This window comes from Theropithecus gelada, chromosome 5 (genome assembly GCF_003255815.1).
Source record: "Theropithecus gelada isolate Dixy chromosome 5, Tgel_1.0, whole genome shotgun sequence".
Taxonomy (NCBI): Eukaryota; Metazoa; Chordata; class Mammalia; order Primates; family Cercopithecidae; genus Theropithecus; species Theropithecus gelada.
Genome location: NC_037672.1, coordinates 71,560,901 through 71,632,989, shown reverse-complemented (window position 1 = coordinate 71,632,989; position 72,089 = coordinate 71,560,901). Strand labels below are relative to the sequence as shown.

Below are 72,089 nucleotides of genomic sequence, written 5' to 3'. Positions count from 1 at the left end.
TCGTGTTTGCTTGCAAAGAACAGGGTTCCACTCACAATATTTATTCTTGCATTTTTAGGGCTGCCTTAGTTTGCTGTGCCAGTTCTAATTTATATTTATTCTTGCACTGACTTCCTTTTTCCTTAAAGGAAGGAAACATGCCCGGCCAGGTTCTCAGTAAATGTTTTCTTCCTTCCTTAAATAAGGAAGTCAATGCAAGAATAAATATAAAGTAGAACTGGCACAGCAAAAGCAGGCAGCCCTAAAAACTGATCTCTGCTTCTCATGGCATCCCTGCTTCTTTCTGTACTGTTCCCTCCCTCAGATGTGCTCTCTCTACTCACAGTCATGTGTCCTTATAGCTTAGTTTGCACGTGGCCCTTATTAATGCTCCAACCTCTGTCTGGCTCCTCTCATGTCACGATATTCACATTTTAGTTCCTACTTCTAATTAGGATATCTCAATATTTCCTAGTTCAAGTTACAAAGAGAAAGAGAATTTTACAAACCTGGCTTATTTTTCTTCTTCTGGCCATAAGGCCTAAGATACTGGATAGCCTGTGGTTTGGAAGTCCATGGATCAATAGTCCAGAAAGAACCCAAATAAATGTGTTTATCTTTATGTTACAAGAATAAAAGGTGATAACTAAGACCTGTAGATGTACATATAAGAGGCAAATGTAGATATAAGAGGAATTGATCGTGTGACCAAGACATCACAATGGCTCCCTCTGAAATGACTTGGAATTTTTGAGTCGTCAGTGATGTTTGTAAGACATTCAGTTGTGTGATGGGGACAGTAGCCAGGATAAAAAGGAAATTGAGAAGTGGAAACAGAAAATCTAAACCAGCTTTCCTCACTATCTGGCTAGGAATGGAGAGAGATAAGCTAGTAAAGAAAGCTTCAGGGGTACTCTATGTTAAGAATGAGATTTTTTAATACATGAGATATCAGTCAATATTATAAGCTGAAACAATACATACAGGGATCAGAAAGAGGTTTATTTTACAAGAATAAAAGAGAAGAAAGACCCTAGGGATGGAGAAGGTGTAGATATAAAACACAGGTGAAGAGACTGGTCTTAAACAGGAAGAGAGAACAGCAAGGTATTTGTGAGTTTTATAGATGTAGGGCAGGAAAGTGAAGAAGTTCTCACGTGTGATGGCCTAAATTATGTAAAATAGAAGGCAAGATCATCTTCTGATGGGTGTAGGGGGGAGCAAGAAAAGTAGAAGTGAGGTATAGATGCTGAGAAGATAGCCTTTTGGGGAAAATGGGAGGAAATGATTTAGCAGTGCTGATGCACCAGACAAACACAGACACTATAGTTCTCCAGTGTTGCTACCATTAGAGATTGTGACATTCATCCAGCAATGTTCATCACCATGGAAGTAGGACTAGGGAAGGTAGTTTGCATAGAGTTGATACAAAAGTTTGATGTTTCTAAAGGCAGTATGGCAGAGACACAGGAAGGAGTTGAATGTTATAGGAGAATAACTAGAGTCTTGCACCTTCCTAAAGCTTCTGTTTCAGGCAAACTGGTCTTCTGATGGTTGCTGGAATAGAACCGATATTTTCTTGACCTTGTTCATTTGTTTATGATATTATTCTAATTTGGCTTCTTCCTCCTCCTTTCCACTCTGTTATTTTATCCTCATTTCAAATGCTATCTTCTCTACATGGCAATTGGTCCTCTCTCTTTGATAAAAATTAAAATTTTCCTCTAAATCACTATAATTGTTTACAGTATTAATCAATTATTTCTTGAATTGCTACCATCTACAAGCTGTGTTTGTTATTAATAGAGTACAAAATCACTCAAAATTATATTGAGCCCTTACTCTACCTTACTCTGTCTAAGCACTTTTCATAGATTATATATAATCCTCTCTACCACTATAAATGGTTAAGAACTATTTCTAGAACCAGTTGAGGAATGAGGAAACAGGCAGAGATAACCATAAGCAAGTCCCCCAGACAGCATGCAACAATGGAAAGACTGGTTCTAGGAGGCTCCAGCAATCAGACTCCAGTGTCTTCATTTTAACCAACATACTATACTGGCTCCATAGGCTTTTCGTTATATTGCCTTGTATTGTCATTTGAGGGTCATATCTTCCACTGGATTTCAGACTCACATAAGCAGTGTCTTAAATCTGTTTCTCTTTGTCCCTAGAAAGAAGTGTTGCATATAATAGTTATACAATTAACAGTTCAGAGTCTGGAATCTCACTGAATTCTTAGAATGAAGTAAGAAAGAATTTTCCCAGATAGTCAACCTGGGTATTTACCTCCACTTGAAACTACGTTCAAAGGTGGTCTTTTCTTATACACAATCAAGGTGATTTGGTTCCTCCCTAAAACCTACAGATCAGATAGCAAGCTTACCACTTTTTTTTGTTTTTTCTGATTTAATACTATTCTACTTCTCTTTGATTGCACAGGCATCCAGAATAAACAAGAAATTTTCTATTCCTTATTTTTGCTAACTATTTTCTCAGTGAAATATATGACTTATGGCTTAGTATATCCTAATGTATACATAGTACACATACTAATACATAGTGTATCCTAATGTTTGAACTTTAAATGATCAAATTTAGAAACTGTTTTTGCCTTTATCTCCACAGCCCAGTGAGAGTCAAAGATTCCCCAGAAGACCATATCTGCCTGGCCAGCTGCCACCACCTCTACCCTACAGGCCAAGATGGGTTCCACCAAGTCCCCCACCTCCCTATGGCTCAAGACTTAATTCACCACTTTTTCTTCCCTTTGTCCCAGGGCGAGTTCCACCATCTTCTTTTTCTCGATTTAGCCAAGCAGTCATTCTATCTCAACTCTTTCCATTGGAACCTATTAGGCAACCTCGACTCTTTCAGGGTTATCCAAACCTACATTTCCCACTAAGACCTTACTATGTAGGACCTATTAGGGTATTAAAATCCCCATTTCCTCCTATTCCTTTTTTCCTTGCTGTTTACCTTCCTATCTCTAACCCTGAGCCCCAAATAAATATCACCACTACAGATACAACAATCATCACAAATCCCCCTACCAAAACAGCAACCACCAGCACTTCCACAAAACCCACAATGACGGTCACCTCCTCAATAGTACCTATCTCTTCAACACCAGAGCCTGCCATCTCCACATCAGCAGCAATCCCCACAGCACCAACTGAAAATACTACTGAAATTCTCACCTATCCTCCTCACACCATATCGCTCAATGCCACTGTCCAAGTTACGACTTCCAACCAAACTACATTAAGCAGCACAGCCTCTAAAAGTTTTTGGCAAAAACTCTTTGCCATTTTTGGTTGAAGATGCAATAAATGATATTTTCCAAACTGCTCTGATATCTTAGAAGAAATAAACTGCAATGATTTTGATGGAACCAACCCTGATCTAACCGGCACACCAAATAAATAAAGTATTCGAGCAGTAATATGCACCTATTGCTATCATTATGACTATCACTCTATCCTATATTTTATCACCTACCAAGAGTTGATTACACAGGTTCCCAGAAGGAAACGGAGACCCTTTATGGGAAAAAATTAATAAAGGGTGTATTTAAAGAGAGTGGACAGGATTTTTTTAAAAAAATACAGGGATATTGAGACATTCAGAGTCTCCCAGTACAGCTGGTCATGGGCCTATGTTTGATGAAGCAAAGGGAACAAATAAGGAGCCCAGAGCCTGAAGAAGAGTTGGGACAATGAAGGAAATTCCACCCAGTAAGACCCACTGTGCAAAGATGCGACTACTGCTCCTCATTTGTAGTCCACTCTTCTCTGCCTAGTTCTCAATCCTGGGAGGATAACCATACAAACTCTTACATGTGGGTTTTCTTACCTGGGTGTTTTGGTTGGGTCCTGCTGATGAAACAGGTGGAAGGGAGAGGTATAAATCTTTTATATTTGGTATAAAAGATAAAATATGGTCCAACTGTGTAGATCCCTTGCCATGAATGGAGCTAAGTTAAGCTCCTAATAGTTACACAATTAATAGTCTCCTAAGAGTTACATGATTAAGGGTTCAGAGCCTGGAATCTCACTGAATTCTTAGAATTGACTCAGAAAGAATTTTCCCAGATAGTCCAACTGGAGTGTTTACCTCCACTTGAAACTACTTTCAAAGATGTGACTACTGCCAGGTGTGACTACTACTCCTCATTAGCAGTCAACGCTTCTCTACCTAGTTCTTAGTTCTCTGATTTCTTAGAAGCTAAGCTCCATTCATGGCAAGGAACCTATAAGGTTGTACCATTTTTTTATCTTGTATACTAAATAGTACCCCTACCTCTCTCCTCCACCTATTTCATCAACAGAACCCAACAAAAATCTCACAGGTAAGGAAACCCACATGTAAGAGTTTGTATGATCATCCTCCCAGGATTGAGAATGAGGCAGAGAAGAGTGGACTGCTAATGAGGATTTATCAGCACATAGGCTGACACCACAAGTAGCCTCACTCAGCATCTTGAGGCCAAATAAGTAGTCAAGGAAAAATATGAGGGTTCCTGACTTCCTGCATAGAAAGGCAGAGACAGCAGAAAAATAAATGACATCAGTTTTTTATTGCCTTTACCCAGGAAATGTACATATATATATATGTACATATATATATAATATATATATATATTCAACCAGGTAACAAAAATTTAAACAAATAATAATATAAAGTAAGAGAAAAGAAATAAAATAATGAAAATATCAACTTAAATTGATCTAGTGGAAACAGACACATAGACCAATGGAACAGAATAGAGAACCCAGAAATAAAGCCACATACCTGCAACCATCAGATCTTTGACAAAGTCAACAAAAGCAAGCAATGAGGAAAGGAGCCCCTAATCAATAAATTATGCTGGGATAAATGGCTAGCCATGTGACGAAGAATGAAACTGGACCCCTGCCTTTCACTTGAATCCTGCACGCAATCACTAAACTACCCTATAACAAATGACTCTTAGATTTTATTGACTAGACCCCATCTCTACAAAAAAAAAAAAAAAAAAAAATTGCTGGTTTGGTGACAGACACCTGTAGTCCTAACTCCTGGTTAGGTGGCTGAAGTGGGAGGATCCCTTGAGGCCAGGATTTGCAGGCTATATGAGCTATGATTGCACCACTGCACTCCAGCCTAGGTAACAAAGCAAGACTCTGTCCCCATCCCAACCCTCAACAACAACAACAAAAAGACTGCTAGCAATAGCAATCTACAAGCTCAAGAGGTCACTCAGACTCATACCTGTTTTTCTTGGCTTGTATAACATGTTATAGAACAGAATTTGAAGATATTTGGGCCTATATTATTCATTTTCCAAACATTATATACTACTCTCTGTTCTACCTGCCTTCTCCCTTATTTACTTTACCTAGGCTTAAGATTCCTAGACTCTTTAAAGAAAGCAAAATGTTACTATGCTTAAAAATATGTAAATAAGCTCAAGACTATATGTTCTGGATGATAATGCATATAAAATAGAGTTACTTAGGTAAGAATGCATCATCCCTGTTTCCAACTTGTTTGACAGAACAATACAGGAAGTAAAATAAATATTTTACATATAGGAAGTAAAACATATGCTATCTCCATTCATGAATATTCAGAACTAAGATGTAAAGGAATATTGATATTAGCATCTTGACCCTAGCAGTTTGCTTAAAGTGCTGTCAATAGTTTCATTCTGAAGGAAATTATTATCTTTATATCATTCTAAAACTTGACAGTAAGTTTCAATAAAATAATAAAAGATACTAATTGCTCTCCTAAGTGGATCAAAAGGCAGAAGGTTGACATTCAATCTTCTCTCAGAGTCCAAGCATATTTTCATTCCCTGGGTATTTTTATTTATGAAGATACATTTGCTAAAGTTTACTATATTTCAAAACATGGTCACACACTAATCTAATATGAAATTATCTTAATTGTGACAAGAAACTATAGCTCTAAAAGCCATCATGAGTATCAATTTCATGTGACATTAAATATTTGATTAAACATTCAGAACCTTGCATAAAACTACAAATTTTTTTCAATATTGGATTTAATAAACACTTTTAAAAGACTGAATTTGAAACCAAATATATATATATATGACTGCAGATATGTATCTATATATACCTCCACTGAGGTCTCAAATCCCTCAATATCATCCATGAAGGCTGAAGTCAATTTCTTTTAAACTCCTGTTAAATGTTGATATTTGGACTCCTCTTATGAATCACAAATATTTTTCCATTCCTCTGTTCCATCATGGAAATCACGATCTATGGCAGTTACAGTCTTATGAACTGTATTTCCATAATAATAAGACTTGGAAGTCAAAATTACTCCTTGATCCATGGGCTGCAGAACGGATGTAGTGTTAGCGGGCATGCAAGCAACATCCATCTCCCTGTATATCTCTATGATAGTTCCTAGGTGACTTCGTACATTGTCAATAAGCAGCAATATTCTGAAAGGAACCTTTTTTCTGAGCAGTATGTATCAACAGTGGACTTAAAATAGTAAACCATGCTGTAAACAGATATGCTATAATCCAGGCTTTCTTGCTCCATGTATAGAGCACAGGAAGGGTAGATTTACCATCATTCTTAAGGTCCTAGGATTTTAGGAATGGCAAATGGGCATTGGCTTTAACTTAAAGTCACTAGCTACACTGGACTCTAACAAGGTGTCAACCTGTCCTTTGAAGCCAGTCATTGACTTCTCAGCTACGAAAGCATCTTCTTTAGATAGCATCTTCTTTCAATACACTGCTGTTTTGTCTACACAGAAAATGTGTTAATTTTACCTTAGCTAGATTTTCTTAGCTAGATAAGAAATTATCTTACCTAAATTTTCTGGATAACTTGCTGTAGCTGCTACATCAGCACTTGCTGTTTCACTTTGCACTTCTATGTTACAGAGATGGCTTCTTTCCTTAAACCTCATGAACCAATCTCTGCTAGCTTTCACCTTTTCTTCTATAGCTTCTTCACCTCTCTCCATCTTCATAGAATTGAAGACAGTTAGGACCTTGCTCTGGATTAGGCTTTGGCTTAAGAAAATGTGTCTGATTTTATCTTCTATCCAGACCACTCCAACTTTCACTATATCAGTAATAAGGTAGTTTCACTTTCCTATCATTTGTGTGTTCACTGGAGTAGCAATTTTAATTTTCTTCAAAATCTCTTTCTTTTCATTTACAGCTTGAATGTTTGGCTCAAGAGGCCTACCATTCACCCTATCTCAGCTTTTGACATCCCTTTACTAAGTTTAATCATTTCTAGTTCTTAATTTTTTTTTTTTTTAAGACTTATCTTGCTCTGTCTCCCAGGCTGGAGTGCAGTGATGTGATCTGAGCTCACTGCAACCTCCACCTTCCAGGTTCAAGCGATTCTCCTGCCTCAGCCTCCTGAGTAGCTGGGACTATAGGCGGCCACCACCACACCAGGCTAATTTTTGTATTTTTAGTAGAGATGGGGTTTCCCCTTGTTGGCCAGGCTGTTCTCTAACTCTTGACCTTGTGATCCACCCATCTCGGCCTCCCAAAGTGCTGGGATTACAGGCGTGAGCCACCACACCCGGCCTCTAGCTCTTGATTTAAAGTGAGAGATGTGTAACTCTTTATTTTATGTGAACACTTAGAGACCATCATAGGGTTAATTGGCATAATTTTAAATTATTGCTTCTTAAGGAATAGAGTGGCCAAAGAGTAGGGAGAAAGATGGGTGAAAGGCTGCTTGGTAGAACAGTCAGAACACACAGAACACTTATCAATTACGTTGCTGTCTAATATGAGTGCAGTTTGTGGCAATTAACTCAAAAGCAATTACAATAGTAACATCAGTGAGCATTGATTACAGATCACCATAACAGATATAATAATAATGAAAAAGTTTGAAATATTGTGAGAATTACCAAAACGTGGCATAGAAACATGAGATGAGTACGTGCTGTGGGAAAAATGTTACCTATGGGCTTGCTCAACACGGGGTTGCCACAAACCTTTAACCTGTAAAAAACGCAGTATCTGCAAAGCACACAAAAGTGTGGCACAATAAAATGAGGTGCTCCTGTACTCTTCATTTCACTGTCACAAGCATGTAGGCATCCTTTTTTTATGTTTTTCCAAGATGGAGTCTTGCTCTGTTGCCCAGGCTGGAGTGCAGTGGTGTGATCTTGGCTCACTGCAACCTCCGCCTCCTGGGTTCAAGCAATTCTCCATCCTCAGCCTCCCAAGTAGCTTGGATTACAGGTGCACACTACCACACCCAGCAAATTTTTGTATTTTTAGTAGAGACAGGGTTTCACCATGTTGGCCAGGCTGGTCTCAAACTCCTGACCTCGTGATCCACCTACGTTGGCCTTTGTTTCAAATAATTTGTATAAGAAAATGGTCTAAATCAGCTGAAATCTCTCTTACCCAAAAATCTGCCTTAAACAGCAAATTTACAGACATCCAAAAAATGATAGTCTTACTTAAAAAAATTCTGTAATTGGAGGTAATGAGACATCGAAGGGGAACAGATAAATTAAGTAACTTATCAGAAGCCACAAAGAGAGTAAATGGCAGAGTTGAAGTTCAGACACAGCTAGTTTGTTTCTGAGGACTAATCTCTAAGAGAATAGGACACTAGGGTCCTCTAGCTATATGATTTCTCTATACATGACTTCAGGAATTACAACGTGCTCATTAACATTTCTCACATAATGAAATATTAGATAAGAATGGTTATACATTAGTGAGAACACATGGACACAGAAAGGGGAACAACATACACTGGAGCCTGTCAGGGGAGTGGGATGGGGAGGGAGAACATTAGGAAGAATAGCTAATGCATACTGGGCTTAATACCTAGGTGATGAGTTGATACGTGCAGCAAACCACCATGGCACACGTTTACCTATGTAACAAACCTGCACATCCTGCACATTTACACCAGAACTAAAAAGAAAAATTAGAAAAGATAAAAAGAATGGTTATACATGTCTAATGAATTTCCTGTTTGTTTCTAAAAGCTAGCAAGTCACAAAGCAAGCACAGAGGAAAGGTACTTTTCTCTGTCCGAGTAGCAGCTCCCCTTCATCAATTATAGAATTACATGTAATCCAAGTCCACCCACAAAAAAAAAAAAAAAAAAAAAAAAAAAAATTCTAGAGTATTCTCTACCTGTTTAAAACCTCTTGCTTTAAAAAGAACCAAAAAAGACAAAATCTGATCAAATTTACCCTGTGCAAGAAAGTGTTCACAAACCTCAATACCACATGACTTTGTAAATCAAGTTATAATACTTCCAAATCTTGGCCAACTAACTTGCTAAAAATTTAGGAATGAGATATAACTCTTACCCCAGAAACAATATTCTTTAAAACCCAATTTGATCCCAAATTCCTTCTTCTGGTAAAAGAAATTGTCAACAAAATTAAATTATAAGCATTGGGTCCACAGAAAACATCAGGCCAATCAAAAGTTCATATAATTACAACCAGAAAGTAAATAATCCAACCAAATAAAATTACAAATTTCACAGCAAGCTAATCAAAGAAAAAAAATTTTTAATAATACTGAGTCAAGAAAATGTATCCATCCAAAATCTCTGTCTAAAATGTATAGACAAATGAGAATTAAATAGACAATCTATCAACTCCGGATCTGGACAACGAATTTTCTAACAAAAATTCCCCTACACAATAAAGCAGCTACCAAATCAAAACTTATAGAAACACAACGGCTAAGAAAAAATCTACCCCTTATCCAGCCCAAATAGCCAAAATGACACCAAAAAAAAATCTAAGCCCTACTCTAGAACCAATGTTTAACAGAACTCCAAACAACACCTACTGCCTTCAGCTTTAGTAAGAGAAAAGGTCTATGCCAAACTATAACACAAGACCTTGAGAAAATACCTGTATAATCAAAATTTCACAAAAAATATGATCAAGAAGCAGTGAATCAGTGAAATAAAAATTCCCTTAGGAAAGCAGACTAACCAGAGAAAATACTACTATAACACTACTCAATCAAAACAAGCTAGGTTCTCAAATTCAGAGACAAAGACAAATGTACAGAAGAAATCTAAACAGCCTAAACAGCCACTGAGTGAGCAGAGACCTACCCTATGTAAGAGGGGGCATCATCAACCTCATCAAAAAATTCTTGGTTAAAAAAAATCTCCAGCACAGCCAAGGAGTAGACAATACCAAAATTCTAAGAACTCAGTAACATACAAGAGATCTAGTGTGAGCAAATACCATCCAAGCAAAACTGGTAAAAATTTGCAAAGGAAATCTAAAACTACTTCTGAAAAAGTATTCAACAAAACTGCAAATAATCTAAACCACATTCAACTTCCATTGGTAAAAGAAATGGACCAACCCAAGTCAAGCCATGAGTACTAGGTCCGTACAAAACTTCTGGCCAAATAAAACTTCTTAAAAATTCAATCATAAAGAAAAAATACAGTCAAACAAACATTGTCAAAAAATATCAAACTAGTGAAGGGTAATATGAGATCAGTTTGATTAAACACAAATCACCTAGATGCTCAAAACTGAAGCCAAAAGCATCACTAAACAGAAAAGCAAACAGGCAAAACATCATCAGAGACATCTCCCACTATACCGTCGACCTCCCTGTCCTGGTCAACCAAAACCTCAACCTACAGTGCCTTCACTTTGGCATCTTGATGTACAAAAATGCTATTCTGTTTCACCTTATTTTGGTACATGTAAACTGTTTCAGTGACAGGGCACACAAAAATATCATCAAAGTCAAGTCAGTAAAAAAACTCCATCCTCACTCATGTAAATATCCCCATAAGCCATCAATTAAAACTAGACCTCACTCACATCATCATTATCCTCCAGTAGTGCCCCATACACTTCAACCTGAAAAGTTACTACCAAATCCAACAACTTCTAAACCTGTAGCCTCCACCATTACCAAACCCGTGGCCGCTGGCAACAAAGCTACTACTACCAAGACAGTGGCACTTACTACTAAATTTCCTCCACCTCTATTCCTATGGAGAATACCACTGAAATGGTCACTACTCAACTTCTATTAGCTCCCATTGACAAGAATATGAGAGTGCCACCACCAGTTTCACTGTCATTGTCAAACTAGTAGCTGATATCATGAAATTCATCACTTTACTTATAAGCATAAAATGTATCCTTACCACCAAAACTCTGGCCACCAACACAAAAGTTTCTATATCTACCAGGATGCTCTTCATAATACTTCAACCTTCTCTCTCTATATATATATCACCTCCACCTAATCAATTACTGCTAAGGTTACATCTGCTACCAACTTATCATCAGATGCCACCAACATAAATTCACTTCCCACAAGCACTTTCCAATCCATGACAACTGCCTCTACCCCCACTGCCAGTATCACATGAATTTCCACATCTACTACCAGTCAAGTTAGAAGTACCTTCAAAACTGCTGAAACTATCAGCACACTTGCTTCCACAGATGTCACCATAACTATTGATCTGAAATCTAGAAGCACCACTTCTAATGCCACAACCTTACTTAAGACTTTTGCCACAGATATGATTGCAATTAGCACGTCTACTACATTTACCTTGAAAGATGAGACAGCTGAAGTTTCAACATTTAACACTTTATCTACATACGAACCTACTAACTATATATGGATGATATTACTTCATCACTGTCTTTACAACACCTGTAGTCACTGCTGCCACTACCATATCTGAAGCTTCAGTATCTACCACACCTACTCTTACATATTCTCTTTCTACTCCTATTTCTGTATCTGATGCTGTTAGTAATCTGTCTATCTGAACACATCTAGGGACATTCCCCCAACATCAAGTGACATGTCAATTGTCAACATTTCTCCTGCTACCACTCCCTTCAACAACTATACTTGCACACCTGCACTTACTAATACCAGCCCCCACCACAGTTGCTCCCTCTGCCTCAGCTGGTGATACCACCAGCCACTCCCACTGCTACCTTTTACCATCACTGAGGCCTAAACTGCCCTTTCACGCACAGGCACAGTTGCCCCTACCAGCTCCAGTCCTACTACCATTTCTACTTCCATTTTCCCAGATGCTGCCACAGCTACTCTCTGCAACATCAGCTGCCACTACTGTTTCTGGAACAAGAGCTTCTTCTACCACATCTGGATCATCTCTGATACGGTTTGGATTTATGTCCCTACCCAAATCTCATTTCGAATTGTAATCCTCAGTGTTGGAGGAGGAACCTAGTGGGAGGTGATTGTACCATGGAGCCAGTAATTCTAACATTTACCACTTTATGTCAATCATGGTGTTGACAGGCAGACACACAGATAATCACCGAAAGACCTAACCTGACACTAAAAGCTTTGTAATGATTATTTCTTCTAAGAAATGTGTTATGTTGTATATAAATTAAATATATATTTATTTGGTGTTACAAGGAAATGCCATCACTATACTGATGCTATGGACTCGGGGGAAAAAACTTAAGTAAAGTATAGGAAGAATCAGTATCATTAAAATGGCCATACTGCCCAAAGCAACTTACAGATTTAATGCAATTCCTATCAAACTACCAACGACATTCTTCACAGAACTAGAAAGAACTATTTTAAAATTTATATGGAACCAAAAAAGAGCTCGAATAGCCAAGGCAATCCTGAGCAAAAACAACAAAGCTGGGGCATCACATTATCTGATTTCAAACTGAAGTAGGAGGTGGGACTTGACCCTAGAGGCAGGGATCAGACACAGACCAGTTTGAAGACTATCTAAAACAGGACAGGGTCAAAAGAAGCTTTCAGTCAGACCCATCCACTAGTGAGCCAAGTCAATTTACTGTTGCCATGGAAATACCTGGGAGTTACTGTCCATTTCCATGGCACTCAGTGTTCCAAAAGTTACTACCCCTTCCCTGCATAAACCACCCCTTAAACTACAGGCAACTAAAAATGGGTATAAAAATGACTGCAAAATTGCCCTAAACTCCTACTCTCTGCCTACTGGAGTACCCCTGCTCTGCAGGAGCAGTCAAGGAGCTGTAACACCACCAGAGCTATAACACTCCCTGTTCAATAAAGCTGTTTTATTCTCCCTCTGGCTTGCCCTTGAATTCTTTCTTGGGCAAAGCCAAGAACCCTCCCAGCCTAAGCTCCACTTTAGAGCTTGCCTGTCCTGCATCAAAACTATACTACAGGGCTACAGTAACCAAAATAACATGGTACTGTTATAAAAACAGACACATGGATCAATGGAACAAAATAGAGAGCCCAGAAATAAGAACACACACCTATGACCATCTGTTCTTGGACAAAGCTGACAAAAACAAGAAATAGGGAAAGGACTCCCTATTTGATAAATGATGCTTGGATAACTGGCTAGCCACATGCAAAAGACTGAAATGGGACCCTTTCCACAGACAAAAATCAACACAAGATGGATTAAACACTTAAATGTAAAACCCCAAAATATAAAAATCCTGGAAGACACCTAGGCAATACAATTCTGGACATAGAAACAGGTAAAGGTTTCATGATGAAGACACCAAAAGCAATTGCAACAAGAGCAAAAATTGATGAATGGAATCTAACTAAACTTGAAAGCTTCTGCACAGCAAAAGAAACCATCAACAGAGTAAACAGACAACCTACAGACTCTGAGAAAAAATTTGCAAACTATGCATCAGATGAAGGTCAAATAACCAGCATCTATAAGAAACTTAAACAAATTCACAAGGAAAAAAAAAGCCCATTAAAATGTGGGCAAAGGACATGAACAGACACTTTTCAAAAGATGGCATATGTGTAGCCAACAAGCATATGAAAAAAAGTTCAATATCACTGATCATTAGAGAAATGCAAATCAAAACCACAATGAGATACCATCTCATGCCAGTCAGAATGGCTATTACTAAAAAGTCAAAAAATAACAGATGCTGGCAAGGTTGCAGAGAAAAGAGAACACTTATACACCATTGGTGGGAGTGTAAATTAGTTGAACCATTGTGTAAAGCAATGTAGTGATTCATCAAAGACCTAAAAACAGACTACCAGTTGACCCAGCAATCTCATTACTTGGTATATACTCAGAGAAATACAAATCATTCTACCATAAAAATGCACATGAATGTTCACTGAAGCACTGTTCACAATAGTGAAAACACAGAAACAACCTAAATGCCCATCAATAACAGACTGGATAAAGAAAATCTGTACATATACACCATGGAATACTATGCAGCCATAAAGAGGAATGAGATCATGTATTTTGCAGGAACATGAATGGAGCTGGAAGCCATTATTATCCTTGGCAAACTAATGCAGAAACAGAAAACCAAATACCACATGTTCTCACTTATAAGCGTGAGCTAAATGATGAGAATTCACGGACACAAAGAAAAGAATAACGGACACTGGGGCCTACTTAAGGGTGAAGGGTGGGAGGAAGGAGAGAAGCCAAAAAAATAACTACTAGGTACAATGCTTAGTCCCTGGGTGATGAAATAATCTGTATAACAAACTCTCATGATTTGAGCTTACCTATAAAACAAACCTTCACATGTACCCCTGAACTAAAGTAAAAGTTAAAAAAAAGAAGGAAAAAAAAATCTGGAGATGAAATGCAAACTACCCAGATCGACTAATATTAGATATAAGGAAAGTAAGATATCTTTAAAACTGATGGTAATATCATCAGAAACAACTCCCATCAGACGGAACAAGAAATTTTAGTGAGCCTACAAAAGTCTGAAGGGGTTATGGCTCTGTTCACAAGGCATCTGTTTCTGTTGTTGTTGTTTTTTCTCTATTTCATTTATTTCTGCCCTTATATTGCTTTCTTTTTTCTCTTGATGTATTTTGTTGCTTTTGCCAAGTTCTTAGAGATGCTAAAAGTTTAGCTCATTTGGTTTCAGTCTTTCTCATTCTTTTGTAAATATTTGAGAGCTAGAGATTGCATTTCCCTTTGTATCCCATATATACTGGTTTTTTGTATTTCACTGTAAATATTTTGTAATTTTCTTTATTAATTATTTTATAGTCTCAAATGTTTTCAGTAATACGTGATTTTATTTGTATGCATAGAGATGTTTTTAGCTAGTCTGACTTCTATTGATTAGCAAGAGAGTCTACCATGGCCCCAAAGATAATTGACACAGATACTTCTATTCAGAGCACATACTTAACAAGAGGACAATATGCATATTAAGACACAACTCATTGTTTCTCAGGAAGTAATCAAGGTACAAAGGACAACTGTCAACTGAACGGACTACTGTCAACTGAACAAACAACCAACCATTCTTAGTATAAAAGCCTCCATCCATACATGACCTTTACTCAATTCCCATTCCTAAAAGAATCTAGTAGGAAAGCTATAAGAAACTTTCTCTCACTAATCTTTCTTATTTGCCACCTTAGATTTTAAGTTGCTTCTTGGCTACCAAAATGCCTAGACAGAGTAACTGACAAGAATTCAACTGACAGGTAGTTTAACCAGACCTGGAGGAAGGATTCCTTCAAAGGTAGGTACCTGGGAATTCACAAACTAAGACTTTTGAATAGAGAATCAAGGTTATTTTCTTAAACATTGCATTTCTAGTGATTACTGTAAAAATTCACTGGTAGAACAGCATTTCTAAATGTTCTTTTAGATTAAAATATGATTAGTGATGCCGTTTTATTTTTCTAATCTTCAGTGTAATTTAACTGTAAGACAAAAAAAAAAAAAAATCATGAGATTTCATAGGACTAATACTAGTGAAATCCACATTCTACCTAATTTACCGTGTCTTGATTTTCTCTCCTACTGGCAAATAATTTTTTAACATTAGTGATATCTCCTGTCTACCTGACATTAGTCCTAATATAATTCACTGGATGGGGAGCTGTGTTGCTACTTTTCAGTATGTAATGGTTATATCTAGTTTACTTACATTTTTGGCTAATAAAAACTCCAAATATAAGAAGGAAGAAAAGATCAGGAAAATCTTTGATCTCCCAGAGGAAAAACAGCCTTGCCCTAGATAAAGTCTTAGATGCAGTGAAACCAAGAACATATGAGAAAAATGTTTTTAAAATAGACTTTCTTCTTTGTATTGTATTTACCTATAAATACGAAAAAAATAAGACTGTAATGCTTCGTTTCCTGACTTACCACTATGTCTGCATTAAGCCACAGAACTTAGAGTTGAAAAGTCCTGATTCAAAGACTAATTTATTCACTTTGTAGATTTGTGGCTTTGGACAAGGCAATTAAACCTTTTCCTGATTAATTGTGAAGATAATACCAGCTCATCTGTAATTCATAATGATTAAATAAAGGATTTATAGAAAGTACATGCATATGGGAATAAAAGTCTGATACTCTTTTCGTAAAACTGCTAGGGCAGCTAGAGTTGCCCTTATCCTGAGTAGAGAAATAAGATCATCTCCTAAATTCTTTCCAATGATACCAATCCATGTTTCTAAGATTCTGAATTCAATAGGCAATCTTTTAATTATACCAACTATCTATTAGAAATGTAGACCAGCCAGCTCTCAGAATATCCACACAAAACATTTATATTTGATTCTTAACTACCCTATATGGTTACACTTGAACATGATAATAGATATTTATTAAATCTAATGAGATTTAGCTACATGTTTTCCCTTACTATTCATAGCATATTTTGGAAATATTTTTTGAAATTCAAAACCAAGACTTTTATTTATTTATTTTTTAAGCAGGGTGTTTTTACTTTTTTTTTTTTTTTTCTTTTTCTTTTTTCTTTTTTTTTTTTTTGAGATGGAGTCTCATTCTGTCTCCTAGGCTGGAGTGCAGCGGTGCCATCTCGGCTCACTGCAACCTCCGACTCCCAGGTGAAGCAATTCTCCTACCTCAGCCTCCCAAGTAGCATGGATTACAAGTGAGCACCACCACAACCAGCTAATTTTTGTATTTTTAGTAGAGATGAGGTTTCACCATGTTGGGCAGGCTAGTATCAAAATCATAACCCAGGCAATCTCCCTGCCTTGGCCTCCCAAAATGCTGGGATTACAGGCATGAGCCACCATGCCCGGCCTTTTTTAACTTTTATTTTAAGTTCAGGGGTACAAGTGCAGGTTTATTACATAGGTGAAGTTGTGTCATAAGGGGTTTTTTGTACATATTATTTCATCACCCAGGTATTAAGCCTAGTACCCTTTAGTTATTTTTTCTGATCTGCTCCCTTCTCCCATCCACCACCCTCCAAAAGGCCCCAATGAATGTTGTTCTCCTCTATGTGTCCATGTGTTCTCATCACTTAGCTCCCTCTTATAAGTGAGAACATGCAATATGTGGTTTTCCATTCCTGCATTAGTTTTCTAAGGATAACGGCCTACAGCTCCATCTATGTCACTGCAAAGGAAATGAACAGACATGTTTCAAAAGAAGACATACATGCAGCCAATCAACAAATGAAAAAAAAAAAAAAGCTCAACCTCACTGATCATTAGAGAAATGCAAATAAAAACCACAATGAGACACCAGTCACAATGGGTATTATTAAAAAGTCAAAAAATAATAGATGCTGGTAAGGTTGTGGAGAAAAAAGAATGCTTATACACTATTGGTGGGAGTGTAAATTCATTCACCCATTGTGAAAGACAGCGTGGCAATTCCTCAAAGACCCAGAGGCAGAACTACCATTCAACCCAGCAATCCCATTACTGGGTATATACCCAAAGGAAATTTTTAATTACTAGCAGTCTGTTTACCAAAAATGCTGCAGTATTCATTCTACTATAAAATATGTATATAGTAGCATAATTATATTTCCTAACATTAAAAAAGAATTAAAATGTTCTATTATACTTTATATAGTTCAATACGTAGCACATTTGTCTACAATTCTAACAACCATGTCTCTCAGTGATTACTTTGTTAAACTGTTCTTCAAAACTGTCATTATTCTGGAACAAATAAAGAGGATCTTTTACGACAACTGAAATGGACATTTCTTGTGCTTACTTTCAAACAACAGCTAGAGGCAATGAGAATATCCTACCTGACCCTGAGTCTATTAGCTTTTGTGACTTCTTTCTCAATAAGTACTCATGAGTCAGTTGATCCACCTTTATATTTAATTGTAAGTAAACAAATAATTAGTTTGGAGATGGATAGATAGACCCTTTTACAACTGAAGAAGAGAACATACCATGGCACTTCTGATTTCACCTTTCATATTCTCAGACTTAATACTTGGGTGTTGAATTTTCTTAACATTGCATTTTACCTTTTTCTACTGTTGACACCCTCTGTTTATGTGTATGGCATTTAAAAATAGTATAAAAGGCCATAAAAATATAACTTATTTTGAATGTCTCTCTCTTACATATAATCTAATGTCTGTTAGCATGAGTGTCTCAGAATAGAAAATAAAGATAGAATTTATGGGAGCTGCTTTTTTTAATATTATACTTTAAGGTTTAGGGTACTTGTGCACAACATGCAGGTTTGTTACATAGGTATATATGCACCATGGTGGTTTGCTGCACCCATCAACTCATCATTTACATTAGGTATTTCTCCTAACGCTATCCCTCCCCCTGTCCCCCACCCCCCAACAGGCCCCAGTGTGTGATGTTCCCCTTCCTGTGTCCATGTGCTCTCATTGTCCAACTCCCACTTATGAGTGAGAACATCCAGTGTTTGGTTTTCTGTCCTTGTGATATTTTGCTGAAAATGATGGTTTCCAGCTTTATCCATGTCCCTGCAAAGGACATCCTTTTATATGGCTGCATAGTATTCCATGGTGCATATGTGCCACATTTTCTTTATCCGGTCTATTATTGATGGACATTTGGGTTGGTTCCAAGTCTTTGCTATTGTGAATAGTGCCACAATAAATATACGTGTGCATGTGTCTTTATAGTAGCATGATTTATAATCCTTTGAGTATATACCCAGTAATGGGATTGCTGGGCCAAATGGTATTTCTGGCTATAGATCCTTGAAGAATTACCACACTGTCTTCCCAATGGTTGAACTAATTTACACGCCCACCAAAAGTGTAAAAGCATTCCTATTTCTCCACATCCACTCCAGCATCTGTTGTTTCCTGACTTTTTAATGATTGCCGTTCCAACTGTCATGAGATGGCATCTCATTGTGGTTTTGATTTGCATTTCTCTGATGACCAGTGATAATGAGCATTTTTTCATATGTCTGTTGGCTGCATAAACGTCTTCTTTAGAGAAGTATCTGTTCATATCCTTTGCCCACTTTTTGATGGGGTTGTTTGGTTTTTTCTTGGAAATTTGTTTAAGCTCCTTGTAGATTCTGGATATTAGCCCTTTGCCAGATGGATAGATTGCAAAAATTTTCTCCCATTCTGTAGGTTGCCTGATCACTCTGATGAGTTTCTTTTGTTGTACAGAAACTCTTTAGTTTAATTAGATCCCATTTGTCTATTTCGGCTTTTGTTGCCATTGCTTTTGGTGTTTTAGTCTTGTAGTCTTTGCCCATGCCTATGTCCTGAATGGTATTGCCTAGGTTTTCTTCTTGGGTTTTTATAGTGTTAGGTCTTACATTTAAGTCTTTAATCCATCTTGAGTTAATTTTTGTATAAGGTATAAGGAAGGGATCCAGTTTCAGCTTTCTACCTATGGCTAGCCAGTTATCTCAACACCATTTATTGAATAGGGAATCCTTTCCCCATTGCTTATTTTTGTCAGATTTGTCAAAGATCAGATGGTTGTAGATTTGTGGTATTATTTCTGAGGCCTCTGTACTGTTCCATTGGTTTGGATATCTGTTTTGGTACCAGTACCATGATGTTTTGGTTACTGTAGCCTTGTAGTATAGTTTGAAGTCAGATATCATGATGCCTCCAGCTTTGTTCTTTTTGCTTAGGATTGTCTTGGCAATGCAGGCTCTTTTTTGGTTCCATATGAACTTTAAAGTAGTTTTTTCCAGTTCTGTGAAGAAAGTCATTGGTAGCTAGATGGTGATAGCATTGAATCTATAAATTACCTTAGGCAGTATGGCCATTTTCACGGTATTGACTCTTCCTATCCATGAGCATGAAATGTTCTTCCATTTGTGCGTATCCTCCTTTATTTTGTTCAGCAGTGGTTTGTAGTTCTCCTTGAAGAGGTCCTTCACATCCCTTGTAAGTTGGATTCTTAGGTATTTTATTCTCTTTGTAGCAATTGTGATTGGTTGTTCACTCATGATTTGGCTCTCTTGTTGTCTGTTCTTGGTGTATAGGAACTCTTGTGATTTTTGCAGATTGATTTTGTATCCTGAGACTTTGCTGAAATTGCTCATCAGCTTAAGGAGATTTCAGACTGAGACAATGGGGTTTTCTAAAAATACAATCATGTCATCTGCAAAGAGACAATTTGACTTACTCTTTTCCTAACTGAATACTCTTTATTTCTTTCACTTGCCTGATTGCCCTGGCCAGACCTTCCAATACTATGTTGAACAGGAGTGCTGACAGAGGGCATCCTTTTCTTGTGCCGTTTTCCAAGTGAATGCTTCCAGCTTTTGCCCATTCAGTATGATATTGGCTGTGGGTTTGTCATAAATAGCTCTTGTTATTTTGAGACACGTTCCATCACGACCTAGTTTATTGAGAGTTTTTAGCATGAAGTGGTGTTGAATTTTGTCAAAGGCCTTTTCTGCATCTATTGAGATAATCATGTGGTTTCTGCCATTGCCTCTGTTTATGTGATGGATTACGTTTATTGATTTGCATATGTTGAACCAGCCTTGCATCCCAGGGATGAAGCCCACTTGATCATGGTGGATAAGCTTTTTGATGTGCTGCTGGATTCGGTTTGCCAGTATTTTATTGAGGATTTTTGCATGGAAGCTCATTAGGGATATTGGTCTAAAATTCTCTTTTTTTATTGTGTCTCTGCCAGGCTTTGGTATCAGGATGATGCTGGCCTTATAAAATGAGTTAGGGAGGATTCCCTCTTTTTCTGTTGACTGTAAGTTTCAGAAGGAATGGTACCAGCTCCTCTTTGCACTTCTGGTAGAAGTTGGCTGTGAATCCGTCTGTTCCTGGACTTTCTTTTGTTGGTAGGCTATTAATTACTGCCTCAATTTCAGAACTTGATATTGGTGTATTCAGAGACTCAACTTCTTCCTGGTTTAATCTTGGGAGGGTGTATACATCCAGGAATTTATCCATTTCTCCTAGATTTTCTAGTTTATTTGCATAGAGGTGTTTATAGTATTCTCTGATGGTAGTTTGTATTTCTGTGGGCTCGGTGGTGATATCCACTTTATCATTTTTTATTGTGTCTATTTGATTCTTCAATCTTTTCTTCTTTATTAGTCTTGCTAGCAGTCTATCTATTTTGTTGATCTTTTCAAAAAACCAGCTCTTGGATTCATAGATTTTTTGAAGGGTTTTTTTGTGTGTCTTTCTCCTTCAGTTCTGCTCTGATTTTAGTTATTTCTTGTCTTCTGCTAGCTTTTGAATTTGTTTGCTCTTGTTTCTCTAGTTTTTTTCATTGTGATGTTAGGGTGTTGATTTTAGATCTTTCCTGCTTTCTCTTGTGGGTATTTAGTGTTATAAATTTCCCTCTACACACTACTGTAAATGTGTCCCAGAGATTCTGGTACATTGTGTCTTTGTTCTCATTGGTTTTAAAGAACACCTTTATTTCTGCCTTAATTTCATTATTTAACCAGTAGTCATTCAGGAGCAGTTTGTTCAGTTTCCATGTACTTGTGTGGTTTTGAGTGAGTTTCTTAATCCTGAGTTCTAATTTGATTGCACTATGGTCTGAGAGACTGTTTATTATGATTTCTGTCCTTTTGCATTTGCTGTGGAGTGTTTTAATTTCAATTATGTGGTCAATTTTAGAATAAACGTGATGTGGAGCTGAGAAGAATATATATTCTATTGATTTGGGGTGAAGAGTTCTGTAGATGTCTATTAGGTCTGCTTGGTCCAGAGCTGAGTTCAAGCCCTAGATATTCTTGTTAATTTTATGTCTCATTGATCTGTCTAATATTGACAGTGTGGTGTTAAAGTTTCCCATTATTATTGTGCAGGAGACTAAGTCTCTTTGCAGGTCTCTAAGAACTTGCTTTATGAATCTGCGTGCTCCTGTATTGGGTGCATATATATTTAAGATAGTTAGCTCTTCTTGTTGAATTGATTCCTTTACCATTATGTAATGGCCTTCTTTGTCTCTTTTGATCTTTGTTGGTTTAACATCTGTTTTATCAGAGACTAGGACTGCAGCCCCTGCTTTTTGTTTGTTTGTTTGTTTTTTGTTTTTTGTTTTCCATTTGCTTGGTAGATCTTCGTCCATCCCTTTATTTTGAGCCTATGTGTGTCTTTGCATGTGAGATGGGTCTCCTGAATACAGCACACTAATGATTCAATGGTTCTTGACTCTTTATCCAATTTGTCAGTCTGTGCTTTTAATTGGGGCATTTATTTCATTTACATTTAAGGTTAATATTGTTATGTGTTAATTTGATCCTGTCATTATGATGCTAGCTGGTTATTTCACCCATTAATTGATGCAGTTTCTTCATAGCAATGCTCTTTACACTTTGGCATGTTTTTGCAGTGGCTGGTCCTGGTTGTTCCTTTCCATGTTTAGTGCTTCCTTCAGGAGTTCTTGTAAGACAGGCCTGGTGATGACAAAATCTCTCGGCATTTGCTTGTCTGTAAAGGATTTTATTTCTCCTTCACTTATGAAGCTTAGTTTGGCCGGATATGATATTCTGGATTGAAAATTCTTTAAGAATGTTGAATATTGGCCCCCACTCTCTTCTGGCTTGTAGGGTTTCTGCCAAGAGATCATTGTTAGTCTGATGGGCTTCCCTTTGTGGGTAACATGACCTTTCTGTCTGGATGCCCTTAACATTTTTTCCTTTATTTCAACCTTGGTGAATCTGACAATTACGTGTCTTGGGGTTGCTCTTTTCAAGGAGTATCTTTGTGGTGTTCTCTGCATTTCCTGAATTTGAATGTTGGCCTGCCTTGCTAGTTTGGGGAAGTTCTCCTGGATAATATCCTGCAGAGTGTTTTCCAATGTGGTTGCATTCTCCCCGTCACTTTCAGGTACAACAATCAAACATAGATTTGGTCTTTTCATATAGTCCCTTATTTCTTGGAGGCTTTGTTCATTTTGCACTCTTTTTTCTCTAATCTTGTTTTCTTGCTTTATTTCATTAATTTGACCTTCAATCACTGATATCCTTTCTTCCACTTGATCAAATCAGCTATTGAAGCTTGTGTATGCTTCACAAAGTTTTCGTGCTGTGGTTTTCAACTCCATCAGGTCATTTAAGCTCTTCTCTACACTGATTATTCTAGTTAGCCATTTGTCTAACCTTTTTTCAAGGTTTTTAGCTTCCTTGCGATTGGTTAGAACATGCTTCTTAGCTCGGAGAAGTTTGTTATTACCGACTTTCTGAAGCCTACTTCTGTCAACTCATCAAACTCATTCCCATCCAGTTTTGTTCCCTTGCTTGTGAGGAGTTGTGTTCCTTTGGAGGAGATGAGGTGCTCTGGTTTTTGGAATTTTCAGCCTTTCTGCTCTGGTTTCTCCCCATCTTTGTGGTTTCATCTACCTTTGGTCTTTGATGTTGGTGACATCAAAGATGTTTGATGCAGTTTTGGTGTGGATGTCCTTTTTGTTGATGTTGATGGTGTTCCTTTCTGTTGTTAGTTTTCCTTCTAACAGACAGGCCTCTCAGCTGCAGATCTGTTGGAGTTTGCTGGAGGTCCACTCCAGACTCAGTTTGCCTGGGTATCAACAGCAGAGGCTGAAGAACAGCAAATATTGTTGCCTGATCCTTTCTCTGGAAGCTTCATCCCAGAAGGGCACCTGCCTGTATGAGGTGTCTGTCAGCCCCTACTGGGAGGTGTCTCCCAGTCAGGCTACATAGGGGTCAGGGACCCACTTGAGGAGGCAGTCTGTCTGTTATCTGAGCTTGAACACAGTGCTGGGAGAACCACTGCTCTCCTCAGAGCTGTCAGGCAGGGACGTTTAAGTCTGCAGAAGCTGTCTGCTGCCTTTTGTTCAGATATGCCCTGCCTCCAGAGGTGGAATCTAGAGAGGAAGTAGGCCTTGCTGAGCTGCGGTGGGCTCCACCCTGTTCGAGCTTCCCTGCCACTTTGTTTACACTGTACATAGAACCACCTACTCAAGCCTCAGCAATGGGAGACTCCTCTCCACCCACCAAGCTCAGCATCCCAGGTCAATCTCAGACCACTGCGCTATCAGCAAGCAAGTCTCCATGGGAGTGGGACCCACCAAGCCAGTCACAGGAGGAAATCTGGTCTGCCAGTTGTGAAGACCATGGGAAAAGTGCAGTATTTAGGCAGAAGTGTACCGTTTTCCAGGTACAGTCACTAATGGCTTCCCTTGGCTGGGAAAGGGAAATACCCCAACCCCTTGTGCTTCCCGGGTGAGGCGATGCCCTGCCCTGCTTTGGCTCACCCTCTGTGGGCTGCACCCACTGTCCAACCAGTCCCAATGAGATGAGTCATGTATGTCAGTTGGAAACGCAGAAATTACCCATCTTCTGCGTTGATCTCACTGGGACCTGTAGACCAGAGCTGTTCCTATTTGGTCATCTTGAAAGTGACTCCAGGAGCTGCTTTTTAAGATCTATTTTTTCCCCTCACTAAGTCCTGAAAAGATTCATGATGAAAATAGAGTTTGAGCAGATCTTGAATAGATGTCCGTATATAAAGAGCTAGCTTTGGATACTAAAAATAATTTTTAAAAGAACATAACTAATAATGCCTATCCAGGCTTGGTTATTTTTGAAAATCATGTGGAATGTAGAAGAGCACTATCCCTTCTATCTGTGAGCTACTCAAGCTGTAAGTAATGGCTCATGTACTGGAAAGAGTATTATCTTGATCTTAGAAACCTCATTTCTGGTCAGGTGCCATTTGTTACCATTTCTGAATACGTAACTACAGGGTACTGACCAGCATCATCCCCAACCAAAAGTCTAGATATTGCAATATAATAAATTGCATTTGTTTTTCTCTTTCACCTTTTTACAACACAAAAATAATAGCTATCATAAAGAAAGCTCAAATTCTTAAAGACTGTTGATGTTTGCTTGATAACTCCCGGAAAATATCAGCCCTGAAACAGAAAAGTTAACACTTCAGGAAACGAAGTTTGTTTGTATGGTTTGGTTTGGTTTAGTTTGGTTTGGTTTGGTTTAGAGTCTCACTCTGTCTCCCAGACTGGAGTGCAGTGGCCGGATCTGGGCTCACTGCAATCTCTGCCTCCCAGGTTCAGGCGATTCTCCAGCCTCAGCCCCCTGAGCAGCTGGGACTACAGGCATGTGCCACCACACCTGACTAATTTTTGTATTTTTTAGTAGAGACAAGGTTTCACCATGTTGGCCAGGCTGTTCTTGAACTCCTGACATCAGGTGATCCACCTGCCTCTGCCTCCCAAAGCACTATGATTACAGGCATGAGCCACCACACCTGATCAGAAATGAAGCTTCTAAGATCAAAATGGTACTCTAAAAGTCTGCACTCTCTACATAAGAATCTAAATGATATTTTTCCAATAAGAATTAATAAACCAATTCCAGGTTATATTCAAGGGACATTAATACAAGGTAAACAATTGATTCATGCATTCAACATACATTTATCAAAGTCATATTATGTGGCAGGCACTGTTCAAAGAACTGGAAATACAGCACAGAAAAGAAAAAGAGTTACTGCTCTCACTGAGCCTACTTTCATGAAGAAGGGAGGCAAATCACAGGAAACAAAATAAAAAAATTGTTTTAGTGATAAAAATAAACTATGAAATAACATAGGATGAAATGATAGAGATTAAAAATGTTAGTTTAGATTGGGTGTTTCGAAAAGCCTTTTCAAAGAGACATCATTTAAGCTGAATAAAAAGAGAAAAAATAACAGCCAAGTGATGATATTGGATCAGAGAATTCTAGACAAAGGTCCACCAAGGAGGGAAGAAGCTTAGCAGGTCAGAATCTGGAAGTGAATGATTGCGAGGGAGAATAAGGTAGGAGCCGGTTCCTGTAGCACCTTCTAAGTGGTGGCAAGAAGTTTGGATCTCATTCAGAAGTCAATGGGAACCCACTGGGAAGTTTAAGGAGGGGATTTGGTGCCTGACTTTTGTTTTTAAAAGCACTCTGTCTCCTGTTTGGAAATAGACTATAGGGGACTAAAATGAAAGTAGAGAGGTTATGTAGTAATGGAGGCCACATCATTTAGTTCATCATATCTAGTAAGACTGAACATCATATTTCTAAATAAAAGTGCACATTAATAGGTTTGCACATTTATAATATAATATTTATCTTAAAGTATATTATGTTCACACTTTTCATTAATAATCACCATGGCTCTATTGCACAATGGTTTATTATCTTAATTTCAGTAATTTTATATGTATTATTTCAATCAAATAATACTGTTTAGAAGTGAAAATTAAAAAGCACTATATGAATGAAATGCATTTTTGTTAATTCAACATACTAATTGATAATTCAGAATTTAAAAATTATATTTAATATCTTTAAATATTTAACAGTTAAATTTCACTTATTTGAAAAGTTTTAACGTGATATTTAAGTTAATAGAGTTTATTTTCACAACAAAACTATGACCAGAAATTCTGTTTTGATAAATCAGAAAATCATTTTTTAACTCCAAGATACTATCAGCATTGGTTATTATTATTAATTTCTTAGTCTTAGCATATATAAAAAGAAGTTACCATATACGTCTTCTCGAACATGAAAGACCTAGAGATGCACACATATATGGAAAGAAGTAAATATAATTTAAAATAATATTCAATATAGGGTTATGTTGTTTCCTCTCATTTTTCTGATGCATGTTCCATATACTATTATATTTATATATTATATTACATCAAAACTTAATTTTTAAAAGTTCCTGGAGTCAAATAGGTTTAGAAATAGAACTAGAAATATTAATTTTTTTGTTTTGATTTAGCTGCAGAATTTCTCAGCATCTTTAAAATGTCATATGAATTTCATGCTCCAATGGAGGAATATAGAGTAATATTTTTCATTATTAATGCTAGACTTAAACCCCATGAGCACATGCATCATATCTGTTTTGTACATCTTTGAATTCCCCAGCATCTAACACTCTTCCCAGGACAAAGCACCAGTACATAAATGATAAAGTAAGAAAACAAAAATGAAAGGAGAAGAAGAAATAAAACCTAATGTTTGACAGATCAGTAAGGTGACTGTAGTTTATAATAATCTATTGTATGTTTCAAAATAGACAGAAGAAAATAATTTGAATGTTTTTAGCATAAAGACAAGACACATTTAAGGTAATGGATATCCCAATTACACTAAATTGATCTTTACAAATTATATTAATGTATTAGATTATCACATGTGCCCTGAAAATATGCACATCTATTATACATCAATTGAAATGGATGTATATGAATGTAATGGATGTAAATGAAATATAATTTTTAAATGGAGGGAGACAGAAAAATAGGAAGAACAAAAACAAAATAGAGAAAAAAGGAAGGGGAAGAGAAGGGATTAGAAGAAGGATAATTAACAGCACAACTGTTGTAGGAAAAAGACATATTCCCTCAAAATATATTTTGAAAAACATGAGGAATGCTAAACATTTGGAAACATAAACAGTGTGCCCAGGGCAGGTGGGATGAGGAGAGCTGATGGAGGTTGGGAAGTAGGAAAATTTTATTAATATATATAACTAATTTAAAGCATTTTAAGGACTTCCAAAGAGTAAACTACAAAGATTGGAATAAAGCCAAGTATAAGTATATCGGCTATTAAACTTCATTCAATAAATTTTTATTGTATGGTATTATATGTATCTATAGGTTCTGAAAATTGAGTATGGAAGCCGACAGATTATACCCCTACCTCCAAATAGCTTTCAGTCCAGTCATCTTTTTAATATTACATATGTTGTCTTTAAATGTGGTCAACATTCTTGTTTAAGAACTTTATTATTATATAAATATCTTATCACATAGGGATGATAATGCTAATGAAAGAAGGCAGTACTTGCCATCTTATATGTACTTAATGTTTTCATTTTTGTTTTTGCAGTTAAGTGGGACACAAGAGAAATAAGCCAAAAACTAGACTATTACAAAATCTTTCTTCTCAAGGACCAGTTTCACAGCAGCAAGTACCTTCTTCAGTTAAAACTGGTCAGATTAGACTTCAATCAAATCCATCTAGTCAACAAAGATCCATGGTCTCTCAAACTCATTATTCTATTGCTTCCAGATCTGAGATGACTCCTAGTCAAATTTTCCCGTCCAACAAGGTAGTCTTCTTTCATTCCCAAATGCATGTGAACTTACTTCTTAAAACAAATTCCAGATCTGCTAAACCTCACCCAGGAAAATCTTCACTAAAGTTCACCAAAAAATCTAAAACACTCTTAGGTGTTTATATTCACCTTAAATTAGATCAATTCAAATCTCTTTCCATTAATTGAAGGAATTCTCAAATCAAAATTAAGCCAAACTCGTTAATTTGACCAAAAGAATCAGGATCTCAGATAAAAAGATCTAGGCAACAGGGAAATAAATATGTAAAAGAACAACCTAACACAAAAAGAATTTACCTTAAAAATAAATAAAAATAAAAATAAATAAATAAATAAAAAACGGCCCATCAAATCCTGGGCTAAAATCTCCAACACAACAAAGTGACCATCAACAACCAAATCACAGTAACTCAACCTCCCAACAAAAGATCTCACACTATCAAATATTATCCACACAAAGCTGTTAGAATACTACCAAGGAAATCTCAGTCTCAATCCAGTATCAACAAGCAACAAAACCCACATCAACCTAAACCTCTCTCATTTTCAACTGGCAAACAAAATGGTCAGCTTTGAAGCAAGTCAAAACCACAGAATACATCAAACCATCAAAACTTAATATTAGTGCAAATCTGGGAAAAAGATCCAGACAAACAAAAATCTATCTTCCACAGCAAACTAACCAAGAAGATATAGTACAACTATGACTAAAATAAAACAACCTACCCACTCAAAAACTCAAACAAAAACTTATAGATGAAAATAATTAGCACACAAAACAACAATATCAGAAGCAGAGACTGGTCCAAAAAAATAAACTTGGCAAACCAAAATCACACCTAAACTGTCTTTCACACAGGAATCCTGTTAAACCAAAAGCTTTTCCACAGAAAGCTGGATCATACAAACCTCATTTAAAACCAGAAAAACAAAACTCACTTTCCACAACATAATCCAGTTCTTTCTTGTAAACCCAAATCCACTGGACATCAACATCTTCCAGTTTCACAGCAGCCAAACTGACCCTCATTTATCACCAAATTTCCCATCCATAAGCCTGAAATCACTGCCACAAATATTGTGACATTTGCAAATACTAAATCTTCCACAAAGTCCATATCTGAGGCTATAGCTACCTTATCTGATGTTCCTTCCACAGATGAGATTCCTGCCAGCTCACCTGTTGACACCACCATGGCCTCCAAGAAAACACTTGGAAATATGACATTTGATGCTATAAACCCATCAGCTTCCACACCTGCTTCCACTGGGTATTTTGCTTCTATATCCATTCCCATCCCCTCTTCCTTAGGAACCAAATCTGTGGAAAAGGCCACAACACCTGTGGTCACTGCTGCTGTCAAGACAACACAAGTCACTACTTCAGTTTCTACCACATTGAGAGTGACCACCACTAGCCCACTCCTTACAACTATCACAACACCTTCCCCTACTACCCAGTCCTCTGCTTCAGCTCTATCTGCCACTACCACCACTGCACTTGCAGTCACCCAATTTGACTCAACATCCCCATCTAATACTGCAATGGTCACTTCTGCCACCACTGCAATTGATGATGCATCTTTTTTTTATAGCCACTGATTATCTTCAACCTAAAACAACCATATTTTCAACACCTATTTCAAGTATCTCTATATAATCCCTGTTGCAGTTACATCAGTTGTCAGTACCATATCATACACTGGTACTTATTCTACTACTATCAGTATCAAAAATGCTATCAATAACACTTTTGGGCTGGGTGCAGTGGCTCACACCTGTAATCCCAGCACTTTGGGAGGCTAACGCAGGCAGATCACCTGAGGTCAGGAGTTCAAGACCAGCCTGGCCAACATGGTGAAACCCTGTCTCTACTAAAACTACAAAGATTAACCGGGTCTGGTGGCAGGCACATGTAGTTCCAGCTACTTGGGAGGCTGAGGCAGGAGCATCACTTGAACCCGGGAGGCGGAACTTGCACCACTCCATTCCAACCTGGGTGACAGAGAAAGGCTCTTAAAAAAAAAAAAAAAAAAAAAAAACACACACACTTTTGTTCCCCTTGAAACCAAACAAACTTTTATTCCCTCAACTGCTCTCTTTACTTTTACCATACCTGCTGCCATCAATACCACACCTGCAGCCTCCACCATACTCCTCCCATTACACCAGCTACCATTGTATCAATGATCACCACTGTGTCTGGCACAAGGGCACAACTTCATCTGTTGCCCCCAGCCACATCTGCCTTCTCCATACTTCATATTACCTTCCTTGAAACCACAGCTCCACCAAATGGCACTCCAGCCAGTATATTAAACAAAACTAATGACGCTATAACAATTGCCCCTAGCACATTTTATGACACTACATTTGATTATGAGTCTGCCATAGAAGATTATGTAAGCAGCACAAATAATTAATATAAATTCCTTTGATACTATTTTATCCACCACTTATTCAATAGAAATCATGTTTCAAAATCTCTCCCCTATCTAATAATGTCTCCTCTCCAGCACCACTCTAGGTGCTCAGCACAGCACCTAGTCCTCCAGACTAGGCCAAAACCACCTCTAACTGGAAAACACTTGAAGATAGGGTCATTCTGAGAAACCCTTCCACATAAATCCCAACCCAGTCTGAGCTTTGTCTCATTAAGACAACAATGCTTCCATCGAAACAAAAAAGAGGTTGGTATAATAGACACCACCAATTGCCGAAAGGTATTGGTTGAGAGAATGAAAGCTGGATGCAAACCTAACTTGCATATTCCAGCAATCTGACTCACTGAGTCACAACACAGTTTTTCAAGGAGAATGAATGTACAAAGGAACAACTGCCAAGTTTCATCAGGAGAAGCTATCTTTTTGAGCAAAATGCTTCACCCCAGACATGACCTTCTCTCTCTATGTTCAAATGAATCAGTTAGACAGGCATCGTCGCATGGCCACTCACTCATTTGTTTTTCTGTTTCTCCTGGGCTTGAACATGCCCAAGCACAGGAGCTGATGGGACTCTAAGAGATCTGAGAGGAAGGTCCCACTCCGGTAGGTGTTTAGGATCCACATACAAAAGCTTTTGAATACAGATCCAGGCTCTCAAGTCCTTAAATATATTATGTGCATGGGTTACTATGCCTGCAATGCCATGGGCTTTTTAAAAATATTATAGATACATATGAATATGAAGCAGAAAAGCATTCAAGACCTCATGGGGATATTACTAAGAAATCCTTGTCTCCATTTGTAATAATGTACGCACATTTTGGGTGGCTTAAAACAAGAAAAATTTATCTCACAGTTTTATAGGCTAGGGGTCTGAAATCAAGGTGTCTACAGGGCCATCTTCCCTGTGAAACCTGTAGGGGAAGGTTCTTTCCTTGCCTTTTCCAGTTTCTGGTAGCCCCAGACATTCTTGGCTTGTGGCAGTATACTTCCAATCTCTGCCTCTGTCTTCAAATGACATTTTCCTGTGTCTTCCTTCATGTGACCATCTTCTTATAAGGACACTAAGTTGTGTTGGTCAAATGTGACCTCATCTTAACTTGATTACATCTGCAATGACTCTATTTCCAAACAAGACCACATTCTGAGGTCCTGGAGGTTAAGACTTCAACACATCTTTTGGGGGACACAATTCAATCTATAACACCATTTAGCATGCCTCTCTTCTTATCCCTTCCTGAACTCCTGATGCCAAGTAACAGTTACTGCTGATCACATGTACTGACTACCTCACTAATGTACAGATAGAACAGAATGTTGGTTTAGATAACACTTCTTTCAGAAATCAAAACTATTGTGTCAAGTTTTTCTGTATTATAATTAAGAGTAAGCCAAATGAGAAAAAAAGAACTGATTATCTCTTATATTAATATTGTTGCATAGATCTTCATCTTCAGGCAAATATTTTGCCAAAAATAACATTTTACAAAAAATGCAGACAAGTGCAAATGAGAAAGACATCCCAGCATGAGGTTTTCTGTACGATATTGTGGAAGGAATTGGGTGGGTGGGCAGGGAAGAGGGGAAACCTTTCCAAAAGTATCACCAAGTCCAAACAAACCATTTGAGATTATGTACAAGAAGCAGGGCTTTGATGTCCTGAGTTCATATCCTGGTTGTTCTATTAACAACCTTTATTGCTTTCAAAAAGTTACTTAAACTTTCCATCTCAGCTTTTTCATACATAAAATGGGGATAACAATGCTGTCTTAAAGGACTATGGAGAAGACTGTGTGAGATATTTTGAGAAGCGCCTGGCCCAGCACTTGACCTATGGTGAGAGCTCATTAAATGTTGGCTCATCTTTACGAAGTGTTTAGAACTATTATTTTCAGGACGGAGGTATCTTTACATCATATTACATACTCAGAAAAAAAAGTCACAATGGCTTTATTCCTTCCAATCCAAATCAGTTATGATTTTATACAATCAAGTATCTTAATTCAGAGCAAAATCTTTTAATTACACTATCTCTTGATAATACCTCATAGTAATAGAGCAGCACAAGTTTATAGACCATAGACATGTCAGACACTATTTTAAAATTCTTTACATTAACTGATTTATTCTTTGTTTAAATTTTTGTGGTTACATACTGTGTACATATTTGCAGGCTACATCAGATACTTTGATACAGGCATGCAGTGTATAATAAGCACATCATGGAGAATGGGGTATCCATCCCCTCAAGCATTTATCTTGTGTGTTTCAAACAATCCAATTATACTCTTTCAGTTATTTTTAAATGTACAATTAAATTATTTTTGACTGTAGTCACCCTCTAGCACTAGCAAACACTAGGTCTTACTCATTCTTTCTATTTGTTTTATACCCACTAACCATCCACACATGCCCCCAATTCCCCATTACCTTCCCAGCCTCTGATAACAATGCTTCTACTCTCTGTGTCCATGAGTTCAATGGTTTTCATTTTTAGCTCCCACAAATAAGTGGGAACTTCTTGCCAAGTTTTTTCTTTCTGTAACTGGCTTATTTCACTTAATGTCATGATCTCCAGTTCCATCCATGTTGTTGCAAATGACAGGTTCTCATTCTTTTTTATAGCTGAGTAGTACTCCATTTTGTATATGTACCACAGTTTGTTTATCCATTCATCTGTTGGTGGACATTTAGGTTGATTCCAAATTTTGGCTATTGTGAATCCTGCTGCAATATGTATGGGAATGCAGATACCTCTTTGATATACTCATTACCTTTCTTTTGGGTACACACCTAGCAGTGGAATTGCTAGATCGTATGCTAGCTCAATTTTTAGTCGTTTGAGGGACCTCCAAACTGTTCTCCACAATGTTTGTACTAATTTCATTCCCACCAACAGTGTATAAGTGTCCTTGCCATCATTTGTTATTGCCTAGCTTTTGGATAGCAGTCATTTTAACTAGAGTAAGGTAATATCTCATTGTAGTTTTGATTTGCATTTCTCTGAAGATCAGTGACGTTGAGCACCCTTTTATATACCTGTCTGCCATTTGTATGTCTTCTTTTAAGAAATATGTATTCAAATTTTTGGCCCATTTCTTAATCAGATTAAATTTTGTCCTACAGAGTTGTTTGAACACATTATATATTCAGGTTATTAATGCCTTGTCAGATGGGCAGCTTGCAAATATTTTCTCCCATTCTGTGGGCTGTCTCATCACTTTGTTGATTGTTTTCCTTGCTGTACAGAAGCTTTTTAATTTTATGTGATCCCATTTGTTCATTTTTGCTCTGGATGCCTTGCTTGTGAGGTATTACTCAAGAAATTTTGCCCACTCCAATGTCCTGGAGAGTTTCCCCAATGTTTTCTTTTAGTAGTTTCATGGTTTGAGGTCTTAGATTTAAGTCTTTAATCCATTTTGATTTGATTTTTGTATATGTCCAGGAACAGGGGTCTAATTTCATTCTTCTGCATATGGATATACAGTTTTCCCAGCACTATTTATTGAAGAGACTGTTATTTCCTCAATGGATGTTCTTGGCCTGTAGTTTTATTTTCTTGCGTGTCTTTGTCTGGTTTTGGTATCAGGGTAATACTGACCTCATAGAATGAGCTTAGGAGTGTTCTCTCCTCCTCTACTTTTTTTTTTTTTTTTTAGATGGAGTCTTGCTCTGTCGCCCAGGCTGGAATGCAGTGGCGCGATCTCGGCTCACTGCAAGCTCTGCCTCCTGGGTTCACGCCATTATCCTGCCTCAACCTCCCAAGTAGCGGAGACTACAGGTGCCCTCCACCATGCCTGGCTAATTTTTTTTTGTATTTTTTAGTAGAGGCGGGGTTTCACCATGTTAGCCAGGATGGTCTTCATCTCCTGACGTCATGATCCGCCCACCTCGGCCTCCCAAAGTGCTGGGGTTACAGGCATGAGCCACCGCGCCCGACTGACTCACCTCCTCCACTGTTTAGAATAGTTTGTGTAGGAGTTGGGTATTTATTGTAGTCTTCTGTATTAGTCCGTTTTCATGATACTGAAAAAGACATACTTGAGACTGGCTAATTGATACAGAAAAAGAGGTTTGATGAACTCACAGTTCCATGTGGCTGAGGAGGCCTCACAATTGTGACAGAAAGCAAAAGGCATGTCTTACGTGGCAGCAGACAAGGGAGAATGAGAACCAACTGAAAGGGGTTTCCCCTTAAAAAAACATTAGATCTCATGAGACTTTTTCACAAGAACAGTATGGGGAAAACCACCCCCGTGATTCAATTGTCTCCCACTGAGTCCCTCCCACAACATGTGGGAAATTTGGGAGCTCCAATTCAAGATGCTATTTGGGTGGGGACACAGCCAAAACATATCGTCTTCACTGTCTGGGCTTATTTGTACCTGTCCTTCTTGGGAACACTTTCCAGATACTGGAAAGGATTTGGGTATTGTGGTCTAAGCTGCATATGCTTTAGGGGGCACCCCAAGTCAGTAATGCTCTGGTTCCTGTGGACTCGTAGAGGTGCTGCCTTGATGGTCTTGGACAAGATCTGATAGTATCTCTGGATTACCAGGCAGAGACTCTTGTTCTCTTCCCTTACATTCTCCCAAACATAGAGTCTCTCTTTCTCTCTGTTCTGAGCCACATAAAGCTGGGGATGGAGTGACACAAGCACCCCTGTGGCCACGACCACTATGACTGTACTGCGTCAGACCTGAAGCAAGCACAGCTCTGGGTCTTGCCCAAGGCCTGCTCTAACCACTCCCTGGCTACTGTGTGTGTTCACTCAAGGCCCTGGGGCTCTATAATCAGCAGGTGGCAAACCCAGCCAGACCTATGTCCTTCCTTTCAGGATGGTGAGGTCTGCTATTTCCCAGATGGGTCCAGAAGTGCTGTTTGGGAGTCAGGGTCTAGAGTAGATAACCTTATAAGTCTACCTACTGTTCTATTGTATTGCAGCAGAGCTGGCACTCAAACCACAAGATGCAGTCCTTCCACCTCTTCCCTCTCTTTTCCCAAGGCAGAGGAGCCTCACCCCATAGCCACTGCCACCCAAGGCCACAAGGGGTACTGCCAGACTACCACCAATGTTTCCAAAGTCTCTTACTTCAGCTTGTCATGCATACTGTCTGGCCTGGGACTCACCCCTCAGGACAGTGAGCTCCCCTTTGGCCCAGGGCAGGTCTAGAAGAAATGCCATCCAACAGTCAAGTCCTGAAATTGGGGATGCCTAGGGCCCACTTTGCCTAGAGCCACCTTTTGTGGCTGTGCTGGCACCTAAGGTGCAAGATGAAGTCTCCTTTGCTTTTCCCTCTGCTTTTCTCAAGCAGAAGGAGTTTTTGTCTCAGAGCCACCACAGCTGATAATGTGCTGAGTATCACCTGAAGCCAGCAAGTCTCAGAGGCTCACCCAAGGCTCTCAATGTAGTACGTGGGTATCACTACCAGTTATTCAGAGCCCAAGGACTCTACAGTTAGCAGGTGATAAATGCTGGTAGGACTGGGTTCTTTCCTTCAAGGCAGCAGGTTCCCTTCTGACCCATAGTGTGTCAAGAAATGTTGTCTGGGAACTAGGACCTGGAACAAGGGCCTCATGACTCTGACCAATGCCCTATCCTGCTGTGGCTGAGCTGGGTGCCTAGATGCAAGAAAAAGTCCTCCCCACCCGTCCCTTTCTCTCCTTAAATAGAAAGAAGGGGTCTCTTTTTGAACCATGAGATATGCAGCCTGGAGTTGGGGAGGGGTGATGCCAACACGCCCTTGGCTGACCCAGCTGGTGTTTCAGTATGTTGCATGCCCCCCAGTACACTGTCTCTGGGCCTAGTTCACCAGTAGGACTGCCTAAGAGTTGCAGCCTTATGGCCTAGATTGCCTTTCTAGTTTACTTGGAGACATAGAGTGCTATAGCCCTCAGTGGTGAGATTTGTAGGAACTCAAGTTCAGACCACTAGGACTGGCAATTCTCCTCCGGCTAGGGCTGGTTTAAATGCTCCCTTCATGGGTGAGCATCAACTGAGTTTGGTCTGGTTTTTCTTTCTGCTCTAACAGGATAGTACTGAGTTCCATGTCTCACAATTGCTGTGTTCTCCCTCCATTGGTGCCCAGAGATGCACTCCACACCATATAGTGGCTGCTGGGGCTGGGGCAGGGGTGACATAGACAATTCATTACTATTTTCTCTAACTCTTCAGTGCCTCTTTCAGTGATATAAAGATAAACAAGGTACTATGAGTGCTTGCCTGATTTTCAGTTCTTATGAAGGTGTTTTTTTCTGTGTAGACAGTTGTTAACTCGGTGTCCTTGTTGGGGAGTTATGATCAATGGAGCTTTCTATTCCGCCATCTTGCTCTGCTTCTTGGTTTCATTTCCATGTGTTTGTGTGGTTTCCAAAATTACTCTTATTAGTGATTTCTAGTTCTATTCCATTTTGGTCAGAGAATATGTCTAATACTATTTCAATTTTTTGAATGTTTTAAGACTTGTTTTGTGACCTAACATGTGATATATTTTTGAGAACGATCCATGTGCTGAGAAGAATGTGTTTTCTTCAGTTGCTGAATTAAGTGTTCTGTAAATATCTATTAGATCTATTTGTTCTATAGTGCAGATTATGTCTGATATTTCTTTGTTGATTTTCTATCTGGAAGATCTAGCCAATGCTGAAAATGAGGTATTGAAATCTCCAGCTATTATTGTATTGGAGTCCATCTCTCTCTTTGGTTCTAGTAATATTTGCTTTATTTATCTGGGCACTCTACTGTTGGGTACATGTACATTTACAATTGCCATATCCTCTTGCTGAATTGACATTTATCCTTATATACTGATCTTATTTGTCTCTTCTCAAAGTTTTTGTCTGGAAATCTATTTTTTTCTGATACAACTATTGCTATGCCTGCTCTTTCCATTGACATGGAATATCTTTTTTCTGTCTTTTCTTTTCAGTCTATGTGCACCTTTATGGATGAAGTGTGTTTCTTGTAGGCATCAGATCACTGGGTCTTGTTTTCTCATCCATTCAGCAATTCTATGTCTTTTGATTGGAGAGTTGAGTCCATTTACACTCAATGTTATTACTGATAAGTAAAGACTTACTCTTGCCATTTTGTTGTTTTCTGGTTGTTTTGTGTTTTTCTCTTCTTTACTTCCTTCCTGTCTTCCTTTTAGTGAAGGTGATTTTCACTGGTGGTATGTTTTAATTTCTTGCTCTTTATTTTTTGTGTATCCATTATATGCTTTTAGATTTCAGGTTACCATGAGGCTTACAAATAATATCATATAACCCATTAGTTTAAACTGATGACAACCCTGATTCCATAAACAAACTAACAAGCAAAAAGAAAACTAAAAAGAACAAAAAACAAAAACAAAAAAAAAGCCCTCTATGCTTTAATTTCATATTCCCACTTTTAACTTTTTGTCTCTCTATTAATGTCTTATGGTGCTTCCTGTGTCTTAAAAAGTTGTTGTAGTTATTATATTTGATTGGTTCATCTTTTCATCTTTCCATTTAAGACATGAGCAGTATACACATCACAATTACAGTATTACAATACTCTATGTTCTCCTGTGTATTTTCTATTATCAGTGAGGTTTGTGCTTTCAGATGATTTCTTATTCCTCATTAATGTCCTTTTCTTTCAAATCAAAGAATTCTCTTTAGCATTTCTTGTAAGATAGGTCTGGTGTTGAAATCCCTCAGCTTTTGTTTGTCTGGGAAAGTCTCTATTTCCCTTTCCTGTCTGAAGGATATTTTCACCAGATATACTATCCTAGGGTAAAAGTTTTTTCCTTCGGCACTTTATATATGTCACACCACTCTCTCCTGGTCCGTAAAGTTTCCACTGAAAATGCTGCTGCCATATGTATTAGAGCTCCATTGTATGCACAGTACTGGGTCTCACTCTATGCCTGCTCTACCTCTCTGTTGCTACGACCTATGTTCGCTCAATAACCTGGGGCCTTTATATCAGCAGGTAGCAAAGCCAGTCAGGTCTGTATTCTTCCTTTCAGGGCAGCCAGTTCCCTCAGGTCCCAGGTGGGTCCAGAGCTGTAATCCAGAAGCCAGGGACTAGAGTCAAAATCCTTAGAAGTATACCTGCTGCTCTATTGTAGTACAGCTAAGATGACACTCAAACCACAAAATGCAGTCCTTTACAGTCTTTTCTCCTTTTTTCAAAGGTAGAGGAGTTTTACCCTATGGCCACTGCCACCACAGGCCCATGAAGAGTACTCCCCGACTGCTGCTGATGTTCCCTTAAGGGCTCTTCAGTCAGCTTGTGCTGAATGCTGCCAAGCCTGGGACTCATCCTTCAGGGCAGTGGGCTCCCTTCTGGCCCAGGGGATATCTTGAAATGCTGTCCAAACTCTAAGGCCTGGAACTGGGGACCCCAAGAGCCCACTTGGTGCTCTACCTCACTATGACCAAGCTGATATGTAAGGTGCAAGACAAAGTTCCCTTTAGTTTTCCCTCTGCTTTTCTCAAGTAGAAGGAGTCTCTCACCATAGCCACCACAGCTGGGAATGAGCTGGGTCTCACCTGAAGCCAGTACATCTCAGAGTCTTACCCAAAGCCCACAGCAGAAATAACCAGCAGCAATATGGCATACTATCTTGGTATTGCTGCTGGTTATTCAGGGCCCAAGGGCTCTTTAGTTAGCAGGTGATGAATCCTGCCAGGACTTCTTCCTTTCATTCAAGAGAGCAGGTTCTCTTTTGACTCAGGTTGTGTCTTGAAATGTTGTCCAGGAGGTAGATCCTAGAATGTGGGCCTCACTACTCTGCGTGATGCCCTTTCCTACTGTGGCTGAGCTGGTATTCAAAATACAAGACAAAATCCTCTTTACTCTTCCCTATCCTCTTTACTCTTCCCTGTCCTCTTCTCAAGCAGAATAAAGGACTCTCTCATTACTTCAAGCTGTGCTGCCTGTGGCTAGGGGAAGGGTGGCACAAGCTCTCCCTTTGCCACCCTGGCTGGTGTCTCAATAGGTTATATGCCCCCCATGTCCACTGGGTCTCAGCCCAACACAGCATTAGGACTTGCCTAGAAATTGCAGCCCCTGTGGCCTGGGTTGCCTTTCAAGTTTATTTAGAACCACAGAGTACTTTAGCCTGCCATGGCAAGGCTTGCCAAAACTCAATTTTCAACTGCTGGAATGGGCAATTCCCCACTAACTAGAGCTGGTCTCATGCTCCCTCTGTGGGCAGGTATCAGCTGACTTAAGCTCAGTTTTGTTTTCTGCTGTGACCCAGGGCAGCACTGAGTCCAGTGAACAGTCCCACAGGCACTGCACACTCCCTCCTCCCTCCTGCAGCACTGAGACTGTCTCTTCCTGCCGTATGACCACCACGACAGATGAGGGAAGGGTTGTATCAGAGGTTCAAGACTGTCTTTCCTACCCTCTTCAGTGCCTCTTTCAGTGATATGAAGTTAAAACCAGGTACTGTGATTACTTACCTAATTTTTGGTTCTTAGGAAGGTGCTTTTCTGTGTAGATAGTGGTCGAATTTGGTGTTCATGTTGTGCGGGGCAATCAGTGGAGGCTTTCATTCGACCATCTTGGTCCATCCTTCAATTTCTGATTTATTCTTCCCAGAAACCCAATGGGGTGAATACGGAAGCAGGTTTCAGGACAACTAATGACGTTTCATTAGAGACTCTAACAATGCATTCATGTGGTTGTATATATTTGAAATTTTGCAAAAATAATTTCTATTCTTTTCTTATGAGGCCCCTAAAATGTGTAATGCTTAGCCACACAACTAGGTCCACTCTTGGTTATGTACTAATATTAAACCTTTGTATAGAAAAGGAAAATGAGACAGATAATTTGTGGTATTTATATCCATTTTTATATGTATATATTTTTAGCATTCCAAGGTTTTTTATGCTTTTGGAGATATTTTTCTTCTACCAGAATTCCAGTGATCACGCTTTATGCTAATTTCTTTTCTAAATTATTCTATGAAAACACTAATTCTTGGTGAAGCATATAGTGTCTTCCACAACAATTAAGAGAGAGCCCCCTCCCTCTGCGTCTGCTTTCAAAGAACAGCAGAAAGTACAAAGGCAGCATGCCGGCCCCTGGGTCTGTCAGAGCTGGTGACCCATTTCTTAAAAAGCTTCATTAGACTCAAACTTTCTATGTGTTTATATCATATTTTAAGTAATAAATTTTTCTGATCTCATATAACACTGTTCTTACATGCCAAATATCAAGCTACAATGTATTCAAATTCAATACTTGATTTCTTTGACTTAATATTTATGTTTAATTTCCTAATCACTCTATCCTTTAAATGTTTCAATATTATCACCCTGTTTGCAATTCTTTCTAGTTTGTGAGTTTATATGCGTTTGAGTGCCTTATGGACATTAATCTCATCATTTTACAGTGCCTGGTATTGAAAGGTATAACAAGATTAAACTGGGAGAAAGATAGTACTTACAATAAAATTTGTGTCTACTATTTATTCTCAGACTCTCTGAAATATTACTGAGAAAAATCAGGATGAATATCTTGAATATGGAATCAAAAGGTATATGTGGAACTCGACCTTTACAAAAAGATGTCACACACCATGCCCCTCCCAACTCCTTATACTTTTAACAACGAAGGAGCAGTGCCTTATATTTCCAGTCTAAGCCCATGTTTTTTACATACCCATGGGAAATCGGAAGTCCCCTGGTCATGCTTCACCACCCTCTTCTTGTACCTCCCTATAGTACTCTTATCCCAAGTAATTTATGATTAGTATTCAAGTAGGCAGAGCTCTCAATAAGTTTCTAATTTCCGTATAAGATCTCCTCAGGCTGGACTTCGCAGTCCGTATCACTATCAACATTTTGGTCACAACTATTCTAACAAGTCTTTAGGAAGTTGTTCCAAAGTGTTTCCTCATCTTCTTATCTTTTTTCTCAGCCCTCCAGACTCTTCCAATCTCTGCCTGTTACCCAGTTCCAAAGTCACTTTCACATTTTCAAATATCTTTATAGCAATGCCCTGCTCCTTGGTATCAATTTTCTGGAGCCAGTCAGAAGACTCTGAAAACATTTATTCAGAAAGATTAACTTAATATTTATATTAAATATAATGTAAGTGTCTAAGTGTCTTTGGATATTTAAATAGTCAATGAGTAATTGAACTGATAATAAGTATGTCAAAAATGAAGGAAATAGAAAATGGACACAAGAATTAATTCCAGGGATTTATTAGTCCATTTTTACACTGCTATAAAGAACTACCTGAGACTGGGTAATTTATAAATAGACTTAATTGACTCACAGTTCTGCATGACTGGGAAGCAGGACCCAATCATGGCAGAAGGCAAAGGGGAAGCAAGGCACATCTTATATGATGGCAGAAGACAGAGCAAAGCGGGGACTGTCACACACTTTTAAACCATCAGATCTTGTGAGAACTCACTCACTGTCATGACAACTCACTCTCTGTCATGAGAACAGCATGGGAGAAACCACTCCCATGATCCAAACACCTTCTACCAGCTACCTCCTTTGACACATGGAGATTACAATTCAAGATGAGATTTGGGTGGGGACACAGAGCCAAACCATAGCAAGGAAAGACAAAAAGTTGTGAAATATGTCAATAATGTTTGCACATTCAAAGCAGTGTAAACATGAATTGATTATTGGCATTAACTAACACTTAAATTTTACTATATTATGCAGTTGCGGTTACAAAAGGTAAAAGTGAACAATGGAAGATGAAGGAGAAAAAGATCTTCAAAGCCTTCTCCTCCATATTAAAAAATCAATAGACCATACTCAAAATTGAAAAAGAATCAAGAAATAATACACAATTATGCGACTTGGAGAAATAAATGTAAACACCAAATAAAAAGATGGAAGACAGGGGACTGTAAACGTGGTTGCCCTGGGAAGTGGTATATAAGGGAATGGGGGTGGGGAAGGGGACACATGTTCTTCATAACAGAACAATGTAGCCATTTGACTTTAAATTATGGACACTTGGCCAGGTGTGGTGACTCATACCTGTCATCCCAATGCTTTGGGAAGCCAAGGAGGGAGGACTGCTTGAGGCCAGAAGTTTGAGACAAGCCTGTACAACATAGTGAGATACCCATCGCTACATACAATTTTTTTAAATTAGCTAGGTGTGGTGGTGCATGACTGTAGTTCCAGCTACTCAAAAGACAGATGGGAGAATCACTTGAGGCCAGGAAGTTAAGGTTGCAGTGAGTTGATTATGCCACTGCACTCCAGCCTGGGTGACAGAGCAAGACCTTGTCTCAATCAATCATGCACACTTATGATTATGACAAAGACTAAAACTAAGAAAAGGGAGAGAGGAACCAAAAGTAGAAAATTAATAAAATATAAACCAAAATAAAGTAGAGAAAAAAAGAACTCAAAAATTGTTTCCTTACAAACCTGTGAAAAGAGAAGAGGAACACAAATAAAAAAACATTAGCAATAGAAACTATTACATAATTATATATAGCAGAAGGTAAAAATGAAATAATGTGATGACTATGTTTCTGAAAATAATTTTTAAGACAAATGAAATAGACAAATTTAAAGAGAAAGAAGGAAAACATGTGTGTAAGAGAGAGATACCAAGTCTGACTCAAAAAAATAGAAAGCTTTAATAACTCCATAACCATTAAGAATGGTGAATATTAAATGAATCATTAAAATCCTCTCACAAAGGAAAAATCTTCCCTACATGGTTTATATGAAAATTGTATCATCTTTTCCAAGTTAAATCATTCTAATCTTCTGAAAACTCTTTCAAAAATTAAAATTTTTAATGAAATAGTCTCCAATTCAATCTATAATGCTGTTAAGCTTTGATACTAAAACCAAAGTTAGCATGAGGAAAAAAATGTAGCGATTAATCTCTCTGATGAATATAGATGAAACAATTCTAAGCTAAATATTTATAAAACAATATATTAAAATTCACACACTAAAGTTTATTCTGGGAATGCAAAGATGGTTTTACATTTAAAAACCTTAAATGCATGGCCACACTAATTGACTGGAAAAAAATATACATGATCATCTCAATTGATCTAAAAACAAAAAACCAATCGATAAAATCTCTACTCATTCATAATTAAAAACAAAAACCCTCTTAGCAACTAGGAACAGGAGACCTCATTAGCCTGATAAATGATGGACTAGGACTAGTGCACAGATGATACAAGGGTGTTGGTAGGATACTGGTAATGTTCTAGGAGTTCTTAAATTGTATGATAGGTTCACGGGTGTTCACTTATTATGCTTTGTATATTCTTTTCTACATATCAAATGTTACATAATTTTAATTATGTGTGCATTGAATAATTTCTGATCTCTAACATTAGAATTAATAGCAATGATAATTTCTACTCATAACAAAAGAATACCAATAAGTTATAAAATTTCCAAGCCCACAAGGAAAAAAAGTAACAAAAAATGTAAGCATCCTAAACTAAGACAACGAGAAAAAAGAGAAACAAAACAGCTTGGAAAACAAAATGGAAAACAAGTTAAAGAGAATAAATTGGAACATAACAGCAAACAGAGAAAATGCAAATAGGTTGGATTCCATATTTTAAAACAAAAATTCTCAGATTATTTTAAAAATACAACTGCATACTATTTGCTAGCAACATGGTTATAACAAAAACGGACAAAGTTATTAACAGAAAAGAGAAAAATTATTCAGAAAAATATCACATAAAGAAAAGTAGTGTGATATTAAAGAACAGAATTCAAAGGAAAATATTTAAATAGAATAAGAGGGGAAAGTTAGACTGATAAAAGTCATAGTCTATCTAGAAAATATGAAAGTCATAAAACTGTACGTACTTAACTTTATAAACCTTATAATATAAAACAGAAGTATTATAAACACAAGAAGAAATTGATAATTCCAAATCCAGGTGAGAAAATTTAACATGCATTTTCTCAGCAAATCGGATGACAAAAAATAAGGATATAGAGAATTTGAGTAGCATCATATTTACATTTAATACTAATAGTTACCTCAAATAAAAAAGTTCACATTTTTTACAAATATTTATGGATGCTTTATATGCAGACAGTATAACAGAAACAGAACCAATTGGAAAGACTGAAAACCCCAAATGAGACATTCACCACAAAGTAGGAATTGTTTAGCCTTCTTATAATGTATATACTAACAGGTATAATGAATTCAAAAATTCCATCTTTGTTCATCTCTAATCTCCAGGCAGCCTGGATGTTATCAAAGATGAATGCCCCACAGTTACCTTGACATAAAAGAATTTATCACTTCCTATAACAAGCAATTAGATTGAAGGACTTGTCTTTTCTTTATTTGTATTTTAGCTAATTGACTAATAATCTTAGATTAATAAATGTCAACATTACTAAAACCAGACAAATCTGTAATATAAACTAATAAGTTTCCATAATCATGACACCAAAGTTTATAGACTAGAGAATACAAAGACTTCCTAAATTAAAGTTATGGGCCCATTTTTGGTAACTATGACTCTGTCATGGAAACAGAAAATATCACAGTAGATCCTTCACCGCTTTAGAAGACAATATTACAACACTTACATTACACTATAGACGTCTAGATGTAAGCGGAAAGAAAAGGAAAAGAGAAGGGGAAGACAGATACATAACAAAGTAGGATAGAAGACTAAATTGTGAGGTACCAACCAATTATCAAAGCTCAGAATGGTGAAAGAGAAAAATCTACAATGCTGGTAATATCATCAAGGATGGTTCCATAAACTAATAGAATTTGAGAAGCCTTGTTTTGATAGATAAGTAGCCAAACATTAAGTTAGAAGCAAAAGCAAAAAGAAAGGTGATGGGGCCTCAGGAGTGAGGTGAATAATATACGTGAAAGTTATGAAAACATCTTTTTTTTTTTTTTTTTTTTGAGATGGAGTGGTGGATGGAATCTCACTCTCCATTTGTAAGCTCAAGTGCAGTTTGTGCCACTTTTACAGGTCAGGTCACTTCTCACAGCCCCAGAAAGGGAGCTTTCAGGCTCTGAAAAGCACACACTTTGGTTTCCTTTGTCCCAGGGGCTACCTTTTTGATGTGCTGCACCATCTTGTTACCAGGGAGTAGTACTCCCTGTAGGATAGAGTACTGAGCACCCTGTGGCGCCTTTCGGTCCAGCCAGCACTGTGCTGCTATGGCCCTCAGGGTGGACACTGGGGGATGTCAGTGGAGGCTTCCCGAATGTTGAGATATGGGGGCTGTGGTTTCCAAGGCTGGATGTAGTCCTGTGATTGTGTTCTCTCACAATGGCACTCTGCTGCAGCCACATAGGTGTTAAGGGTGTGAGGGACCCAGTGCAAATTCCCTATCTGGTGCAATGCCCTCCTGGGGTCTCCACACCACTGCGCATGCTAGTTTCGGTGATCATGTGGATAGAGGATCTTTCCCATGGTCACGTTGTTTCCGTGTAGTGAGGATGTGGACTACTGACGGTCTCTTAACTTAACCTTTGCCCTCAACAGTGAACCCGTTGGGGCTCCCAGCTTATCTTGGCCATGCTGGCCACTTGCTTCTTTCTCCGTTTGCACCTTACATGTTATTCTTGGCTTCTCTGTTGGACTCTAGTGGCCTCTCCTAGATGTTCTATTTGAGGTGTGACACACTATTGGTAATTTTTGTTCTTTCTGGAGAGTGCAAATGTGCAGTGTCTCTCATCAGCCATCTTGAACCTGTGTCAGATCACAATCAAATTTAATTCATCAGTTTATCCTGGACAAATAAGCAATGGTCCCAGTGAAGATGGGACTGAGCTGTTTGATGACAAAGGCCACACTTTCTGTATACAGATGATATCATGGATTCACTGTTACAAAAGCCTGTGTGTTTTATTGATTTTCCAGTAGAATCAAGGAATAATATCTTTTGGATATACTCTGCCTCCCTATTCTTGGTATGAGTATCCACTGATCCTTCTATCTCTTGCAGAACATATTTATTTCCCTGCCCTTTAAGTCTAACGCCTTCTTATTCTGTGTCTTTGTCTCCTATTCCAATACAAAATGCTATCTTTAAAGTAGACCTAAAACTTCAGAGGCAGACATGGTAATTACAAAAATAACTATCACTTCTCTCAATGAGGAAGAGCCTTACTCAAGGGAAAGACACAGAGCTCTCTGCTTATCTTTTAAGATTTATAGATTAGATTCGGTTTTGTTCAACACAAGCCAAAAGGATATAATAAAGGTGAAATCTTAAAATCAAAAAAAAAAAAAAAAAAAAGGAGAAAGAAAAAATTTCCAAGCTAAAAAGGGCCAGTTTTAGAAAACCAAAACAAGAGGAACACAACTAATACAAAAGATATAGGCATGAAAAAGAAAGGTTGACAAGCTGGGCCAACCATGATGGCCCATGCCTGTAACACCAGCACTTTGAAAGGCCATGGCAGGATGATCACTTGGACCCAGGAGCTCAAGACCAGCCTGGGCAACATAAGGGAACCCCGTCTGTACAAAAAAATTTTTAAAATTAGCCAGTCATGGTAGCAAACACCTGTAGTCCCAGCTACTCAGGAAGCTGAGGTGGGAGGACCACTTGAGCCCAAAGATCAACACTGCAGTGAACCATGATTGTGCCAGTGCACTCCAGCCTGGATGACACAATGAAACCCTGTCACAAAAAGAAAAATAGAGAGAGAGAAAGATTAACAAGCTAACTTAAGTAGCAAAACTCAAAAGTAATAAATGAATTATTTTACTGTAAAGCACAAACCATTTATCTAATTTCCCCTAATCAACATACTTTTTAAAAGCATTATTAAGAAAATTCCAATGTCACCGTATCCATTATTAGTTCAATGATTCTGTTATGTTAAACAAAATGAGTGCTCCCACAAATTGCCAAAACACTATATTTTCTTCTAGTAATTGTTCCAGATCATTTATAATTATGAAGTGTATGAAAGTACTTTAAAAGGGAAAAGGACTTAGGTACATTTAAGATATTAGAACTGATCATGTAGATAAAACAGTTCATAGTAGCAAATGAAGAAGGAAAGAAGATGCATATAATTATCTATTTTGCATATATAGACATAAATCAGATTATATAGTCCCTGCCAAGACTAGTTAAAGCTGAAGCACTCTGCCTGGTGCAATGGCTCATGCCTGTAATCCCAGATAGTTGGGAGGCTGAGGCAGGAGAATTGCTTGAGGCTAGTAGTTCAAGACCAGCCTGGGCAATATAGCAAGACCCTATCTCTAAAAAAATAAATAAATTAGCTAGGCATGGTGACACACGCCTGTAGTCCCAGCAGGAACTGAGGCAGGAGGATGGCTTCAGACCAAGAGTTTGAGACTGCACTGAGCTATGATCGCACCACTGCACTCCAGCCCAGGCAACAGAGCAAGACTTTGTCTCTAAAAATGAATGAATGAATGAATGAATGAATGAATAAAACTGAAGCACTGCTGTCTATTACTTTTGCAGGTCAATATTCTGTTGGTCCTATGGTCAAATTCTTTTGCTCTTAACTCCAGATTAGGAAGTAGATTCCATAGACCCTCTCTCTGCAAAGACCTTCTAAAAACTCTAATGAAAGCCAACTCACAACTTGAGGAATACCAGAAGATACACTTCAAATCAGAAAAAAAAAAAAATCCTAAAATAATACTGACACAACAGAAGCTATCTTGATTAACTGGTTAAAATAACTGATGTTTTCCATATTCTAATTATGTCTTACAGAGAAATTAGAAAGCATAAGACAATCTGGAAAATCCAGTGGGGCTGGGGGTCAGGATAAAAAGCAGTTAGGCAAAAGTCTTCTACTATGAATTCTTTTTAAATCTACTTTTCAATTAATTAACCATGCTCTAGTTGTGGCTATAGCAAATAAGAAGCTTCTATTATTTTTTCACTTTTTTTGCAAATATAATGCATTTTGGTGTAGAAGTGAAAGTATAGTGAAGAACAGAAAAACAGCTGTAGCTTTTCAGCTCCAGAGGAGCAGAACTCAATCGACAGTATATCATGAGTTTATGGTGCTGTATCCCATATCACAATATTCAGTGTTAATTTAAAATATGTCATAATGGTGATTTGTAGTCCATATGTCAGTCATTTCAACATGTTAATTTTAAATTTTTGTGTAATTGACATATAACATCATCAGTTTCTAAAACTCCAAGTGGCTTTAACACTATAAGAACATTAAAATAGCCGTCCCACTATGCAAGGACACCACAAGAAGGTACCATTATGTGAATTAGACTGTGTCCTCACCAGACACCAAGTCGGCCAGATCTTAATCTTGGACTTCTCAAACTCAATAACTGAGATGACTGTTTTATGCAAGTAATGGCAGCATTTTACATTCATAAAGTTAAAAATAATGGAATGAGATAGTCATCCGAAAACGGCCAAATAGGAACAGCTCTACTCTGTACCTCCCAGTGAGATCAATGCAGAAGGTGAGTGATTTCTGCATTTCCAACTGAGATACCTGGCTCATCTCATTGGGACTGGTTAGATAGTGGGTGCAGACCATGGTGGGCAAGCCGAAGCAGGGTGGGGTGTCACCTCACCGGGAAGTGCAAGAGCTCAGGAACGCCCTCACCTATTCAAAGGAAGCCATGAGGGACTGTGCTGCGAGGAATGGTGCATTCTGGCCCAGATATTTACCCACCATCTTCACAACCTGCAAAGAAGAAGATTCCCTCAAGTGCCTACACCACCAGGGGCCCAGGTTTCAAGCACAAAACTGGAGGCTATTTGGGCAGACACCAAGCTAGCTACAGAAGTTTTTTTCATACCTCAGTGGTGCCTGGAAAGTCACTGAGACAAAACCATTCACGTCCCTGAAAAGGGGGCTGAAGCCAGGGAGCCAAATGGTCTAGCTCAGTGGACCCCACCCCTACAGAGCCCAGCAAGCTAAGATACACTGGCTTGAAATTCTCGCTGTCAGCACAGCAGTCTGAAGTTAACCTGGTACTCTCAAGCTACTGGGGGGTGGGGTGGGGGAGAGGCATATGCCATTACTGAGGCTTGAGTGGGTGGTTTTTCCTTTACAGTATAAACAAAGCCGCTGAGAAGTTCAAACTGCACTGAGCCCACCACAGTTCAGCAAAGCCACTGTAGCCAGACTGCCTCTCTAGATTCCTCCTCTCTAGGCATGGCGTCTCTGAAAGAAAGGCAGAAGCCCCAATCAGGGGCTTATAGATTTAGCTCCCATCTCCCTGGGACAAAGCACCTGGGGAAAGGGGCGGCAGTGGGCACACTTTCAGCCGACTTAAACGTTCCTGTCTGATGGCTCTGAAGAGAGCAATGGATCTCCCAGCACAGTGCTCAAGCTCTGCTAAGGGGCAGACTGCCTCTTCAAGTGGGTCCCTGACCCCCATGCCTCCTGACTCGGAGAAAGCTTCCAGCAGGGGTCAGCAGACACCTCATACAGGAGAGCTCTGGCTGGCATCTGGCAGTTGGCCCACTGGGACAAATCTTCCAGACGAAGCAACAGGCAGAAATCTTTGCTGTTCTGCAGCCTCCACTGATAATACTGAGGCAAACAGGGTCTGGAGTGGACCTCCAGCCAACACCAGCAGACCTGCAGCAGAGGGACCTGTCAGAAGGAAAACTAACAAACCGAAAGGAAAGACATCAACATCAACAAAAAGGATGTCCACACAAAAACCCCATCTGAAGGGCACCAACAGCAAAGACTAAAGGTACATAAATCCGCAAAGATGAGGAAAAACCAATGCAAAAAAGGCTGAAAATTCCAAAACCCAGAACAGTTCTTCCACTCCAAAGGATCACAATTCCTTGCCAGCAATGGAACAAAACTGGACAGAGAATGAGTTTGGCAAATTGACAGAAGTAGGCTTCAGAAGGTGGGCAATAAACTCTGAGCTAAAGGAGCATGTTCTAACCCAATGCATGGAAGCTAAGAGCCTTGAAAAAAGGTTAGCAGAATTGCTAACTAGAATAACCAGTTAGAGAAGACCATAAATGACCTGATGGAGCTGAAAAACACAGCACAAGAACTTTGTGAAGCATACACAGGTATCAGCAGCCGAAATGATCAAGCAAAAGAAAGGATATCAGAGATTGAAGATCAACTCAATGAAATAAAGCAAGAAGACATGATTAGAGAAAAAAGAATAAAAAGGAACAAACAAAGCCTTCAAGAAATATGGGACTATGTGAAAAGACCAAACCTATGTTTAACTGGTGTACATGAAAGTGATGAGGAGAATGGAACCAAGCTGAAAAAGACTCTGTAAGATATTATCCAGGAGAACGTCCCCAATCTAGCAAGACAGATCAACATTCAAATTCAGAAAACACCACAAAGATACTCCTTGAGAAGAGCAACCCCGAGACAAATAATCATCAGCTTCACTAAGGTTGAAGTGAAGGAAAAAGTGTTAAGGGCAGCCAGAGAGAATGGTCAGGTTACCCACGAAGGGAAGCCTACCAAACTAACATCAGACTAACAGAGGACCTCTCCGCAGAAACCCTGCAAGCCAGAAGATAGTGGGGGGTCAATATTCAACATTCATAAAGAAAAGAATTTCATATCCAGCCAAACTAAGCTTCATAAGTGAAGAAGAAATAAAATTCTTTACAGACAAGCAAATGCTGAGAGATTTTGTCACCATCAGGCCTGCCTTACAAGAGCTCCTGAAGGAAGCACTAAATATGGAAAGGAAAAATCGGTACCAGCCACTACAAAAACATACCCAATTGTAAAGACCATCGACACTATGAAGAAACTGTATCAACTAATGGGCAAAATAACCAGCTAGCATCATAATGACAAGATCAAATTCACACATAACAATATTAACCTTAAATGTAAATGGGCTAAACACTGCGATTAAAAGACACAGACTGGCAAACTGGATAAAGAGTCAAGACCCATCAGTGTGCTGTATTCAGGAGACCTATCTCACGTGCAAAGACACACATAGGCTCAAAATAAAGAGATGGAGGAATATTTACCAAGCAAATGGAGAGTGGAAAAAAAAAAAAAAAACAGGGGTTGCAATCCTAGTCTCTGATAAAACAGACTTTAAGTGAACAAACATCAAAAAAGACAAAGAAAGGCATTGCATAATGGTAAGGGGACCAATGCAACAAGATGAGTTAACTATCCTAAATATATATGCATCCAATACAGGAACATCCAGATTCATAAAGCAAGTTCTTAGAGACCTAAAGAGACTTAGACTCCCACACAATAATAGTGGGAGACTTTAACACCACACTGTCAATATTAGATCAACAACACACAAAATTAACAAAGATATCCCGGTCTTGAATTAAGCTCTAGACCAACTGGACCTAATAGACATCTATAGAACTCTCCACCCCAAATCAACAGAATTTACATTCTTCTCAGCACCATATCACACTTATTCTAAAACTGACCACATAATTGGAAGTAAAACACTCCACAGCAAATGCAAAAGAACAGAAATCATAACAAACAGTCTCTCAGACCACAGTGCAATCAAATTACAACTAGGAATTAAGAAACTCACTCAAAACTGCACAACTATATGGAAACTGAACAACATGCTCCTGAATGACTACTGGGTAAATGATGAAATTAAGGCAGAAATAAAGATGGTCTTTGAAACCAGTAAGAACAAAGACACAATGTACCAGAATCTCTGGGACACATTTAAAGCAGTGTGTAAAGGAAAATTTATAGCACTAAATGCCCACAAGAGAAAGCAGGAAAGATCTAAACTCGACACCTAACATCACAATTAAAAGAACTAGAGAAACAAGAGCAAACAAATTCAAAAGCTAGTAGAAGACAAGAAATAACTAAGATCAGAGCAGAACTGAAGGAGATAGAGACATGAAAAACCCTTCAAAAAATCAATGAATCCAGGAGCCAGTTTTGTGAAAAGATTAACAAAATAGACCACTAGCCAGACTAATAATGAAGAAAAGAGAGAAGAATCAAATAGACACAATAAAAAATGATAAAGTAGATATCACCACTGATCCCACAGAAATACAAACTACCATCAGAGAATACTATAAACACCTCTACACAAATAAACTAGAAAATCTAGAAGAAATTAATAAATTATTAGACAGATACACCCTCCCAAGGCTAACCCAGAAAGAAATAGAATCCCTGAATAGACCAGTATCAAGTTCTGAAATTGAGGCAGTAATTAATAGCCTACCAACCAAAAAAAGGCCAGGACCAGACAGATTCACAGCTGAATTCTACTAGAGGTACAAAGAGGAGCTGGTACCATTCCTTCTGAAACTATTCCAAACAATAGAAAAAGAGGGAATCCTCCCTAACTCATTTTATGAGGCCAGCATCATCCTGTTACCAAAACCTGGTAGAGACACAACAAGAAAAGAACATTTCAGGCCAATATCCCTGATGAACATTGATGCAAAAATCCTCAATTTTATGTATTGGATTTGATGTACTGAATCCAACAGCACATCAAAAAGCTTATCCATCAAGATCAAGCCAGCTTCACCCCTGGGATGCAAGGCTGGTTCAACATGCACAAATCAATAACGTAATCCATCACATAAACAGAACCAATGACAAAAACCACATGATTATCTCGATAGATGCAGAAAAGGCCTTCCATAAAATTCAACACTGCTTCATGCTAAAAACTCTCAATAAACTAGGTATTGATGGAATGTATCTCCAAATAATAAGAGCTACTAATGACAAACCCACGGCCAATATCATACTGAATGGGCAAAAGCTGGAAGCATTCTCTGTGAAAACCAGCACAAGACAAGGAAGCCCTCTCTCACCACTCCTATTCAACAGAGTATTGGAAGGTCTGGCCAGGGCAATCAGGAAAGAGAAAGAAATAAAGGGTATTCAAACAGGAAGAGAGGAAGTCAAACTGTCTCTGTTTGCAGATGACATGACTGTATATTTAGAAAGCCCCATCATCTCAACCTGAAATCTCCTTAAGCTGATAAGCAACTTCAGCAAATTCTCAGGATACAAAATCAATGTGCAAAAATCACAAGCACTCCTATCCACTAATAATAGACAAATCATGAGTGAACTCCCATTCACAATAGCTACAAAGAGAATAAAATACCTAAGAATACAGCGTAAAAGGGATGTGAAGGACCTCTTCAAGGAGAACTACAAACCACTACTCAAGGAAATAAGAGAGGACACAAACAAATGGAAAAAATACTCCATACTAATGGATAGGAAGAATCAATATCATGAAAATGGCCATACTGCCAAAAGTAATTGATAGATTCAATGCTATCCCCACCAAGCTACCACTGACTTTCTTCACAGAATTAGAAAAAAATACTCACATGTCATATGGAGCCCAAAAAAAGCCTGCATAGCCAAGAAAATCCTAAGCAAAAAGAACAAAACTGGAGCATCATGCTACCTGACTTCAAACTATACTACAAGGCTACAGTAACCAAAACAGCATGGTACTGGTACCAAAACAGAGATATAGACCAATGGGACAGAACAGAGGCCTCAGAAATAACACCACACATCTACAACCATCTGATCTTTGACAAACGTGAAAAAAACAAGAAATGAAGAAAGGATTCCCTATTTAATCAATGGTCCTGGAAAAACTGGCTAGCCATATGCAGAAAACTGAAACTGGACCCCTTCCTTATTACCTTATACAAAAATTAACTCAAGATGGATTAAAGACTTAAATGTAAGACCTAAAACCATAAAAACCCTAGAAGAAAACTTAGGCAACACCATTCAGGAAATGGGCATGGGCAAAGATTTCATGACTAAAATACCAAAGGCAATGGCAACAAAAGTCAAAATTGACAAATGGGATCTAATTAAACTAAAGAGCTTCTGCACAGCAAAAGAAACTACCATCAGAGTGAACAGACAACCTACAGAATGGGAGAAAATTTTGCAATCTATCCATCTGACAAAGGGCTAATACCCAGAATCTACAAGGAACTTAAACATATTTACAAGAAAAAAGCAAACAACCCCATCAAAAAGTGGGCAACGGATATGAACAGACACTTCTCAAAAGAAGACTTGCATGCGGCCAACAAGCATATGAAAAAAAGCTCATCATCATTGGTCATTAGAGAAATGGAAATCAAAACCACAATGAGATACCATCTCACACCAGTTAGAATGGCAATCATTAAAAAGTCAGGAAACAACAGATGCTGGAGAGGATGTGGAGAAATATAAACACTTTTACACTGTTGCTGAGAGCGTAAATTAGTTCAACCATTGTGGAAGACAGTGTAGCGACTCCTCAAGGATCTAGAACCAGAAATATCATATGACCCAGCAATCCCATTACTTGGTATATACACAAAGGATTATAAATCATTCTACTATAAAGAAAAATGCACATGTATATTTCTTGCAGTACTATTCACAATAGCAAAGACTTGGAACCAACCCAAATCCCCATCAATGATATACTGGATAAAGAAAATGTGGCACATATACACCATGGAATACTATGGAACCATAAAAAAAGGATGAGTTCATGTCCTTTGCAAGGTCATGGATGAAGCTGGAAACCATCATTCTCAGCAAACTAACACAGGAATGGAAAACCAAACACTGCATGTTGTCACTCACAAGTGGGAGTTAAACACTCAGAACACATGGACACAGGGAGGGAAACATCACACACGAGCCTGTTGGGGGTTGAGAGGCTAGGAGAGGGATAGCATTAGGAGAAATACCTAATGTAGGTGACAGGTTGACGGGTGCAGCAAACCACCATGGCACATGTATACCTATGTAACAAGCCTGCACATTCTGCACAGGTATCCCAGAACTTATAGTATAATTTTTTTAACAATTAAAATAATAAATGCATAAATGTTACTCATTTATCAAAAAATAGAACCAGAAGTGCACTGAATTCAGTCATAATATGTCCAGATATTCTTATTTTTTCTAATATTTAAAGAAATTAAATTCATTTTTTGAAATTCTATCAATTTTTGAGGTCAATACAACTTACCACAAATTGGGCAATAACAAGGTGATATGAAAATTTTTCTACTGAAGCCATATACTCAGAAAATCTTGTTTCAGATCAATAAAAATTCTACTCTACAGTCAATTTTAACTGTAACAAGTATATTGTAAATGCATATCACCAGTAGCTAGCAAAGAAAGATGAAAAGAAATTAATATTATAGCCCAGATTTACTAACTCATTGCTATCTCAAAAACTGTCCCTAACTTTCCACTAATGGCAGTATAATAGCTGAGGGCTTTCCATTCAAAAGTTCCATGTCAGAATCTTTAACTTATCTAATTTCAGTCTGACAACTTTGTAAGGTAGATGTCACACCTAATTAGCAGATAGAAAAACTGAGACTCAAAGAAGTTAGCTAACTTGTCAAAAATTACATGGATACTAAATGGAGAAGCAAGGAATCAAACCTAAAGAATGTAAGCCCTCAGAGACTATATGTGCAAAAGAACAAACTGACTAGCTAGAAGAGGAATCACACCTTCAAAACTGTATTCTGGATTAATGATTTTACATAGTAGAAATATCTAATTTTGAAAATCTCTATTAAAATGATTCTTAAGTTCCTTCTTAAGTTCTTAAGTTTCTTTTTAAAAATAAATATTTATAAAATGACTAGTATGGATATCAAAATATCACTACCATGGGCGAAAAGGGAGAACATTTTCTGGGATAAAAGAAACTAGAGACATAAGAAGTGACTGCAACACACGGCCCTTAGTTGAGTCCTGGTAGGAACAAAATGACTAAAAATATTTTTGCCAAAACTGGGAACATTTGAGTATAAATTCAATTTTAGATTATGTGTTTGAATTATTAATATTGTTATAGGTTGATGGTGTTGTGTTATAAAAGAAAGGCTTTTTAGAGAGAAATGCTGAAATAGAGAGTAGCTGTTACAATTTCTGTAGTTTACCTTAAAATACTTCAGCAAAACAACTAAGATATATAGCAAAATGTTAAGAATTATGAAAACCAGGGAACGAGTATATAGTTTTACTACCTTCCTCACTTTTCTACATTTGAATATTTTTCAAGGCAAAATGTCAAAAATTGTTTTTAATTGCTTGTATTAAAAAATTCAGTGGTTTTTTTTTTTTTTTTTTTTTGGCTTTAAATACTGTCTTGCACCAGTACTTGGCACCACATTATTTTTTTTTAAATCCTCTGTCCTTTATTAACTTGTCTTATTGACAAGGAAATATGGTGTCCCATCACATTAACTGTCAGAAGGCAATTACTCTGCTTACTTTGAGAGCCCAACAGGAAAGAGTGGATGATCTGTTCCTGTTGGGAGGACCCGGGCCATGGTTGTTCGTTTCTCCATAAGTGCCATCAATCACTGTTCCACTACTCATCAAACACGTGAGTTACTCATTGAGAACCTCTGATCGTCACTGTGCTCATCAGGAAGAAATGGATGCACAAAGAACTACTGTCAACCTCAGCAAACCACAACTATTCTTTTCTTTAAAAGCAAATTCCTTGACACAAGTGACCTTATCTTAAATCTAATAGATTTCCTATTTCCAAAAAGCTCAACTGGAGAATTATAAAACCTGAAAATTCTCTTGTGCTTTCTCTTCTTTTGCTTCTAGTTACCATCCTCAAAGGATTGGCTAAAAGCAAGCAACTGAATCGAACACCCTAAGAAGAAATATTCACACTGCACCAGGTATGTGGATACTTTAGATAGATATAATATAAACTAAACAGTTTTCAAGTAATATACATATATTAAGTAACAGCAATAGTTGTTCTAATACAGTTATTCTCCTCTCGTGAACTGCCAAACTGTGTGATAACACTCAATTCGTAAGTTATTAGAACACAAAATGACTGGCAGGAATGTTTTTTGGTCTTGAAAATTTAAAAAAAAAAATCAGACAATATATTAGGAACCTGAAGAGTAATAAGTAACCATTCCTTTTTTCAGCTGGATCAGATTGTTTTCTTCTTACTATGCTAGTACTATAATAATACCGCTGAGACTTTATTAAGGATAAGACATTATTCTTAGTACGATTTGTTTTTTATGTGTGTGTGTGTGTGTGTATATATGTGTGTGTGTGTGTGTGTATAAAATTTCAGTCAATCATCAGGAAATTCTTATGATGTAAGATTGAAACTCACTCAAAGTCATGCGGTGAGTGGCAGAGTTACACAATAAGTGGGCAGAGCCTAAATCAAGTCTCTGATTGACTCTAACACCCATTTTATAAACCACAGGATTGTATTGTAAAATGTGTCTAATCTCGCAGCCCGCCACATTGACATGCACACTAATTACCTGCCCTAATATGTAATCTGTCTATATGATTTAACCTTTATTTTGTTTTCTAAAGCTGATAAGCTGACATGTACACATTACATATATAACCAAAATGAGAAAAATAAAAGACCACATTCTTCTCCTCTCTCATTCTTCTCTTCTCTCATTCTTCCCTTCTACAACCTATAGCCAAAATACAATTCTCTTTTGCAAGTAGTTATTCAAAAAAAATATGCATTAAGTCTGCACTATGTACTAGGCATGATGACATTAACAATGAATAAAGCATAATTCCTGTCATTTCGGGACTTAGAAAAAGGGTATCGGCCAGACACGGTGGCTCACACTTGTAATCGCAGAATTTTGGGAGGCCAATGAGGATGGATTGTTTGAGCCCAGGAGTTCAAGACCAGCCTGGGCAACACAGTGAAACCCTGTCTCTATGAAAAATAAAAATAATAATAATGACAATAGCCAGGAGTGGTGGTGCATGACTGTAGTTCCAGCTACTAGGGTGGCCAAAGTGAGAGGATCACTTGAGCCTGGGGGGTGCAGGCTGCAGTGAGCCATGAGCATGTCACTTCACTCCAGCCTGGACAACAGAGTGAGACCCTGTCTCAAAAAAACAAAAAAGGTACAAGAAAAAGGATTATCAAATGGCAAAATCTTCAGTAGAATGAAATTGGAGGAAGAGTCCATTTGACCTGGTTCTTTGTTCCAAGTGACAGCCTCATAGCACAGAGACAAAGAGCGTCTTCATTCTAACATCAGGAATCTTTATAAAACTGTGCAGTATCAGGTCATTTATATGATGGTTCCCCAGAGAGAGAAGCTTCTTGAATTAGAAAAGAAATAAGAATAAAATTATTTCCTTCTCTTATTGCTAAACTTCCTAAGATCCTGCCTTGCCTAGCCAATCTTTAATATCAATAGAAAATGCTCATGTTGCAAACTAGTTAGAATAATTCTTGCGTCTCCTCCATTGCTTCCTCTCTAAAAGAATGTATGTTAGGCCTGAAGTAATTTTGCGTCACCCCTATGAAATGAAAATGTATACATAATTTTCAGAAATCACTGGTCTCTTTTAGCCTGTGCTTTCTAATAAAAATAAGTCATTTACCAAAATGCATTCCTCTCCCATAATATCATAACTAATAGTAAGCCACGTTTCTGCTTTTCCCAGGAGACATCAAAATGAAAACTCTGCCGCTGTTTGTGTGCATCTGTGCACTGAGTGCTTGCTTCTCAGTAAGTATTCACCCAAATAAGTTTTTTCCTTAACTATCAATAACAAACATTTAGTGTACCTACCTGAGACTTTTAAAGCAAAATAGGCAATCCCTATTTCCAAGAAGCTTGACATCTTTTATTTCTGGGAAACATATAAATATAGATACTTGGGCGGTACAGTGGCTCACACCTCTAATCTCAGCACTATGGGAAGCCTAGGAGGGAGGATCACGTGAGCTCAGAAGACTAGCCCGGGTAACATAATGAGACAGTGTTTCCACAATAACAAAAAAAAAAAAATTAATTAGCCAGGTGTGGTGGTGTGTACTTGTAATCCCAGCTACTCGGAGGCTGAGGTGGGATCTTAAGCCTGGGAGGTCAAGGCTGCAGCAAGCCGTAATCACACCACTATGTCACAGCCTGGGCGACAAAATGAGACCCTGTCTTAAAAATATATACAGATAGGTAGATAGACTAGATAGGTAGGCAGGTAGGTAGGTAGACAGACAGAGCATAAGGAAATAATTTGTTTCATTTATCCAATATTTACAAAGCACAAACTTTATAGTGAGTGTGATGAGAACTGACAGAGATGAAAACCCAGATTGGTAAGGCCTTTAGGTCTTGGTGTGGAATATGGATTCGAATCTGTCAGGAAGTCTCAGCATGATCAAAGCACTCCCAGGGGAGTTACATGACAGGATTCTCAGGAGAAGACACGTAGCAGGTAATAAAAACTGAGATAAGGAGACTAGTCAGGAAGCTATGGCAGTGGTCCAGATAAAAGATGATGGTGACTTGCACCAAATGTCAGCAATTAAAAGGTGAGAGTGGGTTTAGGATATATTTTAGTGATTGAGTCTACTATACCTTCTACTGGATTGTATATGTGGTAAAAGAAAGAAATGAACAGGCCAGGGGCGGTGGCTCACGCCTGTAGTCCCAGCACTTTGGGAGGCCAAGGCAGGTGGATCACCTAAAGTCAGGAGTTCAAGACCCCCTGGCCAACATGGCAAGACCCCGTCTCTATTAAAAATACAAAAATTAGCTGGGCATGGTGGTGGGCACCTGTAATCCCAGCTACTTGGGAGGCTGAGGCAGGAGAATTGCTCGAACCTGGGAGGTGCAGTTTGCAGTGAGCCGAGATTGCATCACTACGCTTCAGCCTGGGTGACAGAGCAAGACTCTGTCTCAAAAGAAAAAAAAAGAAGGAGAGAAATGGACAAAAAATGTTCGAGTTTGGGGCATGTTCCATTTGAAATGGCTATTAGACTTCTACATCAAGATATCAAGAAAACAGTGGATATATGTTGTCTGGAGTTAAGAAATCTAGGGGTAAAGTCTATATTTAAAACATACCTGAAGCCATGAGACCTTACAAGATCACCTAGGGAGAAAATGTAGGTAGTTTGGATATGGATAAAGAAAATGGAGGACCCACAAGAGGGGATAGGAAAGATGGCTTCCAAAACCAAGAGAAGATTACAAAGTGGACCTTCTATCTTTAAGAAATTTAGGGTGTACTGGTAAAGGAAGATTAAAATTAATAATCATATAATGTGATTCCTAGGTGATACATGCTGTAATAATAACCATATTTTTCTCTAATGCTATGTACCTGTATTTATTCAATTTTATTTTGACAAAATTTCAAATAAGAATCAAGAAGTAGAATGTACTTTTATTGAATGAGGATGGATAGCCTCAGAATATTATGCCAGTAGAGTAGAGAGAGAGGGCAGAACTGATGAAGTGGATGGAACTTACTCTTGGATATTCTCATATTTCTCACTTACCATATAAAATCCCTCAGAAAGCAATCAGGCCTTTTCCCTGGACCCTAATGCTGATTTGTGTGACTGTAGAAAGGTGCTTAAGTTGGGCTCAGAAGATGTGGACTTAAACTCACCTCTGATGTTTACCATCCAGATGAATCTCGAGCAATTTAGAATCTATTTATAGGACCCCAATTTCCGTATGTATAAAATAACACTATATGCTTCACAGGGCTGCTGAAGGGTAAATGAGAATTTATAAATTATAAAATATAGTATAGATGTAAAAATTATAACAAGATTATTGTAATCTCAATTTACATACTAGTTGATAAGGCTTTAAGTTCTGAATATGCACGGTGATGTTAACTTTTTAATAAGTAAAATTTTAATAAGGAATCCCTGGCTACCAACAACTCTATATTGAAAGAAATAACTTTCCATTCAACACAAATAATTATGTTATTGTGAAATGATGAATTTGGGTTGTTCTTTTGAGGTGGTCTTTCATCATAACTCCCACAAATCCAGACACCTAAAGAATCCTTTCTTCCAAGTGCTTAGAATAAAGAAAACTCTTCAAACTACCCAAATCTCAAAAAAGTGCCTGGTGAGAGAAACAGTTTCCAAAGAACTTGAATATGAGAAGGTAGCACAGAAATACCTTGACCTGATCCTTAGAAAATATAGGAATGTGAGGTCAGGAGTTCAAGACCAGCCTGGCCAACATGATGAAACCTTGTCTCTACTAAAACTACAAAAATTAGCTGGGCGTGGTGGCACACACCTGTAATCCCAGCTACTCAGGAGGCTGAGACAGGAGAATCACTTGAACTTGGGAGGCGGAGGTTGCAGTGAGCCAAGATTGTGCCACTGCACTTCAGCCTGCGCAACAGAGCAAGACTCCATTTCAAAAAAAAAAAAGAAAAGAAAAGAAAAGAAAATACAGGAATGTACCAGAGAGTAGCATCAACCCAGAGCCAGAAAAGTTCAACCCTGGAGCTCTAGCAACAACCTGCTTTTGTGGAGTGATTTCAGGGAGTGGATAGTCTGGTTTCTCTGTTCCAGATATCCCAAAGGAAGATTTGAAGGGATGTATTCTGGAGTCAGATGAAGAGCTCTGTCAACTATAGCATTATTTAACATAATGCTTTCATTCTCTTTAAAAAAGAATCACAGGTTTTCAAATGGTCATAAAAATAAGCTGGTAGCAAATGAAGAAATGTAATGTGCTTTCTGATTTCAATTAAACGTAATCTTGGGCCAGGTGCTGTGGCTCACACGTGTAATCCAGCAGTTTCAGAGGCCGAGGCAGGAAGATCACCTGAGGTCAGGAGTTCAAGACCAGCCTGGCCAACATGGTGAAACCCCCATCTCTACTGAAAATACAAAAATTAGCCAGGCGTGGAGTGCACACCTGTAATTACAACTTCTAGGGAGGCTGAGGCAGGAGAATTCCTTGAACTCAGGAGACTGAGGTTGCAGTGAGCTGAGATCACGCCACTGCACTCCAACTGGGTGATGGAGCAAGACTCCATCTCAAAATAAAAATAATTAAAAATGTAATCTTGACCTTGCTGTCGTCTAGCTCTCTTCCTTTCTAACTAATTTTCTCCTCCTCTTCCTTCCTCAGAAAATGTGGCATTCCTCTAGTTATTTTAGGAGTCTTCTGCTTTCTTACACCCTCCTTTCTTGCTTCAAGTGTCATGTGTCTCTCCTTCTCCTTCCTTTGACTCCAGCCTACTCTCTCCTTGTTGCTCATGCCTTCTTCCTCTTCTCTCCTCTCAAAAGTGGAGTTTGCAAATGGAGAAACATTCTCCTAAAAGTTACTTAGTCTAAGACTCAGTTTTCCCATCCATATAATGAAGATAATCACCATACCCACCTTATGATATTGCTAAGAAATTAAATAAATTTGTATTTGTAAACCATTCAGAATAGGGCCTCACATAAAGTAAGTGTTATATAAAGACTTTTTTAATAAAAATAAATGGCGAATGTGAACAGGCAGGCAGGGTTGCTCTCTTTAATACACTCTCCCTGGAATATCTATATTTATTATAAGGACCTCCATACTTCAATCATCTAAACTCAAAACTTTAGAGGCATACATTTTCAACTCCTTCCTCTCTCAGACTTCTCTAAATCCAACTCTAGTCGACGAGTTCTGTTATAACCACCTGTAACTGCCAATCATAATAACTAATCAACATATTAAGTAAATCAAACAAACTGGTCATTTGATACATGTTCCAGGCCATGCTAACATTAAAATTAATAGGATTTTAATTATTTGCCTTCATATAAAAATGTGGTAGGTACTATTTTGGTCACCTAAAGTAAAATAGCTGAAACTATTTTACATATGAATAAACACTTTTAAATGTTAATATTTTATTCAATAAGAAATTAGCTATTGTTTTCATTTTTATGCATTTACTCATTCAATTAATAGCTAATGAGTACCTGCCATAGACCAGGCATAGTTTTAGGTACTGGACTTACAGAGGTGAATGAAAGAGGGGCCTTTGTGACGCTCAGGTGATTAAGGGAATGAACCACATAACTATTTCAAAGCAAATAGAATTAGACTTTGGATCTGGAATTTAATTTAATCCAAATCATTTTATAAATGAATAAGCACTCAGTTTTCCCATCCATATAATGAAGATAATCACCATACCCACCTTATAATATTGCTAAGAAATTAAATAAATTTGTATTTGTAAACCACTCAGAATAGGGCCTAACATAAAGTAAGTGTTATATAAAGACATTTTTAATAAAAATAAATAGCGAATGTGAACAGACAGTGACCTGAGTGACCTGCCCAAAGTCACTCAGCTATTCAGTGGCAGACACAGGACAGAGCCAAACCTCCACTGCTGGTCTGTTGCAGCGTGTTTCATACATGTTCCTATAAGATCTGGACATTCTTTGCAACATCTTCAGAGATCATCTGGAAAGGGAAAGACTGCGATCATGGAATGTGAGGCCCTCAATCCTGCTTCAATCAGAGCAGGTCCCTAATTATGTGGATTGCATATTCAATCTCCAGGGAAAGATCTGTTTGAACAATACGACCTGTTTATTTTATATGAGAAAACAAGTACCCCTGTAATGGAAAGGATCTCCTCAGAGATTCCTGGAGTCAGTGTTACCGATTCTGAAAACCTAAGCCCTTTTAAGAGAGACCTATGGAAAAATATCAAAGTTATGAGTATCAGAAGCCATTATGTTAACTAATGGCTATTCCCAGTTATGAATTAAAATGTCCTGGATAATTTAATTTTCTAAACAAATAATCCTTTCTTGTATTGATGGATGTTGCGGAGAATGTCCAGATCTTAGAGGAACATGTTTGAAACACACTGCAACAGACCAGCAGTGGAGGTTTGAATCTGTCCTGTATCTGCCATTGAATAACCGAGTGACTTTGGGCAAGTTACTTAATATGCCTGGATCTCAGTTTATTCATTTATGAAATGATTTAGATTAAATTCCCGATCCAAAATCTAATTCTATGACCTTTTTGCTTTGAAATAGTTATGTGGTTCCTTCCCTTAATCACATGAGCCTCACGAGGTCACAAGGGTCCCTGTTTCATTCATCTCTGAAAACCCAATACCTAGAAGCTACTTTTGAGGCTGGATATATTAGTCTGAGGAAGTTATCTTATCTTACACAACTCAGCTAGTCTCTCAGAAGTTATCACGTCATCTGCACTAAACTTTGTGTCCAAAGAAAGCTTTATAACTTGGGACTGGAATGATGTACCCATTTGGTGATCTAAAAAGGGCTTCTGTGAAAATCATTAGGAAGAAAATATAACTATCCTGGTTTGGGATGGTCTCATTCACCCTATTAATATTTCTTTTCTCCAATTTAATATAACCGATCACTAAAAAATGTAGTATGAGATTGAATACAGGGAAGAGGGATATAAAAGGCATGAAGTATGTTTACAGATAATAAACTGAAACAGTGATGGTACTCTAACTCAATGTCAGCAAAGCCTAAAGGAAATAAAGATATTCATCTTGCAAAATGATGACCCACATGGCACGGAAGTTATTTTCCAAATTTTGAAGGACTCCTGGATTTTCGGTAAACCTGCCAAAACATAAAATTAGGACCAAAGAATGGAAATCTTCATGAAGAAAATTCTACTCAGTTAACAATAAAAATCCCAAAAAACAAACCTACATTCACTATCAAGAACTCTCTACCAGGCTGCCTTAGGAATTACTGTAGTGAGTTCTTAATCAGAAAAGTTTAGATGCATAGACTGGAAAGCCTTTCAGCAGGTATATTGATAAAAGATCAAGTATCAGATGCACAGTTGGACTAGATCAGTGTTCTTTTCAGATGTAAACACCTTTCAGAAATCATGAAAATCATTGGTGCTGTATCCAGACAAAATGCATAAACATGCAAATTTTCTCTAAAAATCAGATGATTCATGAACCCCGTGAATCATGAATTCTGTAATTCTAATTTTTTAAACAATAAAGTTAAAAGGTAATGACCAAAGTTGTTTCTCCAACTTATAAAGGCTAAAAACTGTTTCCTGAAATATGGAAAACATGAAGCTGGGCTGGGATATTTTGTTTGTTGGGACTTTGTTGTTGTTTGACTGTTTCGTGTTTTGATGATGGTAGATATAAGGGGTGTAATCCAGAAAGGGCTCTTGGATCTCAGTTGAATGTCTTTGACTAAAGTTTTGTGAACATGCTGAGTAAGCAGGAAGCCTTTGTGCTGGGACCTCAGGCAGTAACTTGACCATTTTCCACCAGAGGAAGAAGAAAGAAACTGGAAGCACAAAAGTTCATATCCAGCTAAGCATTCAGGCTAGAGCCCACAGGAATATATTCATCCCAGCTATCTAGAGAGTGGACATTTGACAAAAATAGTAGCAATTCTTTCTTGAAACTTAGTGAAAATCAGGTGAAATTAGGAAGATAATCACTTGACTCAATAATGTACTCTGGTTTCTAATCCCAGCACTCCACAAATACTGCTCATCTCATGGTCAGCAGTGATCACCTGATTGATAAATAAATGGATACTTTTTTCATTTCTTACATTTTCTTTCTTTTCTGCAGTTCAGTGAAGGTCGAGAAAGGGCTCACGAACTACGTCACAGAAGGCATCATCACTATTTACCCAAACCTCACTTTGAATTACCACATCATCCTGGACTACCAACTCACCAGAAGCCATTCATTATAAAGCCCCATAAATGTCTATACAAACGCTGTAGACCTAGGCCTCCACCTTCAGTTCATAACCCCCACAAATTCCCAAATCCTCCCCAGCCATCTAAACATCCAGATACTACCTTAGTGACTACAACCCAAATTCCATCTGTGACTTCCCCATCTGCTTCCACCAAAATTACTACCCTTCCAAATGTGACTTCTTTTCCTCAGAAAGCCACCACCACATCTTCAAGAGAAAATGTTAACACAAGCTCTTCTGTAGCTACATTAACACCATCGAATTCCCCAGCTCCACAAGACACCACAGCTCCCCCACCCACACCTTCTGCAACTACAGCAGCTCTACCATCTTCCTCAGCTCCACCAGAGACCACAACTGCCCCACCCACACCTTCTGCAACTACACCAGCTCCACCACCTTCCTCAGCTCCACTGGAAACCACAGCTGCCCCACCCACACCTGCTGCAACTACAGCAGCTCCATCACCTTCCTCAGCTCCACCGGAGACCACAGCTGCCCCACCCACACCTTCTGCAACTACACCAGCTCCACCACCTTCCTCAGCTCCACCGGAGACCACAGCTGCCCTACCCACACCTGCAACTACACCAGCTCCACCACCTTCCTCAGCTCCACTGGAGACCACAGCTGCCCCAATCACCACACCTAATTCTTCCCCAGCTACTCTTGCACCTGACACTTCTGAAACTCCAGCTGCACCCACACACCAAACCACTATTTCAGTCACTACTCAAACTACTACTACTACTAAACAACCAACTTCAGCTCCCACCCAAAATAAAATTTCTCGATTTCTTTTATATATAAAGAATCTACTAAACAGAGTTATTGAAGACATGGTGGAGCAATAGTATATGTTGTAAAGTGTTCTGTCATTTTAAGATGTGATTTATGAGTGCAGAACTACCATCTTTACTTTTAGCACCAATCCCAACATGAAATTATATTATTCAGATTTAAAGCACTATGACTAATCTTTCAATCTAATTATTCACCACCACAAGACCTATTAACAAGACAAAATGCCTCTATCCCACAAGCCAGGTGCAGGTCCGAGGTTCAAAAATCACTTTTTGGAACCTACAGAGATAGCCCGCTGAGGGCAGAGAAAGTCTTTAGATAAAGAGAGAATATTATATGGGCCATCAACCATTTACTTTTCCCTAAATGTTGGAAACTACAAAATCACTACCTTGTACCCCCATCAAAATCCCACCTGAACCATCTAATCCTATAAACATAAGGGGGTAAAATTGGATCTCTCCAGATGAACAAAAACATCTAAATATCTGTAGATGGAAACTTTAATCTAAATCTATCGATAGACCTGTCGTTGTATTATTGATTAATGATAAAACCCTTTAGATAATTATCTTTAATTTTAAATAAAATTTTATTTCACAAAGTGTGAGCCAAGAAAGGGGAAATTTGATTTGAAGTGAGGATTAGAAGTGAATGACAACAAAGTCTGGCAGCCAAGCATGAACCAAGACTGGCACTGTTTTTCTTAGTATATGTAATTGTTTAAACTACAAAGTTGACATGTATTGCATTGTGTCTAAGTTAATTTCGATCCAACGTACTTGATTCTAGCCTCTGTGAACAACAAGAATACATTTTTGTATGTTCACATGGTGCTCATAATATTTCACTATCAATTAATTCACATAAATTCCATGTGAAGTGTATTCAACAATGGAATATTTTCTAAAACATTTAGTATACATTTGAATGTATTTTAAACCACGCCAAACTATTACTTTACTGTCAGAGCAGAATTGTCTCTGAAAATAAAAACACTGACTTCAGTTGTAAAAGAATAAAAATTAGCTACTTGGTATATGGAGATGTTCATTTGGGATGTGGAGGCATTTTTATCTTCTGTCACTGCTACTTAAAACTCTGATGATTATGTTAGACTTTTTTGCTAAATAAAGATTTCAAATGGCAATTTATATTCATTGTGTGTATCTGGAAGTTTCTTACCTTTCTTAGACTCTGAGACTGGTGAAAAGAGACGTAAATGAAGATTTGCATTTTTGTTAACTCTGCCACTAATCAGCCAAGTGACTTGGGGAGGACACTCTATCTCTAAACATTAATTTTCTTTTTCAAACAAAGTGATTAATTTACTTAAATTAACTTAATCTTACTTCTTAATATGTGTTTCCAATCCAAATTATGTGTTTGCCCTATGATTCTTGGTCTGACAATTAAAGACCCCATCTCCCTCACTTTACTCTGTCCATCAAGGCTCATTTTGGTAGCTCTGTATAGACCAGCCCATGACTGATCACTGCAGGAGTACTGGAATCTGGCCATTTCTGTCCAAAATAGAACTTTTGCAACAGGCAGTCTTTGCTTTAGATCTTCCCTTTGCATCAAGGCTTTATCATATGTACATCATGGACTGAGGCTTTCCCTCCTAATCTTGCTTTCTTCCTCTTTCCTCTCACGAGTAACCTGATCTGCATCATAATATGAAAACTTTCCCTGCCACTTCTCCTTCATCCCCCTATTTTCATATGCATTATTCCCCAGTAAACTGCTTAGTTTCCAAGGAGAACGGGAAAAATAATAGAAAGTAGAATAAATTCATTGACTGCCTTATTGATAAAAGCTGAGAGACAAGACACCACTTAAAGCTGACAAATCAAGTAGTAAAAACTTAAGTATATGTAAGCAAACAAAATAAACATTAAGAAATATGACATTGTGGACTAACACTGGATGGTGGAGAAAGAGATAGTAAAAGGAAGAAGATGCTACAGGTTAATTTCATTTCTCATGGTAGGAAACCAATAAAACTGCCTTAAGGAAGAGGAAAGTCAGGGTATCACATAAAGATATTAATAATACGTGACTATTAAAGTAAAATATTCCCACGTATTACAACAACTACCAAAAAATAACAGGATGGAACCCATAAAAGTGCATAAATAAACCCAGATGTATACAGAATGTCAGTACATACTTGTGGTGGTTATTTACTGAGTGGTAACTTGCTGAGTTTTCCAGCCTTCATCTTTCTGCCATGCTGGATGCTTCCTGCCCTGGAACATCAGACTCCAAGTTCTTCAGTTTTTGAGCTCTTGGACTTACACCAGTGGTTTGTCAGGGCTCTCAGGCCTTCAGCCACAGACTGTGAGCTACCCTAGTTTTGAGGTTTGGAGACTTGAAGTGGCTTCCTTGCTCCTCAGCTTGCATACGGCCTATTGTGGGACTTCACCTTTTGATCGTATGAGTCAATACTCCTTAATAAACTCCCCTTCACATATACACCTATCCTATTAGTTCTGTCCCTCTAGAGAACCCTAATACAATAATAAGATGAGAGGTAACATGGGGCATTTTAATAAATTTTCTTGGACAAAAATTGAGAGCCTTTTGGGGAAAGATAAACACCAAAATGATTAAAATTATAAATTTTCCAAACTTAAGTACTAGGAAGAAACACAAATGAATTCCTTTATATCCCTAGAACAAGGAAGTCCTTTGTAAATGTAACCCTAAAGCCTAAAGTCAAAGAAGGAAACGTTGATTACCATGTACCAAATTCTATATCTTTTATATGGATAAAAATGTTAGTGAAATAAAGAGCAAATAACAAACTAGGAAAAAAGCACTTTTTTGTTTATATTACAGACAAAATGTTAATTTCTCAATAAAACACAAAAAGGTCCTATGAATGGAGAAGAAAAACAAGCCAGTGTAAAAAATGACAATGATGTGAGCAGACTACTCACAGAAACAAATAATAATAATAATACAGTCCCAAGTATATGAAAAGCTGCTAAACTTAATTTACAATAATAGAATAAATAAACCTACACTGAGATACTATTTCTCAAGTAATATATGGGCATAAATTCAAAAAAAGATATCTTTTGTGGGTGAGGCTGTGGGAAACAGGCCCTCTTATACTTCACTTGTGGAAATTAAAACTGAAACCTACAGAGCAAAATCTGATAATATCTTTTAAGATCTCAGTTATATTTATTACTGAGCAATACCATTTCTAGAAATCTATTCTACAGATATACCTGCACAAGTACAAAAAGATACATATATATAAACATATCCATTGTGGCATTTAATAACGGCAAAAGAATGAGAAAAATCTATGTGTCCAGATACAGGGATCTGGTTGAATAAAACATGGTAATTCTACATGCAAAATGTGATACAAGCTATGAAAATGAATAAGAGAAGCCTGTGCTCTCACATGGAGAGATCAAGATATATAATAAAATATTTTTATAAAAAAAAAAGCAAGATGAGGAATATATAAAGTACACTACATTTTGTATATGAGTGTGGACAAAATAAACAAGTGTATGTATATTTGCTTATTTTTTTAAAAACTATATATAATACTATATATAGTATAATTGCTGTATAAATAAACATATATACATATGTATATATATTAGGGTTCTCTAGAGGACCAGAATCAATAGAATATGTATATGAAAGGAAATTTACTGGAGAAAAATTGGCTCATACAATCACAAAGGTGAAGTCCCACAACAGGCTGTCTGCAAGCTGGAGAACCAGAGAAGGCAGTAATGTAGCTCAGTCCAAGTCCAAATGCTTCAGCTGAGGAAAGCCATCATTGCAACTCCCAGTCTGAGACTGAAGGCCTTACAGCACTCAGGATGCCACTGGTGCAAGTCCCAGAGTCCAAAAGCCAAAGACCCTAGAGTCTGCAGGAGGAGAAGAAGGCTTCCCAGGGAAGAAGAAAGAGATGAAGCAAAGGCGAGCTGAGTATCCTTCTTCCACCTGCTTTGTCCCAGTTGGGCTCCCAACTGTTTGGATATTGATCACCCACATTGAGGATGGGTCTTCCTCTCTCAGCCCACTGACTCATACATCAACGTCCTCCAAAAACACCTTCACAGACACACCCAGAAAGAATACTTCACCAGTCGTCTAGGCATCCCTCCATTCAGTCAATCTGACACCTAATATTAATCATCACAAATCCACCGCTGGTCAGCTTGGCATCCACATGCATCTCCTTAGACCAAACAATTTCTAAATAAAGCCAACGACAAGGTCATAATTCTGCCTAACATGATACAACTACCCTGCACACTACCAAAAATGCACTTATCCTGTCCTAAGACAGAGGAAGTAAAGTTCTTCAGTGAGGTTTACTCCTTTTCTGATAACTTAACATCCCATAGCTTACATACTATGATATAATATTAATAATACTTAAATACTGATCCAAAGTTCAATCGATCTTAGGTTACATGACAAAGAAATAACACAGGAAAGAAAATAAAAATATTTGTTTAATATATGCATATATATAAATATACGTGTACGCATATATATTATAGATATGCACAAACATATTCTTAACAAAATAGGGAGGAAATGCTTACAACAATTACAGCTCTTGTTTCTGTAACTGATCCTGTGGTCATAGCTGATATTTATTCCTATCCATTCTTTATTTTCTTTGCCCTCCTGTAAGTCAAAGAGAATAAAGAATGGGTAGTAGAAGAAGGTAGTAATAAATACTAGCTATGGATGACATCTTTCCCTGTGGGGTGACCCAAACTTCCCCTCCTGAAGGGTCTGGACCATTCATAGTCCTGTCTTGATTGGATTGTTGTTGGATTGGGTTGGATTAAGGTCAATTTCTTATTGACCTTAATCACAGGACAGAATACTAAGAGGCTACCCTAAGGAGCTCTTGTATTCCAAACATACACTTCCTTACCTCCATTGTGGAGTAGCAATCCAATTTCCCCTTAGTAGTCCAGATCAATCACCCCAATCAACATCTTAACTCCCTTTTAACCTATTGACTCAGAGG

At 38.0% G+C, this 72,089-nt stretch overlaps 2 protein-coding genes across 9 annotated transcripts in view; both read left to right on the top strand.

Annotated features, from left to right (window-relative positions):
• Nucleotides 1–3,429, top strand: part of OPRPN (opiorphin prepropeptide) — an 11,839-nt gene extending 8,410 nt beyond the window's left edge. For both annotated transcript variants that reach the window (XM_025385894.1, XM_025385895.1), the window contains one exon: nucleotides 2,611–3,429. In XM_025385894.1, the coding sequence (XP_025241679.1) occupies nucleotides 2,611–3,303 (693 nt within the window). In that variant the 3' untranslated portion in view covers nucleotides 3,304–3,429. The remainder of the gene's footprint in view (nucleotides 1–2,610) is intronic.
• Nucleotides 3,430–15,315: 11,886 nt separating this feature from the next.
• Nucleotides 15,316–68,214, top strand: MUC7 (mucin 7, secreted). 7 transcript variants are annotated; one of them, XM_025385570.1, is made up of 4 exons: nucleotides 15,316–15,504; nucleotides 57,337–57,413; nucleotides 59,194–59,258; nucleotides 66,121–68,214. In XM_025385570.1, the coding sequence occupies exons 3-4, from the start codon at nucleotides 59,205–59,207 to the stop codon at nucleotides 67,108–67,110; spliced, it is 1,044 nt and encodes a 347-aa protein (XP_025241355.1). In that variant the 5' UTR covers nucleotides 15,316–15,504; nucleotides 57,337–57,413; nucleotides 59,194–59,204; the 3' UTR covers nucleotides 67,111–68,214. The 7 variants fall into 7 exon arrangements, with proteins under 7 accessions (XP_025241355.1, XP_025241359.1, XP_025241356.1 ...); XM_025385574.1 differs by having other exon boundaries at nucleotides 15,324–15,504; nucleotides 57,337–57,417; XM_025385571.1 differs by lacking the exon at nucleotides 15,316–15,504 and adding an exon at nucleotides 57,080–57,214.
• The last annotated feature ends 3,875 nt before the right edge of the window (nucleotides 68,215–72,089 follow it).

Bases quoted from the DNA above. Each gene is read 5' to 3' on its own strand.
- MUC7 (XM_025385570.1), top strand. From the start codon at position 59,205: ATGAAAACTCTGCCGCTGTTTGTGTGCATCTGTGCACTGAGTGCTTGC. The intron at 59,259-66,120 runs GTAAGTATTCAC...TCTTTTCTGCAG, and splicing joins CACTGAGTGCTTGCTTCTCA to TTCAGTGAAGGTCGAGAAAG.